The 72,089-nt window shown below is 39.5% G+C and overlaps 2 protein-coding genes and 1 long non-coding RNA gene across 5 annotated transcripts; all 3 read right to left on the bottom strand.

Annotated features, from left to right (window-relative positions):
* Nucleotides 1-17,732: 17,732 nt before the first annotated feature.
* Nucleotides 17,733-18,280, bottom strand: LOC130469271 (uncharacterized). The gene is made up of 2 exons (XR_008929702.1): nt 18,193-18,280; nt 17,733-18,099 (listed from the first exon to the last, which is right to left on the bottom strand). It is a non-coding gene; the product is annotated as an uncharacterized lncRNA (long non-coding RNA).
* A 32,235-nt stretch (nt 18,281-50,515) lies between these two features.
* Nucleotides 50,516-51,139, bottom strand: LOC110797502 (uncharacterized). The gene has a single exon (XM_022002615.2). It carries the CDS (start codon nt 51,137-51,139, stop codon nt 50,516-50,518), a length of 624 nt encoding a protein of 207 aa, XP_021858307.2.
* Nucleotides 51,140-55,936: 4,797 nt separating this feature from the next.
* Nucleotides 55,937-64,737, bottom strand: LOC110797510 (protein FAR1-RELATED SEQUENCE 11). 3 transcript variants are annotated; one of them, XR_002535855.2, is made up of 7 exons: nt 63,379-64,721; nt 62,555-62,998; nt 60,686-61,511; nt 60,234-60,312; nt 60,030-60,142; nt 59,802-59,885; nt 55,937-56,344 (listed from the first exon to the last, which is right to left on the bottom strand). XR_002535855.2 is itself a non-coding variant. In XM_022002625.2 (3 exons), the coding sequence occupies exons 1-3, from the start codon at nt 64,384-64,386 to the stop codon at nt 60,894-60,896; spliced, it is 2,070 nt and encodes a 689-aa protein (XP_021858317.1). In that variant the 5' UTR covers nt 64,387-64,737; the 3' UTR covers nt 60,547-60,893. The 3 variants fall into 3 exon arrangements, 1 of the variants encoding a protein (XP_021858317.1); XR_008930499.1 differs by having other exon boundaries at nt 60,030-60,139; XM_022002625.2 differs by lacking the exons at nt 55,937-56,344; nt 59,802-59,885; nt 60,030-60,142; nt 60,234-60,312 and having other exon boundaries at nt 60,547-61,511; nt 63,379-64,737.
* Nucleotides 64,738-72,089: the final 7,352 nt, after the last annotated feature.

Genomic DNA, 72,089 nt, shown 5'->3' with positions numbered 1-72,089 from the left:
AACATACAAATTTAATTAAAATTTAAAGCTCATATAAATTTATAATTGAATCCAAAAAGTTTAATTTAATTTCAGTCGTTATTTAAATTAATTCATGATTTTAATTTTAGTAAAATAATTAGAATAAATAACATTTATTATAATTACAATATTCAAAATTAAAATCCAAGAAAATAATTTAAATTATTAATTTTAAAATTAATTAAAATTACGTGAACTGAAATTTTCAAATTAAACATTCAAAACGATCTAATCGTAACGCAAACACCCTACGCATTGCACGCCCATGGGCCGCTCGCACACAGCCATCGCTGGCCATGTGCGCGCAGCCCATGCGCTCGTCGCATAGCTGCTGCATTTCCATCGCAAGCCATCGCACGCTGCGCGCGCGCCAGCGCTCGTCGCACGCGAGCCATCGCTCGCAGTGCGCGCGAGCCATCGCTCGCTGTGCGCGCGACATCGCTCGCTGGGCGCGCGACATCGCTCGCTGTGCGTGCGAGCCATCGCTCGCTGGGCGCGCGACATCGCTCGCTGGGCGCGCGACATCGCTCGCTGGGCGCGCGACATCGCTCACAGTGCGCGCGAGCAACGCTGGGCGCAGCGCTCGTGGCACGCGAGCTTGCGCTCGCTGCGCGCGAGGCTGCGCGCTCTTGCGCGAGGCAGTGCGCGTTGTGGCGCAGCTCGCTTGCTGCCCACACGCGACTGCCTTGGCTCGCCCTTCGCCCATGCCCATTCGTTCATTGCTCGTGGCCCACGACACAAGGCAGGGCTGCTGCCTTGTGCACGTGCACCATGCCTTGCTCATTGCATTCGTGCCGCACGGGCGACGAGCTCCCTTGCTCGTCGTCGCATGCCCGCACTATACAACACCCTTAAGGGTAACACGAAGCGTCCATTGCTTTATGCGTGCAAGTTATATGAACGAATCGCATAAAAAATTTAAAATTTATAAAATTAATGACAAATTAATAAATATTATTAATTTCATAATTTTAGGGCGAAAAATCGAAAATTTATTATTCAATTGATTTCCGATTTACATGGATTCAAGTCTAGGTCATAAAAATTTAAAATTTATCATAAATTTACAACTTTTATGGTGGTTTTTAATCATAGGTTTCTAATTAAATTATAATTAATTATGAAAATCAAATTAATTCTAAATTATTCTAATTTTCAACAAATTAATCATAATTACAAATTAGATTGCATAATTAACAAGGCTAGGCATTCAAACTTGTTAAACATATACAGTAGGTCAATCAAAAATTCAAGATTTATCAACAAGAATCGCAAATATTTAATTTAACATCTTAAATTTACGAAATTTTGCATTCGAAAAACTAAAACCTTCGAAAAGTCATAGTTAGGCTTCGAATTTGAGAATTCTGGGTTCGGCAGAAAAATTTTAGAATGCCTTTTACATGCGGAATTGACACAAAAATCACTCGATTTGGATGAGTAACGAAGAAACTGCCGAAAAACTGCGTACGTATAATTAAATAAACGCAATTTGCAATTAATTAACAATTACGAAAATTAATCACCCCTTTTAATTCTTGAAAATTTGTAATATTTAACCATGTTCATGCAATTTAGATTATGAAAATAATAAGGGGCTCGTGATACCACTGTTAGGTTATGATACATATGATATTACATAAATCATGCGGAAACAACCATTAACCCAGGATTACATATTATTTACACATAATCATATAGCATAATTTAGATGCATACTCTTTGTTGCGTGCCCTCCCTAGCTGCGCCCGAACCGAACAAGAACAAGTCTTTAGGACTCCAAGTGTCGTCCCTCCGTAGATAGTCCACAGCACGTCCAGATCCGCCTTAAGATTGACCAACTAGAATCGCCCTTAAGGTACTAGAATTTTCGGCACTTTTGAGCAAGATGTGTGGCTGAATTTTTCTCTCAAAAACTCACTTTGAATACTTTTAAAACTCGTTATAAATTGTGAACCCAGGCCACATATTTATAGGGGTATGGAAAGGGAATTGGAATCCTATTCAGATACAAATTAATTAAACCTAGAATCCTACAAGAACTCTAATTTAATTAATTTATCAAATAGAATTAGGAATTTAATCATTAACCGAACTCTGCACGTTTTAGGAAACGTGCACGAACACAAACACTTACACACGCACACACGGCAGCCACGATGGGCCGCCCATGCGTGCGCACGAGCAGCAGCCCACGCAGCGAGGCCTGCGCGAGCTGCAAGCCAACGCAGCTCCCGCGCGCGCTGCGCGCGCTGTGCGCGCTGCCACGGCCTGCTGGGCCTGGCCTAGCGCTGGGCCTGGCGTGGCTGTTTGTGCGGCGCGCTTGGCTTGCTGGGCGATGGCCTGGCTTCGTGCTGGGCCTCGTCCGGCAGGCCTCGTCCGATGCTTATTCGTACGATACGCTTCCGATTAAATTTCCGATTCCGGAATTCATTTCCGATACGAACAATATTTAACATTTCCGATTCCGGAATTAATTTCCGTTTCGAACAAATATTTAATATTTCCGTTTCCGGAATTATTTTCCGATTCCGGTAATATTTCCGATTCTGACAATATTTCCGTTTCCGGCAATATTTCCGATTCTGGTAATATTTCCATTTCCGATAATATTTTCCGATACGTACCATGTTTCCGTTTCCGGCAACATCTACGACTTGGATAATATTTATATTTCCGATATGATCCATATTTCCGTTTCCGGTAATATCATCGTTTCCGGAGTATTCATTTCTTGCCTGTGACGATCTCAGCTCCCACTGAAACCAAGATCCGTCGGTTCCGAATATCCATAGATAGAGTATTTAATGCCATTAAATACTTGATCCGTTTACGTACTATTTGTGTGACCCTACGGGTTCAGTCAAGAGTAAGCTGTGGATTAATATCATTAATTCCACTTGAACTGAAGCGGCCTCTAGCTAGGCATTCAGCTCACTTGATCTCACTGAATTATTAACTTGTTAATTAATACTGAACCGCATTTATTAGACTTAACATAGAATGCATACTTGGACCAAGGGCATTATTTCCTTCACGTCTTTGCAAGCGTGAATGGCTAACCTCGAGTTCTAGCTTGCCAAAACCAATTAGCCTCCAACTAGGAAACCAAACTCGTAGGAGCATCATTCAAACCTCATGCATCTAAATCGCCGATTTTAGGGTATTTTAGGAGTGCCACTCCATTTGATTCAAAACCCTCAAACACACCTCACGCACAAATGCCAAATTCAAAATACAATCCAACGGCGTCATAATGCCGGATTTTCAAGTCCGAATTCCAAGTTCCAAGTTCAAAATTCAATCCAACGGCGTCATAATGCCGGATTTTCGAGTCCAAAATTCCAATTTTCGAAGTTCAAAATGCAATCCAACGGCGTTATAATGCCGGATTTTCTATTTCAAAACCTCAAGTTTCCAAATTCAAAACCCAAATCCAACGGCGTCATAATGCCGGATTTTCTAGTCCAAATTTCAAACTTCAAGTTTCAAGTCAAAATGAAATCCAACGGCGCCATAATGCCGGGTTTTCTAGTTCAAATTTCGAGTTTCAAGTTTCAAGTCAAGACTCAATCCAACGGCGCCATAATGCCGGATTTTCTAGTCAAAACTTCCATCTCCAAATTCAAAACCCAAATCCAATGGCGTCATAATGCCGGATTTTCTAGTCAAAATTTCAAGTTCAAAACTCAAATCCAACGGCGTCATGCCGGATTTCCTATTTCAAACATACAAGTCTTCAAACCTCAAACTCAAGTTGCCCATTCCAAATCTCAAAACCTCAAGTTCAAATGTCCAAACTCATATCGGCGTAATGCCAACTTTTCAACTCAAAATTTCAAACCTCAAATTCCATGTTCAAACTTTCAAACTTCAAGTCCTATACTCAAAGTGTCAAGTTCCAAATTCATGTCGTCGTAATGCCGACTTTTCCTATTCCATATTTCAAATCTCAAGTTCGAAGTTCAAAAATTTCAATCCTTCAAATCTCAAGTCCTATATACAAAGCTTCCAATTTCAAATCCATGACGGCGTGATGCCGAATTTTCCTCGTTCAATTTCAAATTCGAAATTTCATTTTCAAACACTTCGAAATTCCAAGTCTGCGGCGGCATAAGGCCGGACTCTCAAATTTCCGAATTCAATCCCTCAACTCCATGGCGGCGTAATGCCGGAGTTTTCAAAATACAAAGCCTCTTGTTCTATATACAAAAGTGCATCTTCTCTATTTCAAAGTTCAAACTTCGAATCAAATTCAAATTTCAAATTCATCTTCAAGCTACAAAAAATTCTTGCCTTCCATTGCTCCCCAGTACAAAATTCAAAACATTTCCAACGGGTTGAAAATCCCCTGAAATAATACAAACCCCCTTTCCAAATACTTCCAATGGGTTGAAACTCCCCTGAAATAATACAAGTTCCAATTCTCCAATGGACTGAAAATCCCCTAAAATAATACAAACCTCAAAATTCGAAACCTTTCCCATGGGTTGAAATTCCCCTAAAATACTTCGAAATCCAATTGGGTTGAAACTCCCCTAAAATATTCCAAGTCTTTCCAATGGGTTGAAATCCCCCTAAAATACTTCGATATCCAATCGGGTTGAAACTCCCCAAAAATAATACAAGTTCAAAATTCCATTCAACGGGTTGAAATTCCCCTAAAATACTCCAAGATCCAACGGGTTGAAATTCCCCTAAAATATTGACGGGTTGAAATTCCCTTGAAATAATACAAAATTCAATTTCCTAGTACGAGTCCAATTTCCAAATTCTCAAATGGGTTGAAATTCCCCTAAAACAATCCAATTTCCAATAGGTCGAGATATGCTTTTTCGATATTCCAAGTTCTAATACAAAGACTCAACTTCCACAAAAGAATGAAGGCTTCTCTCAAACACTTCCAACGGGTTGCAAATCCCGAATACAAGTACAAAAATCCAAAATCCTGAATCTTCGGAGTGGCAATTAGAGTCAAGTCTAGGTCTCATTCATTGCATGCATATCATGTGTCGGGATGCCCAAAGTTCTAAATCATGTGGTGTGTTCTAAATAGGAGTCCGAGGATCCTGTGGGTTTGCCGAAGAGGAGAGAGGTTGAAAAGAAATACATCAGCCCTAGCCTCCCTCATAGCCGGCATCGAACGAGCAGCCAATTCATCTCCTACAAATCAAACTCCCAGTCCCATTCAAGAAACAATCCAAATGTCTGCCTCTGATCAACTCACTCAACTCTTAGCGGCTTTCACCAGCCTCAGCGCCAATGTGGAAAACATAAGCAACCGACTGGGTGCCGTGGAGCAGGGCGCGCCCACTGATGACTTAACCAAGAAAATCGAGAGTCTTGTCAGTAAGGTTACTAATCAAGAGAACTACTTTGACACCTCAATGGAGGACAACCTCAAGGGGAGGGCAAATCTGCCAGACAAATTCTCCGCCAATGATATTCCAAAGTTCAAGTCCACCGACAATCCTAAGTACCACCTCAAGAACTTCAGAGCTACAATGGCCATCAAGGGGGTCGAACTGGAATTATACCCTGTGGTATTCCCTATGTCTCTGGAACCTGTCTGCCAGAAATTGTACTATTCACTCAAGGAACATCAAACAAGTACATGGGAAGCAGTTGCTCGAGCATTCATGGAGCAATATTAGCTCAACATTCAACTTCAAACTACTCTAAGGGAGCTAGAGGTTCTCAGGCAAGGACCTCAGGAAGGCTTCACTACTTACCTCAACCGGTGGAGAGAAATGGAATCCCAAATGGTGACTCGACCCTCCGAGAGAGAATTAGTCAAGATCTTTATTGCTGGTCTTCTTCCGAAATACAATACTCACATGAAGTACCTAGTCTTGGAAAGCTTCAAGAGAACCTACGACATCGGGGTCGACATAGAGGATGACCTGATGAAAACACCAGCAGCCCCAGCTCCACAAGCTGAAAAGTGGAAGGGAAAGAGACCTGAAGCAACACACAAAGTTCACGAGGTCAACGCCCTTGAGGCTCCTCAAGGTCCAAAGTCAAACAACTTCGAGAACGGTGCTAATCAGTGCAACTATCAAGGCAGGCCATAAAGAGTCTTTACAAACCTCGGGATGTCTTACAGTGAGGCCTTCGATCGGCTGGTCGAAAAACAAGTCAAAACACCAATCGGTCCAACACCCGATCCTCCATTCGACAAGAGATCTAAGAGCTGGGATCCGGCAGCTCATTGCAAATACCATCAAGGGAAGGGTCATGACATCGAAGACTGCTACAAGCTCAAGCACTTGATCCAGAATATGGTCGACAATAAGACCTTACCCTTACCTCCTGGGGCTAAGCAAACCCCCTCCGTGCAAGCCATCTCCTGCGATTATGAAGATGAAGGGGAGGAGTTTCCATGCAACTTAATCTCTACAATGTACAAGCCGGGTTACGAACTGATGGTTCTAAGCTTTTGCCATCTTCTTCCAAGTGCTCAAAACTGGGTGATCCCCGAACCTAGGGTAACCACCAACATTCAAGAAAATATCTGTCCACTCGCCACCTTGAAGGATTTGGGGTTCTCCGAGTGCGATCTCATGCTGAGTGCCCAACAAACTGTCAAACTCCAGGGTGTCACATACAAAGTCCTAGGAGTCCTCGAGCTGGTTTTCTCCTTCGACACCTATTACAACAGCGCCGAGTTCTTGGTTATCGATGTACCTACCAACTTCGACCTGCTATTCGGAGAGCCTTGGTTCGAGGAAATACTGGATGGCCCCGCCTGCCTCACCCTCAAAGGCTCAAGCTTCCGAGACACTTCCATCAAATAAAAGCCGGTTGTACGCCAGGAAAAGGATGAGTGCATTCAAGAATACTACCACAGATGGGCAATCTCCGCTCGTACAATCCAGCCCGAACTGCCAGAGGGTAAAATGGTGAGAATGTTCCTCTTAGGGCTCAACCCTTCATGCAAAGGCAGCTTCGCCGCATTTCCTTACAGCACGTGGGACCAAGTCTGGGATCAAATTCTGAAAATCTGTGCATGCAGCCCCATCTTCGATGACTATGACGATGGCGTAGATGTCTGGGAATACCATGAGAACTATCTTTACGATTAGTGTCTTTGTCCAGGTCCAGAGTCTGTCTTTCAATTTTCGAGTCTAGCAATGAGTCTAAGTGTCTAGAACTAGAGTCTTGCATCAATCAAGAGCCTCTAAAGGCCGAGCTTCAAGTCAAAACAGTCGATGTAATGATTGCTGATTTCAATAACACTTCAATTTCTACTTACTCTTCGAGTTCTAATTCAAAACACAATCCTAATCCAAACAACTTTGCTTCACAAGAAATTGACCTTGAATTTCTAAAAGTTATCGAAAATCATGAAAACAGGACGCCCATAATTGAGGAAACAGAAAAAATTAACCTTTCTAACAACAGTGATTCAAAACTAGTTCAGATTGGTTTAACTCTTTCTCAAGCAGAGCGGGATGATCTCATCAAGCTACTTTTAGAGTATATAGACGTCTTCGCATGGTCCTATCATGATATGCCAGGGGTTGATCCAAGTATCGGTCAGCATACAATTCCCCTCATTCCAGGTTCAAAGCCCATCAAGCAGAAACTCCGTCGCATGAAACCGGATGTTTCTCTCAAAATTCAAGAAGAGGTCTCCAAGCAGCTAGAGGCCGCTTTTATTCGAGAAGCAAAGTATCCAGAATGGATCGCAAATGTCGTCCCAGTTCCAAAGAAAGACGGTAAAGTACGAATGTGTGTGGACGATAGAGATCTTAACAGGGCCAGCCCTAAAGACGGTTTTCCATTGCCTCACATCGACATCTTGGTCGACAACACCGCAAATCATGCCTTACTCTCTTTTATGGACGGGTACGCATGCTACAATCAGATTCCCATGGCAGAGGAAGACATGGAGAAGACAACCTTCATCACTCAGTGGGGCACATATTGCTATACAGTCATGTCGTTCGGACTAAAGAACGCATGATCAACTTATTAAAGAACAGCCACAGCCATCATGAGCAATATGATTCACAGGGAAATTGAGGTATATGTCCACGACATGATTGTCAAATCCAAAGAGCGGCACGAGCATACCTTAGTACTTCGAAAGTTTTTCAACAGGCTCAGGCAATACAATATGAGGCCCAATCCTCAAAAGTGTGCATTCGGGGTAACGTCAGGCAAGTTACTCGGATATGTTATCAGCTCTGGGGGCATAGAGGCCGATCCTTCAAAAATCAAAGCAATTCTCGAGATGCAACCACCAACGAATAAAAAGGAAATTCAGGGTTTCTCGGCGGACTACAATATATCAGCAGGTTCATTTCAAGACTCACAATGATCTGTGAACCGGTATTTCGAAAGCTCCGGAAAAGCGAGCCCAAAGTGTGGGATGACGACTGTCAGCGTGCATTCGACACAATCAAAATTTACCTTTCCAACCCGCCAATACTAAAGCCAGCCATGCCAGGGATTCCCCTCAGGCTCTACCTCAACAACGGATTAGGCACTAGGGGCTATGCTTGCCCAGGAAGTTGAAGGCAAGGAGAATTCCGTATACTACATAAGCAAAAAGTTGATCGAGTACGAGACCAAATACACTCAGCTCGAGAAACTCAGCATCGCCTTGGTTTGGGCCACAAAGAAACTACGGCACTACATGCTCTCCCATACGGTACATGTGATCAGCAAAGCGGATCCTCTTAAGTATCTATTCGAAAATCCAGCACTCAACGGACGGTTGTCCAGATGGTTGGTCATGCTAGCAGAATTCGACCTCAAATACATCCCGCAGAAATCTATCAAGGGTTCAACAGTCTCAGATTTCCTAGCCGACTGTCCTGTCGAGGCAGAAGAGGAAGATTACGACTTACCCGACGAGCAAATCTTAATGACCAGTGACGACATGTAGTTGGTCAATGCATTTTGACGGTGCTTCCAATCAGAACGGATGTGGTGTTGGAGTAATTCTAGTAGCCCCAGACGGCACTCACATTCCTATATCAGCAAAACTGCAATTCAACGTCACAAACAATGCGGCAGAATATGAAGCATGCATCATGGGCCTGGAAGCCGCCTTAGCACTAGGTGTCCAGAAACTTCGAGTATACGGGGATTCCTCCCCCATCATCAATCAAATTTCCGGCAAATGGAAAGTAAGGAGCGAAAGCTTGGCTCCATACCAGTCCTATCTTGAGCAGCTGTCTGAACAAATAGAAGAGCTTCGCTATACATACCTCCCAAGAGAGGAGAACCAATTCGCCGATGCACTGGCAAAGCTGACCTCTATGATCAACATTCCAAATGGCATGGCTGAAATGCCACTTACAATTGAAACACGTCAGGAAGCAGCATACGTTCATGCTATTGACGACGTCGAGCAAGACGAAGATGAACCTTGGTTTACAGACATTCAAAGGTATCTACAAAATTCAGAGTATCCCCCGCACTTTTCAAGCAAGAATCAAAGGGCTCTACGACTACAATCAGCCAATTTCGTCACAGAAGACGGCATTCTATACAAAAGGTCCCTTGGGGGTCCTATCCTCCGATGTGTTGACAAGCACGAAGCTCAAAGAGTCATGGATAACATACATGTTGGAGTCTATGGCACCCACATGAATGGGAAGATGCTAGCTCTCAAGATCATCAGGGCTCGATACTACTGGACTACCCTCGAACGGGATTGCTACTTCTTTAAGAAATGTCCTACCTGCCAAAACTGTGCGAATCTAAAGCACATTCCTCCATCATTGCTATACTCTCAATCATCACCGTGGCCATTCTCAGCCTGGGGTATCGACGTCATTGGCAAAGTCACTCCAACAGGAACCGGGGGTCATGAGTTCATACTAGTTGCCATCGACTACTTCACCAAATGGGTCGAGGCCAGATCGTTCAAAGTGTTGGGTTCCAAGCAAGTGTCCCAGTTCATACAAGAAAACATCATATGCAGATACGGCGTTCCTCACGAGTTCATCAGTGACCAGGGAACCCATTTTCAAGGAGAGTGTGAAGATCTATTCACCGAGTACAAAATTCAACATCATCGCTCTTTGCCTTATCGCCCACAAACCAATGGGGCAGTCGAAGCAGCCAACAAGAATGTCAAGACCATCATCACGAAAATGACTACCAATTACAAGGACTGGCCCCAGAAGCTGCATTTCGTATTGTGGGGATATCGAACTTCAATTCGCACTTCAACTGGTGCAACCCCATTCTCATTAGTCTATGGGATGGAAGCAGTACAACCTATCGAGCTGGAGATACATTCTCTAAGGATAGTCCTCGAAAGAAAAATCCCAGAAGCTGTATGGGTACAAGCAAGATATGACGAGCTAGTCATGCTCGATGAGCGTCGGCTTCAAGCCGCTCACCATGTACAAGTCTATCAGCGCCGAGTGGCCAGACATTTCAACAAAAGGGTCAGAACCCGAAACATCAAGAAAGGCGCGAGCTTGTCCTGAAAGCCCTTCGCAAAAGCACCATGGACCCAAGGGGAAAATTCAAACCCAACTGGGCAGGCCCATACATTGTCAAGAAGATCCTCTCCGGGGGAGCAGTCGAACTAACAGACATCGACGGAACAGAATTCAGATCTCTGACAAACCTCGATCAACTCAAGAAGTTCTATGTCTAAGTTCCATGTTCAAATTCAAGAATCCAAATTCAAAGTCCTGTAAGGTAGTCAGAACTACGTCCGGTCTGATTCCCTAACGGGACACGTAGGCAACCTCATTTCAAGGCCCGGCCACTTTAATACAAAAAAATTCAGAATTTCCTCAATTAAGGGCATCCTAAAAATCAAATCAAATTTCGAAATTCAATTGTTGTTGTCTTTATTCCAAATGTGCCAATTCAAAGCAAAGCATGTTCAAGCGGAATTTAACACAATAACTCTTTATTTGGCTCTAAGGCCTTCAAAGCTAATTCAAATACAAAGTCAGGATCAAGTGAAGCAAAGTTCAAAAGCCTTTTCACTTCCTAAATACATCTTCTAAACACATCTTCCAAACACATTCTAGACACAATTCCTTCCAATACAATTTCAAACACATTTAGCCTCCAAAGATCTAGGGTTGGGCGACTATGCTCTCGAGTCTTGGCACCTTGAGTACTATCCCCTGGCTCCTCCCGCAATCAATCATCAATCTTCCCCTTGCCCAAGCGGCGGGAGAAGGAACTTGCTAGCCTTCCAAGACGGGAGGACGACGAACCTCCTTTGGACTCCGAACGGTCAAGCACCGGATGGGCCACACTCCCGTCACCTTCCTCATAGTCAATTGATGCAGGACGTCTAGCTCTAGAACCTCGGACTCTAGCTGGTCCGGAGAGAGAAATGTCCCTCTAGCTTAGGCCTCTCATCCATACAATGTACCCCGCAGACAGAGTAACTGGCTCAGGTGGGAACTGGACACTCAAGAATGGTTTGGCAACCCAATACCGCCTCCAAACTTTAAGTCGATTTGCATTCAGCGCAACAGGTTTCGGGTTCTCTTCACTACAGTCCGGGATCTCCTGTTTCAAGCCATACTGTCTCATCACTCGAGCAGGCGAGTAGAAGACCAGCATTGTGAGGCTCGGCACCCTCAAAGCAGTGGAACCAGGGGCATGCCTCATAGCAGCGATTCCCCACCAAGGAACTACCCACCTTATACAAGATTCAATCCCAGAGAGTGCACATCGCCACTCGTCCAATGAAAGCCGGCCATACATCATGGGCCGCACAGTGAATCCTTTTCTATTATAGCTCTCCATGTTCTCCGGTGGTATCACCAGCAGGAGCCTCTCCATAAGCCAAACCTTGGGGAATATACAAGAAATGCATTTCAAAATTCAACTTTCAAAATTCAACATTCAAAATTCAAATACAAGTACAAATTCAAAATGTAAGAAGGCTCAAGATCCTTACTTGGAGTAATACCGGACTTCCCGGCGGCAGAGAAGAGGGGTCCGACTTCAGCATGTCAAGGCCCATCAATGTTTCGCCAATCACGAGCAGCATTGGGTCCCGACCATTAGCAAATTGCTCTACAATCTCTATTAGGGAGGCATCAACATTGCCAAACCCCTGTTCCGAAAAGAGGAAGCGAGCAAATATACAAAAATTCAAGGCTCTCAGGCGGAAAACTTTGGGAACATCAAGCCCAGAAAAGTAGGTGACAAGGAGGGACAAATCCACCCCTCTGCCATATACAACAGCACTCAAAGGTTGGGGCTTCAGGCCCAAATATCTTTCGAAACTCAAGAAAAAGTGTTCTTCAACACTGGGCATGCATGGCTCCAGCATAATGGGCCACCCCAATATGGCACTAAATTCCTCAGGGAGGGGACATACCTCATTATTTCCAAAGCGGAAGACATGGTGATTTGGATCCCAAGCCTCCAGAGCAGCAAGAATGAAGTGCAAATCCAGTTTTACAAACCGGAAAGAGGCGAGCACCCCAAGATGCATGCCATCAAGCTCCCTTTTCTCCAATTTGCCTAGCGAACCAAGCCACGAGTTCAAGGCATTTTCAAAAGACATAGCCATATTCACTTTTCTTTTCGTGAGGAAGCAGTATGCAAGGAATAGCAGGGAAGGATTGATGCAAGAAATTATCTGAAATACTCCCTATTTATACAAGAGTCGGCTTGCACGACAGCCCACTAGCGTCAGGCGCCAAGTCCTGCGCCAGGTGCAGGGGCCTGCACCGAAGGACAAGGCCACCGTCCTCTTTTATGGCTCCGAGTACACACTCTTTAGTGTTTCGGACAGCATAGTACAACCTCCATTATTCAAGATTCCAAAGCCGCAAGCCGCGCAATTTCAAGCAGTCCGGGTCAACACTTCGGGAAGATTTCGGGTCAATTTTATTCAAAATTCAGGCATTCTAGTCCTAGATCGGCGTCCTAAGTCGAGTCTTCATATGCATAGCAAAAGTTGAATATACTTTGACTTGCGCTTTTCCTAACCAAAAAACCTCAGTCAAAGTGGGGGCTTATAGTGGGTATATACACCCGAAAAAATGGGCAAATTTCTTCAAATTTTTTTGCAAAATTATCATGCATGCATATAGCCACAAATTTCAAAGGCACACACAACGCATACAAGTTCAAACATTCAAACATAAAAAGGCCAATCTTCGAAAATTTCCAAACCAATTCAAGATTCAAAACCATACAACCATACAAAATTCAAGTTCCAAACCATAAAAATCCATACAAATACAATCCAGCCTATACAAAATCAACCCAGGCAAGCTGGAACTCGCTACCATGCAGGGTCAATCTGAGTCATCATCAGCAGTGATGTCAACCACAGGCGCCTTGTCCCTGTTCCGCCTCCTAAGGCGCTCCAGATCCTGATCCAGCTCCGTCCCAGGGGTACTAGGATCCTGCTCCGAGATACGAAGTGTGCTAGGAGAGGGATGAACTCCCTGCTGAGGAGAAGGATACTGATAAGGCGGGGGCATCGCCATGAACTGGTACGGCGCAAACATTTGAGCCCGACGCATCCTCTCCATCTCCACATAGTAAGCCCATGAATCTGCACCCCAAGGCTGTGGACCACTACTTCCGAAGTAGTAACCGGAAGGAGGAACAAAGGGCCGTGAACTGCCTGCACCTCCAAACGAATGCCTGGTAGGATCAACATGTACAAAAGGGGAAGCTCCCCCCTCAGCATCAGAATGCCTCTGATGGGCACCAGCACCGGACCCCTGTCCCAGCTCCAAGCTCGGTCCCTCCTGCCTCAAGGACGTCTCCACCTGGGGTTCTCTGTCAACGGATCCTCTGCGGTCTCGACGGCGCTCTTATACAACATACAAATTCAAGAATCAACATCCAAGTTCGAATTTCCAGAATACAAATTTCGAGATCAAGTAAGGCACCTCTCTATCCCGGCCAGAAAGCTTCCAGGTCAGCTTGGCACACTGCCTCTTCCAGGAATCAATCAAAAGTATCCAGCGACACACTCTCGCCCGAGGCGCCTGCATACAAAATTCAAGATCAATTCCCAGATACAAGATTACAATCAGTTTCAAGAAAGTGCAACAGTACTCACAACGGCATAATGCTCAGCTACAACATCATATGATCTCCGGTGCGGAGGAGAAGCTACAGGGATGGTCTCCTCCACTTGTTCCCCGTCCGAGTTCTCATAGCGGAGGATCCTATCAGCATAGGTAATGTCCTCGAGATCAACCTCCTCCTCCTACATACAATCATACAATCAAGCCAACATACAAGAATACAAGAATACGAGTATACAAGAATACAAGAATACAAGGTTCAAAAGCTCACCGGCAGTACGAAGCGTACTGGTGGAGCCAGCCTCCTCAGGAAGTCGTCAAAGATGCCCTTCCCGTGTACAAAATCCCTCCAAGAGCGGCAGACAGCATCGCCTCTAGCATTCACATAGAGCTGGGCAAGCTCTTCATCCGGCGCTAGCATGGACTCCGGTGGGTCCTTGGGGACAAGCCTATCCCCCGAATTGTGCTGAAGGGACACTCGCTCCCCCCCAGATACCACATGTGGAGACACACCCCTGGAAGAAAAACCCGCCGCCCAGACAAGAAATGGGCACGAGCAGCCGAGGCAGGTACAGGCGCGTTGACAAAAGGACGCCACACCACCTGTAAAGCAAACAACTCAGGAAACTATACAAATACAAATACAAGAGGAGTAAATAAGTACAAGAATATTACCTCGGCACACTAGTAGAAAAAACCCTTATTGCAGCGGGCTTTTAGACCCCTGTTGCAGCATACATCGTATGCTGCAACTGGGGGGCTTGCAATAAGTCTGAACTTGTTGCAGCGTACAATGTTCGCTGCTAAAAGTGGTTTTTTGCAGCGTACATATGTATGTACGCTGCAACAAGTGCCAAAAAATTGGCAAAAATTTGGACTTGTTGATATGTACGCTGCAAAAGACTCAACTTTTTGCAGCGTACATTTATTTGTACGCTGCAACAAGTCTGGAATTTGGCGAAATTTTTTTCCCTTGTTGCAGCGTACAATATATATGTACGCTGCAACAAAGCACTTTTGGCGGGAAAATTCTAATTTTGTTTAGGGATACCTAGAGTGCCTTGCACCAAATATAGAAACCTGTCAAAACAATAATAGAATAACGCAACCTGTATAACAAATATAAAAACAACAACTGGAGTTTTGTATATATCCCAAAACCAAAGTGTACGTACCACATAAAATTAAATATATGTATGTTCCAATTTCAACGAACGCATACATTTTAATATAAAATATTGTTCTATAACATCTAAACCAACTAGATCAAGCGCTCATGCCAATAACAAATACTTGCTGGTAAAAAACTTAGCCCATTGCTCACGAACCACATCAATTTCCTCACTAGCATAAGGCGCATTCCTCGGAGTATATACCTTTACAAAAATAAAAATAAAAATTAAGCATTAGATTAAATGCAAATTAAATGTCACATTTTTACATTCAAACAACTAATGACAATGTCCTAACAGTCTAGAATACGAATCAAAAGTAAGGAAAATGTCATTTTAGCAAATGTTGGTACTACGGGAAAACAGATCCAGCAAATGTTGGTGTTGTGAAATCTCTGTATGAAGACCTCAATCTTCAGGTATAATGAATGAAAAAATTATCCTAGAATAGCATGCACAGTAAGTGCTGATTGTTTTCTCCCTCATTTAACTTTTTTTTGTTTTTGGTGTGATAATGATATGTTTATGGTAGGGGATCTTTGCTGAGTATGAGAATCTAACAGTCAGCATTGAGATTCATGCTGCTTTGTTTGTGATTATGAAAAAATAACGACAGTCCCACTTTGTGCTGACTGATCTAAATTGAGAAATGGGAAGTCTGGAAGCAAAGACAGACTATTATGATGATCTGGCTTAGGGTATTTAGAATATACCTTCTTTCCTTGCATACGCCCATTTTTATCAGGATATACAACTACAAATGACAATTTTGCATCTCGTCTTCTGGCAGCTGGAGATACTTCTTTCACCTGAAGGTAATAACAACCAATATCACACACATGAAACCTGTGGATACGAGTGAGGGAAGACAGGAGATAAAAATGATGAATAATAATGCGGAGTTCAGGTTTGCAAACATACGAGATCAGTCATCTCTCTAAGTGTAGCATCCATCCAGGTATAAATTTGAACCTTGTCCTTGGGTTCTCCTTGCCTCTCACTGAAAAATCTTCTTGGGTATGGTGACCTCCAATCTAAAGAAGATGAGGAAATTAAATTTAAATTCAGCCAATCTGCAAAATAAACCTGTTTGACAAACCAGGAAATGCATACTAGATACAGAATCATTACAAAGCCATTATCATCTCATAATGACAGCACCAACATATTTTAAAGCATTAAAGAAATGGTCACTAAATAAGTGAAAAGACTGTAGTTTGATCTGCTAGCGCGCAAACGGATAGGAACCTTATGAGAATCATGGAAATCTAAAGAGCTAAAATGCTCACAGGCTAACCATAAGTTATTCAGCAAATGTGATTTCTCAAAAACATCTTGAGCTAAAAAAGAATCAGTAACAGAATGCTTCGTGTCTGATGGATGCTAAAAAAGAAACAGAAAAGATGTGAAAAAGCACCTGCTGCCTATAGCTGCATGGTACTGAATAATGAGATGCTCTTCTTGTTCTGTAAAATCTTTATGCTTAAGGTCAGGCCTCAGGTAGTTAGTCCACCTAATCCTGCAACTCTTCCTACATCTAATCCTGAAATAAAAATTTTGTTACCAATTCATTTTGTTTGTAGCTGCATGGTACTAATGTTGTGATGTTTGGAAGGAGCTGGGGGAATTCAAGAAGACAGAGTTTGGTTATTGATGATGAAGAAGATGATGATGAAGTTGAGGGAGGTGCAGTTGTTTTAGAAAATGAAATATCTTGAATTTTAAAAATATATTACAACTTACCAATTCAGAGGTTGATGTATTGCAAAATGAGTTGAATTTGATTAAGGAAATAGACAGTAATTTTCATAGAAGTGAAAGCTTGAAGAACTCTGCTTTGCAGTCCGTCACGGAAGATTTAGAGGCAGCAAGGAAAGAATTAGAGGCTATCAAAGCATAAGGGTTTCAAGTTATGGGTAGTATGGATATAATAAGAATTGAGCTGAGTAACATGTCAAAGGAGAGGAGCAAAATTGAGAAAATGGAAGCAGAAACTGAAAATTTGTAAAGAAGCTGAACTCAAAACTTCTTAGAGAGAAAGACAAGTTGGAAGTTTCCAGGGCATCTGAGGAAAAGGCGAAATCAAAATTGGAGTATGATTATTTAACTGGATGTGCGGCCGGAGCTCGAGAGATTGCTGACAAGAAAGTGTCAGCAGCTCATGCATGGGTAGAAGCATTAAAGGCCAGTGAGAGAGAGATCAACATAAAAACTGTACTAGTGGAGAGAGAAATTGGAGAACTGAAGCTAGAAGAAGTAAAGAGGATAGAAGAATCGAAAAACATGGCAGAATCGACAATAGAGGAGCTACAGCAAGAGAGACACCAAAAAAACAAGAGCTTTCAGGAAAAAAAACAAGAGACCATGAGTATACCTCAACACCAGTAAGTCAACCAAAGTTCTGGAGATCTCTCAACTCTCCTACTACAAGACGTATGAGCACTTCAACTTCTTTATCTGTGAAAAGAAGGAGAAATGCAATGCTCAAAGTTGCTTAATATTTTTTTAATGAACACACTGAGAATGACAAGGCAGACACTCACAATTAATCAGCTTCTCTTATATTTATTCCATAGAATCACATTCAACTGCTATGGGATATACAAACCTGCTTCTTCAGAGTGTATTTCTTTTTGGAGATTTTGTAGCCAATACAATGATTTAATAACAAAGTTCTACAGTTAATCTTTAGCAAACTTCAAAAGCAGTCTACTCGTACTTTAAAGCCGATTACAGTAGAAAGCATACCAATCAAAGTTGTACTATACTGCAAGCAGCAAGAGGTGATCAAGCTGACTCCAAACCGAGAATGACCTGTCAAGTCTTCAGGCCCATCACTCCAATTATCTTCATACGCTTTGCGCCAGATTCATGTTAATACGAATCTCAATTGCATACTGCGCTTTCTGAAATTGCACGGAGAAGTTTTATAGGTAACAAACTGTAGAAAGAGAACACACCCAGGGAGAAAAGATGCAGCTCAGAGAGATAGAGAGGACCTCTATAACCGGAAGAGAGGCAAATGTCCTCTTTGCTTGAGCATTCTTCAAATAATGCGACTCATCTGCTATGACGACCTGCATAAACACAATAGTTCCTAAGACTTTTACCTTGATTTTTATTTGCAATTTCAAGTAAAACCCATCACTAAATTAAATTCACCAACCACATTTATCAACGAAGAAACAGAAACTAACAAAATTCAGTCAATTGCAAGAGTAGCAGCTAGATCTGTATTTTATCTATTTCCTCAAAAATATGTTTTTTCTTGCAGGCCAAGGCAAGAAAGGAGCCAAGAAATCAATACCAGGCATACAGACCAACAGTGAGACAGTGTGTTGCATTTTGGGAACAGGGAGCAGGTCAGTGATCAGCCAACGAACCAGGTTTAGACAGACAAATATCTGTTCAAATCCAAATCAAATATTCACATACTGAATACAGAAAAGGGATAGTGAACCCTCCTAAGACACTAAATCAGAAAAATACAATTAAAGAAGCGAGCTAGAAAGTCTAAATAAAGCTCAATAAGAGAATCAAACAAACAACTCTTCTTGTGGAGATATCCTCTGGAAAATATCCACCACTAGGACTCTCAACTAAATTACACGTGACATAATGCTTCATATTTATATTTCTTAAGCCTATAACTAAGGCTATCTACGAAGTAATATCAAGCACCAATATCAACAACACTGGTACAATAAAAAGATCAAGAATTCAACCAGAAAAGAAAAAAAGAGATCAAGAATGAAGAATCAAATATGGCCATCATCTTTTGGAGGCTGAACTCTGAGTTAGATCCATTTTCAACTCAAAACTGAAACAATTCAAGAGCCTGCTGAATCTCACTGTAAGTTTCAGTTCAGTTTTTTCCCAATTTCAATTGTAGAGTTCCCAAAAATGTGAAATTAGTTTCCAGCAAAACAAAATCAGCATTGATACCAAAAAAAGACCAAGCAGAATCAATGATGAGCTTCCAAATCTTCATTTGACTCATAAATGCAAGCTAAATTCTTGACAATACGGCTAAGTAATTTGAAAGAAAAGACCATTAGCTAAATTTTCTAAATAAAATTACACTCTTAATAAAGCAGCACTCACCTGAAATTTTCTAAACAAAATTACAGTCTAAATGACCAAGGTCAAACTCAAGCAACCTCTGTTAGGTTATGATACATATGACATTTACATAAATCATGCGGAAACAACCATTAACCCAGGAAACATATTATTTACACATAATCATTTAGCATAGTTTAGATGCATACTCTTTGTTGCGTGCCTTCCCTAGCTGCGCCCGAACCGAACAAGAACAAGTCTTTTAGGACTCCAAGTGTCGTCCCTCCGTAGAAAGTCCACAGCACGTCCGGATCCGCCTTAAGATTGACCAACTAGAATCGCCCTTAAGGTACTCAGAAAATTCGGCACTTTTGGGGCAAGATGGGTTTTAATTTTCTCTCAAAAACTCACTTTTGAATACTTTGAAACTTGTATATAAATTATGACCCCTAGGCCTTTATTTATAGAGTTATGGAAAAGGAATCGTAATCCTAGTAGGATGCGAATTAATTGGAATTAGAATTCTACATGAATTCTACTTAATCAATTTATCCAATAGGAATAGACATTTAATCATACACTGACTCTTGCAGATTCAGGAATCTCGCATGAGCTCAAACTCACACACACACGGCAGCCACAAGGGCTGCCCACGCATGCGAGCAGCAGCCCACGCAGCGCGGCCCACGCATGCGCGGCCTTGTGCGCGCTGGGCTGTGGCGTGCGTGCTTGCTGGGCGATGGCCTGGCTTCGTGCTGGGCCTTCGTCCGGCAGGCCTCGTCCGATGCTAATTCGTACGATACGCTTCCGATTAAATTTCCATTTCCGGAATCTATTTCCGATACGAACAATATTTAATATTTCCGATTCCGGAATTAATTTCCGTTTCGAACAAATATTTAATATTTCCGTTTCCGGAATTATTTTCCGATTCCGGTAATATTTCCGATTCTGACAATATTTCCGTTTCCGGCAATATTTCCGATTCTGGTAATATTTCCATTTCCAACAATATTTTCCGATACGTACCATGTTTCCGTTTCCGGCAACATCTACGACTTGGATAATATTCATATTTCCGATACGATCCATATTTCCGTTTCCGGCAATATCATCGTTTCCGGAGTATTCATTTCTTGCCTGTGACGATCTTAGCTCCCACTGAAACCAAGATCCGTCGGTTCCGAATATTCATAGATGGAGTATTTAATGCCATTAAATACTTGATCCGTTTACGTACTATTTGTGTGACCCTACGGGTTCAGTCAAGAGTAAGCTGTGGATTAATATCATTAATTCCACTTGAACTGAAGCGGCCTCTAGCTAGGCATTCAGCTCACTTGATCTCACTGAATTATTAACTTGTTAATTAATACTGAACCGCATTTATTAGACTTAACATAGAATGCATACTTGGACCAAGGGCATTATTTCCTTCAGTCTCCCACTTGTCCTTAGGGACAAGTGTGCATTTCCTAATTCCTTTGTCGCTCGATGCTTGCTCTTGAACATAAGGTAAGAGTTGTCATCCTTATTATGTCCAGAGGTGTTCCTCGGTTTCAGAGTTCAACTGATCAAATAAACAGATAATCATAGCCTATGATTCATCCGAGCACGGCCATGCATTTCACAGTTTCTAGCTCTCCGAGTGGCCTTGTACAACTTTTAAGCATCTCATCCCGATTTATGGGAGGACAATCCCAATCTTGCGATCTTGAGATTAGACTTCGTTTGATAGGTGATTACCTGAGCGTTGCCTTTATAGCCTCCTTTTACGGTGCGACGGTTGGTCAACGTCAAAGCAACCAGTTCTCAAACAAGTAATCTCAAATCACTCAGGTATTGAGGATTTAGTGTCTAATAATTTAATGAAATTTACTTATGACAGACTTTCATCTCTTACAGTAAAGTTTCATAGGTCTTGTCCGATACTAGTCTTCCCAAAGTAAGTATCTATGCAAATGATTATGACATTGCCATGTCCACATAGTTCAAGAAACAGAACTACTAGTCATCTTGCATTCTAATCGTCTAACGTTTTCTATGCGTCCAATTTTATAGAAAACTCCGACTAGGGACCATTTTCAACCTTTGACATTCAAGTTCACTTGATAGACATTTCTTAGTCACAGGACTGGTCCTGACAGTCTATCTTGAATATATCGTCAAGTTGAAGGGACTCATCATTTAATAAACCACAAATTAAATGGAAAAATGAATTCCTTTCATTTATTGTGAATGATTAACCAATAATGTTTTACAAAGATTTAAACTCTAAAACTTTAAAACATTAAACAGAGACATCAAAGCCATTCTCCAATATGCTTGATTCCCATAGCTGCAGTGTGCGAGTTGTGCTTCGCTTGCGGCAGAGGTTTAGTTAATGGATCTGATATGTTGTCATCAGTTCCAATTTTGCTTATCTCGACTTCTTTTCTTTCAACGAACTCTCGTAGAAGGTGAAATCTACGAAGTACATGCTTGACTCTCTGGTGGTGTCTAGGCTCTTTTGCCTGTGCAATAGCTCCGTTATTATCACAATACAGGGCTATTGGTCCTTTAATGGAGGGGACTACACCAAGTTCTCCTATGAACTTCCTTAGCCATATAGCTTCCTTTGCTGCTTCATGTGCAGCAATGTACTCCGCTTCAGTTGTAGAATCCGCAATGGTGCTTTGCTTAGCACTTTTCCAGCTTACTGCTCCTCCGTTGAGGCAGAAGACAAACCCAGACTGTGATCTGAAATCATCTTTGTCGGTTTGGAAACTTGCGTCCGTATAGCCTTTAACAATTAATTCATCATCTCCACCATAGACCAGGAAGTCATCTTTGTGCCTTTTCAGGTACTTCAGAATATTCTTGGCAGCAGTCCAATGCGCCTCTCCTGGGTCTGACTGGTATCTGCTCGTAGCACTGAGTGCGTACGCAACATCCGGGCGTGTACATATCATAGCATACATTATTGAACCAATCAATGATGCATATGGAATCCCATTCATTCGTCTACGCTCATCAAGTGTTTTTGGGCACTGAGTCTTGCTTAGAGTCATTCCATGAGACATGGGTAGGTAGCCTCGCTTGGAGTCCGCCATCTTGAACCTATCAAGCACCTTATTGATATAAGTGCTTTGACTAAGTCCAATCATCTTTTTAGATCTATCTCTGTAAATCTTGATGCCCAATATGTACTGTGCTTCTCCTAGATCCTTCATCGAAAAACATTTCCCAAGCCAAATCTTGACAGAGTTCAACATAGGAATGTCATTTCCGATAAGCAATATGTCGTCGACATATAATACTAGGAAAGCAATTTTGCTCCCACTGACCTTCTTGTATACACAAGATTCGTCCGCGTTCTTGATGAAACCAAAGTCACTGACTGCTTCATCAAAACGTATATTCCAGCTCCTGGATGCCTGCTTCAATCCGTAGATTGACTTCTTTAGCTTGCATACCTTTTTAGCATTCTTTGGATCCTCAAAACCTTCAGGCTGTGTCATAAACACAGTTTCTGTTAAAACGCCGTTTAAGAAAGCAGTTTTGACATCCATCTGCCATATTTCGTAATCGTAATATGCAGCGATTGCTAATATTATTCGAATAGACTTTAGCATTGCAACTGGTGAAAAGGTTTCATCGTAATCCACACCGTGGACTTGCCTGTAACCTTTCGCAACCAATCTAGCTTTGAAAACTTCAAGTTTCCCATCCTTGTCCTTTTTCAGTTTGAAAACCCATTTGCTTCCAATGGCTTGGTAGCCATCTGGCAAATCGACCAAATCCCATACTTGGTTTTCAGACATGGAGTCTAATTCAGATTGCATGGCTTCTTGCCACTGCTTGGAGCTAGGGCTCGTCATAGCTTGCTTGTAAGTCGCAGGTTCATCACTTTCAAGTAATAGAACGTCATAGCTCTCGTTCGTCAAAATACCTAAGTACCTTTCCGGTTGAGATCTATATCTTTGCGATCTACGCGGGGTAACATTTCTAGATTGACCATGATTCTCACCAGATTCTTCTAAAGATCTCTGAGTTTCATCCTGAATGTCATCTTGAGCATTCTCTAGAGTTTGTTGTTCGACTCGAATTTCTTCGAGGTCTACTTTTCTCCCACTTGTCATTTTGGAAATGTGATCTTTCTCCAAAAAGACACCATCTCGAGCAACAAACACTTTGTTCTCAGATGTATTGTAGAAGTAATACCCCTTTGTTTCCTTTGGATAGCCCACAAGGATACATTTGTCAGATTTTGGATGAAGTTTGTCTGAAATTAATCGTTTGACGTATACTTCACATCCCCAAATCTTAAGAAAAGACACATTTGGAGGCTTTCCAAACCATAATTCGTATGGAGTCTTTTCGACAGCTTTAGACGGAGCTCTATTTATAGTGAGTGCAGCTGTATTTAGTGCATGTCCCCAAAATTCTAATGGAAGTTCGGCCTGACCCATCATTGACCTGACCATGTCTAGCAAGGTTCTGTTCCTCCGTTCTGACACACCGTTCCATTGTGGTGTTCCAGGAGGAGTCAATTCTGATAGAATTCCACATTCTTTCAGATGGTCATCAAATTCATAGCTCAGATATTCACCGCCTCTATCAGACCGCAGTGCCTTGATCTTCTTGCCTAATTGATTCTCTACTTCACTCTGAAATTCCTTGAATTTGTCAAAGGATTCAGACTTATGCTTCATTAGGTAGACATAACCATACCTACTGAAGTCATCAGTGAAAGTGATAAAGTAGCTGAAACCACCTCTAGCATTTGTACTCATTGGTCCACATACATCTGTATGGATTAAACCCAATAGTTCATTTGCTCTTTCTCCAACTTTAGAGAAAGGTTGCTTTGTCATTTTGCCAAGTAAACATGATTCGCATTTACCATAATCCTCTAAGTCAAATGGTTCTAGAATTCCTTCCCTTTGAAGTCTTTCTAAGCGTTTCAAGTTTATATGGCCTAATCGACAATGCCACAGATAGGTGAGATCTGAATCATCCTTTTTGGCCTTTTTGGTATTTATGTTATATACTTGTTTGTCGTGATCTAATAAATAAAGTCCATTGACTAATCTAGCAGATCCATAAAACATCTCTTTAAAATAAAACGAACAACTATTGTCTTTTATTATAAAGGAAAATCCCTTAGCATCTAAGCAAGAAACTGAAATGATGTTTTTAGTAAGACTTGGAACATGGAAACATTCTTCCAGTTCCAAAACTAGCCCGGAGGGCAACGACAAATAGTAAGTTCCTACGGCTAATGCAGCAATCCGTGCTCCATTTCCCACTCGTAGGTCGACTTCTCCCTTGCTTAACTTTCTACTTCTTCTTAGTCCCTGTGGATTGGAACATAAGTGTGAGCCACAACCTGTATCTAATACCCAAGAAGTTGAATTAGCAAGTATACAGTCTATAACGAAAATACCTGAAGATGGAACGACTGTTCCGTTCTTCTGATCTTCCTTTAGCTTTGGACATTCTCTTTTGTAATGGCCTATTCCATCACAATAAAGACAGCTTGATGTGGACTTGTCCTGCTTTGATTTAGCATTGCCCTTGGACTTTCCACCTTTCTTGAATGGTCTCTTTCTAGCCTTGAGTAAATCTTTGGCTTCACAGTCCAGTACTATTTCAGCCTTTCTGACAAGGTGAATAAATTCTGCAACTGTTTCTTCTCTTGGTTCACTTAGGTATTGTTGCTTGAAGCGACCAAACCCACTGTGTAGTGAATTGAGCAAGACAGAGACTGCCATCCTTTCGCTTATTGGTGTTCCTAGTAGACTTAGGCGATCAAAATATGAACACATAAGATCCACATGGAACCTCAGTGGGACGCCTACCCTCTGTTTAGTGCGAAGGAGCTGAACATGTGTTTCTTGGACCTCCATCCTATAACACCTGTTGGGAGAACTAACCTTTAGCCCAGACATTGATTCAATCAACTCATGGACGTTCAGGTCCCTGTCCTCCGTACTTCCACGACAGATATCCCTCAGATTCTTGATGAGCGTAAAAGGTTCATAGGCTACAAACCTTCTAGCCCAATCATCAGGGATATTGTTCAGCATGAGACTCATAACCTTTTTGAGATCCGCATCCCAGGCGTAAAATCTCTCAGGGGTCATGTCTCTGGCATAGTAGCTTGGCATGGGATGTGATAGTACATACTCAAGTCCATTGAGTTTGACTATTTCAACTAGCTTAGCTTCCCATTCAAGAAAATTTGTCAGGTTCAGCTTGACCATAAGCTCAGAACCCATGATGATGTTTTGATTGTTGTTTGCCATATTAAAACTACAATTGAAAAGAATAAACAAATAAATAACCATTCACAGTTTCTCTTAATAAACTTAAATTCTAGCATACATGCATAATTCAATGTTTATTAAGCATTTTATTCAAGTTATGTGTTCCGGCAGGTGTGAATAAAATGATTCCAAGATCCTAAAATCATTGAAGAACTAAGCACAGTTTGTCGACTTAATCCTAGAACATCTTAGGTAAGCAAAAGCCTTTTGCTAATAGTCTAGAAACTATTCTTGGTTGATAGGTACGTCTAAGAACTTATTAGGTAAACCTATCGAATTTGCCACGACATAAAAGGACTCCTTACTTATATCGTTGAGTTTCACCAAAACTAACATGTACTCACAATTATTTGTGTACCTTGCCCCTTTAGGACCAATAAGTAACACCTCGCTGAGCGAAAACTATTACTAGATTGATGTAAAGGATATCCAAGCAAGTGTATATTTTGGCATGGCACCTTTTAACTCAATTTTTAAGTTTGGAACTTAAGGCTCTTACTATGTTGGTTAGATTTTAAGTGAACTAAAATCCTTAATCATGCAACATAATCAAGCTTTTGATCTCATGCATTTTAAGACATATTTAAAGCAATAAATAACTTAAAACATGCATAAGATATTTGTGATCTAGTATGGCCCGACTTCATCTTGAAGCTTTGACTTCAAAGTCCGTCTTGAAAATCTCCGTGGGAGGCACCATTTTCTTCAAATAGGATAAGTTATAACTAATTACAACTATTTGATGGTACGCAGACCATATTTGAATTGAAAAATAACTTTGGTGCTTTAGACCAATTACATTCAAATTAATGGTACGCAGACCATATTTTCTATCCTATTTGGGCCATACTAGTCACTTCATAACCTGCAAAACAGTACATATACAATATATACCATTCACCCATTCATTATCATGAATGGCCCACATAGCTGGTTAGTTAAAACACATTATGCATCACGTAAACATTTGCAGCAATTAATCAAGGTCACCAATAATCTACCAATTATTCAGTCCTTATTAATTCTAATCGAGTTGTTTTAACCTTAAGGATTTGTAGACCTAATCAAGAGTTTATGACTAAAAGCACTCCCACTCAAACCAATAAATTCATATGCTTTACTAATTTTAAACATAAAATTGTATTTCTAGTCTAACCGGAAACATACAAATTTAATTAAAATTTAAAGCTCATATAAATTTATAATTGAATCCAAAAATTTAATTTTAATTTCAGTCACATTTAAATTAATTTATGATTTTAATTTTAGTAAAATAATTAGAATAAATGCCATTTATTATAATTATAATATTCAAAATTAAAATCCAAGAAATTAATTCAAATTATTAATTTTAAAATCAATTAAAATTACGTGAACTGAAATTTTCAAATTAAACATTCAAAAACGATCTAATCGAAACGCAAACATCCTACGCGTTGCACGCCCATGGGCTGTACGCACACAGCCATTGCTGGCCATGTGCGCGCAGCCCATGCGCTCGTTGCATAGCTGCTGCTGTCCCATACGCAAGCCTCCGCACAGCGCCCACCGCACGCGAGCTATCGCTCGCAGCGCGCGCGCGTTACCGCGCTCGCTGGTGCGCGAGATCGCTCGCTGGTGCGCGCGAGCCATCGCTCGCTGGGGCGCTGCATCGCTCGCTGGTGCGCGCGAGCCATCGCTCGCTGGCGCGCGAGATCGCTCGCTGCGCGCGCGCGAGCCATCGCTCGCTGGTGCGCGACATCGCTCGCTGGGCGGGCGACGTCGCGCGCTGTGCGCGCGAGTGATGCTGTGCGCAGCGCTCGTGGCACGCGAGCTTGCGCTCGCTGCGCACGAGGTTGCGCGCTGTTGTGCGAGGCAGCGCGCGCTGTGGCGCAGCTCGCTTGCTGCCCACACGCGACTGCCTTGGCTCGCCCCTCGCCCATGCCCATCCGTTCATTGCTCGTGGCACACGACACAAGGCAGGGCTGCTGCCTTGCGCTCGTGCACTACGCCCTTGCTCATTGCATTCGTGCCGCACGGGCGACGAGCTCCCTTGCTCGTCGTCGCATGCCCGCATTATACAACACCCCTTAAGGGTAACACGAAGCGTCCATTGCTTCGTGCGTGCAAGTTATTTGAACGAATCGCATAAAAATTTAAAATTTATATTTAAAATTAATGACAAATTAATGAATAATATTAATTTCATAATTTTAGGGCGAAAAAATCGAAAATTTATTATCCAATTGATTTCCGATTGATATGGATTCAAGTCTAGGTCATAAAAATTTAAAATTTATCGTAAATTTACAATTTTTATGGTGGTTTTTAATCATAGGTTTCTAATTAAATTACAATTAATTATGAAAATCAAATTAATTCTAAATTATTCTAATTTTCAACAAATTAATCATAATTACAAATTAGATTGCATAATTAACAAGACTAGGCATTCAAACTTGTTAAACATATGCAGTAGGTCAATCAAAAATTCAAGATTTATCAACAAGAATTGCAAATATTTAATTTAACATCTTAAATTTACGAAATTTTGCATCCGAAAAACTAAAACCTTCGAAAAGTCATAGTTAGGCTTCGAATTTGAGAATTCTGGGTTCGGCAGAAAAATACTATTTTTGTCAAAATTTTAGAATGCCTTTTACATGCGGAATTGACACAAAAATCACTCAATTCGGATGAGTAATGAAGAAACTGCCGAAAAACTGCGTACATATAATTAAATAAACGCAATTTGCAATTAATTAACAATTACGAAAATTAATCACCCCTTTTAATTCTTGCAAATTTGTAATATTTAACCATGTTCATGCAATTTAGATTATGAAAATAATAAGGGGCTCGTGATACCACTGTTAGGTTATGATACATATGACATTTACATAAATCATGCGGAAACAACCATTAACCCAGGAAACATATTATTTACACATAATCATTTAGCATAGTTTAGATGCATACTCTTTGTTGCGTGTCTTCCCTAGCTGCGCCCGAACCGAACAAGAACAAGTCTTTTAGGACTCCAAGTGTCGTCCCTCCGTAGAAAGTCCACAGCACGTCCGGATCCGCCTTAAGATTGACCAACTAGAATCGCCCTTAAGGTACTCAGAAAATTCGGCACTTTTGGGGCAAGATGGGTTTTAATTTTCTCTCAAAAACTCACTTTTGAATACTTTGAAACTTGTATATAAATTATGACCCCTAGGCCTTTATTTATAGAGTTATGGAAAAGGAATCGTAATCCTAGTAGGATGCGAATTAATTGGAATTAGAATTCTACATGAATTCTACTTAATCAATTTATCCAATAGGAATAGACATTTAATCATACACTGACTCTTGCAGATTCAGGAATCTCGCATGAGCTCAAACTCACACACACACGGCAGCCACAAGGGCTGCCCACGCATGCGAGCAGCAGCCCACGCAGCGCGGCCCACGCATGCGCGGCCTTGTGCGCGCTGGGCTGTGGCGTGCGTGCTTGCTGGGCGATGGCCTGGCTTCGTGCTGGGCCTTCGTCCGGCAGGCCTCGTCCGATGCTAATTCGTACGATACGCTTCCGATTAAATTTCCATTTCCGGAATCTATTTCCGATACGAACAATATTTAATATTTCCGATTCCGGAATTAATTTCCGTTTCGAACAAATATTTAATATTTCCGTTTCCGGAATTATTTTCCGATTCCGGTAATATTTCCGATTCTGACAATATTTCCGTTTCCGGCAATATTTCCGATTCTGGTAATATTTCCATTTCCAACAATATTTTCCGATACGTACCATGTTTCCGTTTCCGGCAACATCTACGACTTGGATAATATTCATATTTCCGATACGATCCATATTTCCGTTTCCGGCAATATCATCGTTTCCGGAGTATTCATTTCTTGCCTGTGACGATCTTAGCTCCCACTGAAACCAAGATCCGTCGGTTCCGAATATTCATAGATGGAGTATTTAATGCCATTAAATACTTGATCCGTTTACGTACTATTTGTGTGACCCTACGGGTTCAGTCAAGAGTAAGCTGTGGATTAATATCATTAATTCCACTTGAACTGAAGCGGCCTCTAGCTAGGCATTCAGCTCACTTGATCTCACTGAATTATTAACTTGTTAATTAATACTGAACCGCATTTATTAGACTTAACATAGAATGCATACTTGGACCAAGGGCATTATTTCCTTCAACCTCCTCATTCACTTTTTATCTCAAGAAAACTAATTAAGGAACACTCTGAAGTCTGAACAGAACAAATGTAAAACAATGATCAAAGGATGTCAACTTATCTGTTATTAAAAAATGACCACAGTAAATTGGTTCACACTTTCAAGTGATAACCTAGTAAAGTAGTTAGTGTGAAGACTAAGGCTAATGAGAGTTTTTCAACTATAAATCCTATTTGTGAATGGCTCACTAAGCATTATGCATTAATTATAACTTAATGGTACAAATAGCATCACATAAACAAAGTGGCCGATTTAGTGTATATGCTTAAAAAATGTCAGAACATAGAAAGATGAATTTGGTACTGTACATGGTACACAATCCTCAATGACTGAACTTGACAATCGGATTGGTCTTTGCGTATTTTTATTGAACCCAAATGCTCATTTCACAAAGTAACATAGTTTAACCCAGATCAAAGTAGCAATTTCCGGACAACAAATAGAGAAGCACGGAAAACTGATAGAAATAGCTTATATGGTGCTGTACATAAAAAAGGACAAGTCCCAGCACCAGTTCCAAACTACACAAACGCCCATTTTAACCCAACTACAAATTGCAAATTGCAGCCAATTCAAGGAAGTAAACTCCTAGTAAAATTGGCATTGCAATAGCTGAAATGTAAAAAAAATTAAAAACAGTACCCAAATTGCCAAACAAAGAACACCAACAATTATATAATCTGATTATGTCAATCTCTATCAGGTTATCCAATTATGAAAATCTGCTTAATTCAACGTATGTGTTAAAATACTTACAAATTTGCAAAATTAAGGAGAAAATTCAACAAACACTAACAAAGCAGAATCATGAGCCGTAAGTTGCAAATCAAAATAGTAAAGAAAAAATCGAAAATCAATGAAAGCCTAGTCATAACACAAGTTTGACAATCTACAACATAAAACCTAAACCTCAAAATCACAAAAGCAGAAAATCAAACGAATAACACCGAATCAACAAGGACAGAAGAAAATCACCATAATAGGATGACATACTTTAGTTTGAAGAAGCTCTTTAATATCTTCCCTAGATTATTTTTAGACAATATCAATGAAATTCATGCACGTATTATCAAACCTGGATGAAAACATTTGATGATGCATACATAAAAACATTTTTTTAGGAGAAAAAGGAATCATGAATGACAGATTTCCTCAAAGACCACAACTTCTCTCAAAGTAGCCCTTCAAAAATCACATTTCAATAGTACAATGCAATTAACAACAGTCAACCCACCTCCCCTGCTCCACCCCACCACGACCGCCACCACCACCACCACCATTTTCTAATTCCAACACCACCCCATCTTTATCTATGAACAAACCCTAAAACCGAATTGAACAAACGAATTGAACAAACCCTAAAAACGAATTGAACAAACGAATTGAATCCTAAAAACGAATTGAACAAACGAATAGAACAAACCCTAAAACGAATTGAACAAACAAATTGAACAAAACCTAAAACGAAGCACAAAACTCAATAAAACGAATTGAACAAAACGGCACCTGGAGAGGAGGCGAGAAAAGAGACCCACCGGCGACTGGCGAGGAGGCCAGAACCAACGACGACTCTACGAGGAAGCTCGATTGATGACGCATGAATGGTTTTTTTTTTGAGGGGGCGACGCAGGGAAAGCTAAGGGAAGAAAAAGGGAGTTGAGCGCGAGAGCTGAAATTTCTAGATGCTTAATTGTTTTGAATTACTCCGTAGTATTCAACCAACATTGCAGCTTTTTTTTTTTTTAATCCGGGTTATTGCAGGGGGCTTTTAAATGTACGCTGCGATAAAAACGGGCTATTGCAGGGGGCTTTTAAAATGTACGCTGCAACAAACACTTTTGCAGGGAACAATTAAATTGTACGCTGCAACAACCATTTAAATGGTTTGACCCGCGTTGACCGACTGGTTGTTGAAGCGTATTAATACATGTACGCTGCAACAAGGGGGTTGCAACAGGGGTTTTTTCTACTAGTGGCAGCAGGTAGAACTCTCCAAGCTCTGCGCGAGGCCGCCAGAGGCACCCTCTTGCGCATCGCTCCTATCCAAGAGGCAGCATACGGGTAAGCCGCATCTCCAGTACGATCCGGCACCAAAGTCGGAAAGTGCTCATATATCCAAATCTTTCAAGAAGCAAGAAAAACACCAGTCAAGTTCAAAATACAAGAAGTACAAAGTACAAAGTACAAGGAGTCTTAAATACCTCCAGCGCACTCCACAGAGCAACCATGCTCGGGTCACTCCCCGGCGCAGTCCGGGAGGCCCGCTTCATCTCATACAAGAGGTGGCTATATGCCAAACCACCCCAGTTGTAGCTCGAAACAGCTCTCAAGTCCCGCAGAACGGACAAGAACCTAATGTGCACCCGACTGTTCCTACTCGGGGCCATCACTCTGCTCACCAAAGCTAGGAGGAAGAGCCTAACCCTCTGCTCCGCGGACACACCCACACCGCAGATAGCATCCACAATCACCATCACGGAAGCATGGGTGTCGTCCTCTGACAAGTCAACAACAGGGCCGAGCAAGTCCCTGGCAGCGGTCGAGCGCCACGTCAGCTCCGAATCAAAGGTCACATTCCTCTCAGAAAAAGGAAAACCCGTAATCATGGCAAACTCAAAGGGGGTAATGGTGATATCCCCCCATGCCATGTGAAAGGTGTTGGTGGTATCCCACCACCGCTCCAACAAAGCCCACAGCCGGGGTTTGATCCCCGTTCTCCTCGGAGTACCTCCCATGGCACGCAAAAAATCAGCCAGGCCCGTCTGTGACCAAATCTCCATGGCCTCCTCATCAGCACGAAGGGCTTTAAAGGCCTTCTGAACTTCCGCCAAGGACCAGAAACTGCGAAACGGCTTTCCATCGGCCTACAGGTGAACGAGTCAGCTCAAAACCTATACAAGTACAAGAAACAAATTCAAAGCACAGTACAAGACTCACCAAGCCAGCGCAAGGCCGCTGAGACAAGTGAAACTCCGGTCGAAACACCAGGTCGGAAGGACTCCAGCCAGTACCAACAAAAGTGGGCGCCTCCCGAGGAACCATACCCCCATCCGGCGCATTTACCGCGGCCGCCTCATCATCCGAAGCATCCTCCTCAGGAGCTCGAACCACCGAAGATTCGGCGAGCTTCCTCCGAGTGCGACGAGGCATACTAAATCAAGCAGAGTACAAAGCATCAAAATTCTAAACTGGGGGCTATCCTATACTAACCTATACAAAAGTCAAAAATTCAAAAAAAATCCCCAGTGGACCTCTAGTTCTAAATACGAGTTCTACACCAACGCCTAGGCTACCCACGCCGAAGCAGGTATACAAGTTCTATACCAACACCTAGGCTATTCACGCCAAAGCAGGTATACAAGTTCAACATCAACGCCTAGGCTACCCATGCCGAAGCCAGCATTCCAAGACTCTACAAAACAACATCTAGGCATCATAGCCTATTTCTCTACCTGAGACCCCGCTAGGTCAACAGTGAGACTACTATCTACAAATACCAGGTACGACATTCAAGAAAATTTTCAAAAAAAATTCAAAACTACAAGTTCCAACAGTTCAAGTTCGAGTGGCTATCAAACAATTTTCTACAAGATTCAAGAGGCTTAAGAATACAAGCATCATTCCAAACTACGAGAAAATCAAAACTACATGCAATCCTACAGTTATTTCATAAGCAAAACGTGGAAAACTTACATGGACAAGGCAAGAGCAAGATCAAGGGAAGAGCTTAATCGACCTTGGAGAGAGAAAAGCAAAGAAACTCAAAGAAATGTGCCTCAAAATGGCACGGCAAGGGGTGCTTTTATAGCACAGCCCCGCGTTGGACGCGGAGGCCATCGCCTGCGCTGCCTGCTGCATGCGCAGAATCTGTCGCGCGCGGTCTCCCGTGCTGATTGCACGTCCTTTACTGCTACGGTCTTCCGCACCAAGCATCAAACGTCGCATCAGGCCATCCATCGAAAATACGGGTATACTGACAGGCTAAATCGTACTCCTATCAAAGATAAACCTAACGTTCACCAACTAAAAATATAGCAAGGGAAGCAGGGATCGTATCCACAGGGAAACAGGCGTTCTTTCTACTATTAAATTATTAATCTAGACTACTGGTAACAAGAGTTTGGATTGGGTTGTGTATTAAACTAAAGCAAATAATCAAATCGGAAAATAACAATATTAAAGGAATCTAGGGCAGCGGTTCACCATAAATGCAGACCGGGATTGGACAACGAACAATGACAATCAATTAACAATCATAACCAGGAAAACATGCATCTCTCGAATCTTATGAATTCCTTAGGATAGAACAACTAGCGGGCTCTCGCTACGTACTAGAAATAATTCCTATCTAATAGCCACAGACCAAAAACATCAGATTTATACCTCTCGGCGCATAATCCAAGGTTAATCAAACTCAAATCAAAATAGTCCGGCCGAACAGAATTGACGAGCAATAATAATAAGCTATAGAAATTATAATCAATCAATCAATAATCAAGCCCACATATAATCCCAATCATGCATTCATGGATCCCCTAAACCCTAGAAATTAAACTACTCACTCATGATAATAAATAACAAAGCAATTAGCATAATGGAAAACATGATTAAAGCAACAAAATAAATTAAGGTAGGAAATAATACCGAATTGAAGAACAAATAAAATAATAAAGTTTGGATCTTTACTTGAAATTAAAAACTAAGTATTTGAATAATTGGAGAGAAAACTAGAAATAAACTAAGTATTGAAAACTAGAATAAAAGATGTCACTAAAAATATAAGGGGCTAGTATTTATAGTTGGCCCAAAATAGAGCCCAAAATCGGAAATAAAAACTCGCGAAATACGCTGGAGGTTGGCGTCGCCCGATGGAATTCAAGACTAGTGCTCACACACTCGTCACTCATTTATGTGGCGGATAAAAGATGTACCCGTTCGCTCTCCTCCCAACATATAAGTGAACAATGCCCTCCCAAACTCACAACACTCGTGTGTCTAGAAAAACATATACTCAACCTAGTAGTCGACTTGAAATGTGTCATGTCATAACTTGCATTGATAAACAACTATTTTCACATAAGTACGACTCTATGCACAAAGGTCGGAATGTCTTCAAAGCTTGTAATGTTAGGCTTAGGTAAGGGTGCGGTAAATTTGGGTATAATGTGAGCTTTAAAGCCTTGGCTTTGGGGAGCATAAATCCTAAAAACAACCGTGATCAATCAACATAATGACCATAATCTCCCACTCAACACATGACAAAACAACAAATAGCCAACACCATACTTTCTTGCCTTTTTTCACAATTGTAACCAATCACTCATAAGGATATGAATTTGCAGAACTTGATTGAAACAACACTTTGAACTTTTTTATGAGAGTAATAGATTTTTCTCTTTCTTTTCCTTTTCAATCTCTCTTTTTTTTTTCTTTTTAGAAAACTTCACATTTGTTTTTTTCTTTCATCTCTTTTCATTTTCAACTCATTTTCAACAACAAACATGATAAGACGAACTCCTTTTTCAATACCTACTTTGTGCTCAAAATGTAGCACATTACAACTCCCTCACCTCAGTACTATTAGCTCCCCCAAGCTAGGCTTGGGACTAGTAACCAATGGGGTTTTTCATGGGCTTGTAATATGGCTAGTCACCGAATAAAAGGGCACAAGCAACAACATGGGTAGAAAAGGAGGGGACAAATGTATCTAATTTCATCTGAAGGCTACCTAAATAGAAAAATGCCTTCGTCCTCCACAATGTGCATGTATATGAGTCATAAAACACTACTAATAGTTGCAAATCAATACTCAAAATCAATGACACACCAGGAAGCTATCACACATCCTAACCAAATCAACTAGTCAAGCACCAAGTCCACAAATAGTTAGTCGGAGTTGACTCATGTTAAGGCATCAAAGCAATCAAATATCAAATCATGGCTAACACATCTACATTGGCCATCATCAAATACCAAGAATCAAAACAATTTTCGTTCAAGGGGCACAGGGAAGCATGATATTGTATTCATCGGAACGTATTTTTGTATTTTTTTTTTTCAAAGCAATAAACTACTCTAGAAAACATTAAACACACCAAAAGAAACACACAAAAATAAGTAAATGCAAAAATAAAAGGAAAAACATACCTAATATGTACAAGTGAGTGAAACACCCCCCAAGCTAAATCAGACAATGTCCTCATTGGCTCAAGGGGTATCATGAGGAAAGTGAGCAACCCGTGGCTTATTTGTCGCTGATTCGCAAATCGCCCGATCGGGCATCAGATCGCCCGATCGGGCAGCTGATCGCCCGATCGGGCAGCAGATCGCCCGATCGGGCGAATTTCGAACCTTTTCGTTAAATCTGTGCGCGCCCGATCGGGCGCTCCTCGCCCGATCCGGATCGGGAGAAATGCAATGCCCATTTTCTTCGACTATTCCCAACCCAGAATCATCTCAAACCCTCGAACTGACGTCATCACCAACCGCCCGATCGGGCGAAATTTCGCCCGATCGGGCATTTGACTCGCCCTTTGAGTGGATCGAGCAACCGTCTCCCGTTCGGGCGATTTTCCAACATTTTCCTTGAATCGACACGCGCCCGATCGGGCGCTCCTCGCCCGATCCGGATCGGGCAAAACGCAGACTACTCCGTGTCAGCTTGAATTCAACTTGTTCGAACTTGGAGCCTTAGACCTGCACAGCATTAAACGTCCAAACCGTAAAATACCCTCTTCTCACCTCTCTAACACCAAAAACTACAATGAAACACACACTTGCTCAAAAATTATACTAAAACGCACAAACAAAAGCGAAAAATACACTACGAAAAGCAATAAATGGATAGTGAAATACTCATCCCCTATTAGATTGATGCAATGTCCCCATTACACAATCTCAGTTTATGTACAGACAACGAAAGGAAGGGGATGAGAGCCACGACAACTCATCGAATGGGGGCACCAAAGATGGTGCCATCTGGTGTCGAATCAATTGCCTTGGATGAGCTATGTGGCGCGGGAAGTGACAGACCACGACCCCGATCATGAATACGGTGCCCACCGTTCACCAAGCTTTCGGCCTTTCGGGTCTCAGCATCATCAAATCGTGCCTCCCGCAAAGAGATTGGTTAGTAAATAACCAACGAACGAGCGCAGAAGCTTGTCATGCGCACTCGCACAACTTTCGTGCAACAAGACATGCACGATAATCAACAACAACATTTGCATAAAGTCCGAATGAACTCTATGCCAGTAAGGAGTAGGATGCCTAAAGGAAGAAGAACAAAAAGAAAAATCAACAATAAAAGAAGAATAAGAAAAGGAAGGAAAAGAGAAAGTAGGCATACTCTCCTTATGGAAGTTGTTTTTACGGACTATTGATTCTTCAACCTCAATGATCAATGAAATAGCTCTCTCTGTGTTTTGGAATTAATGGTGGATAGGCTCTTCACCATATAGAGCTCTCTGCAAAGCATCCACCTCTTCTTTGTAAGTATTGTAAGTACCTGCGAAAGATTCACAAAGAGGAACATACTCTATTGGGTCATTGGGCTTTTGATTTTCATGGGGAGGAGGAAGATCCTCAAGTAAAGGTTTTATGGGGAAAGAGAAGGGGGGTGAGACGGTGTAAACGGGGCTAAGAATAACCCTTCTTGGACTTGGAATATGAGGGGTAGGGGTTGACATAACAACAAGGGTTTTATCAACTTCAACTTCCTCATGGACTTGCTCTATGACATATGGCTTTTCAGTTTCAACAAATCCTTCATCCATTGATCCAACAGTCAAATCATCATCCTCCCACTCATCCTCAGCCTCTGTTATAAGCTCCTCCCACTCTTGGTTGCCTATGGGTTCACTCAGTTGACCCCCATCCCCAACACAATTCGAATCATTATTTTCAATAATTTCTTGAACTTTTCTAAATCTCTCAAGAGTAGCCTTACTAGCTTTAATAATCTCATTAGTAGCCTCTTGAGATCTAGTAAACTGAATCTCAATCTCAGAGTTTAATCTTCTTAATTCCTCTAAGAAGCTATCTCTGCTTTCTGATTCGGGTTGAACAGGATTGAGCAAGGGTTCACAATAATACACGGGAGAAGCAACCGTGGAATCATGAGGCAAAACATTGATATCCATGCAAGGGTTAGATAAGTCGTTAGAATATACATGATTATCATAAACATTAGAATGCACCTCATTATAACAAGCATTCAAGGGAGAGGGGGTAGAAAGATGTAGATTATGCTCATAATTTGGATTAGCACATGTAACATGAATCGCCATTTCACGCTCATACAAATCCCTTGCAAACCACATATAGTAATCCCACATATCATCCAAAGACAAGGCTCAAAAATCACCATTAAATCTACTTTCTATCACATTCCTTGTATACTCATTTAAACCACCATAAGCAAAACCACAAGAATCCCAAAGATTAAAATTGTGGTAACCAATAAAATCATTTAGCCTATCGAAATACACCCAAAAAGGCTCATTTAAGAATTGAGGGAAAGAATAATAATCCATTTTTTTCAGGAAAAAAAAAATTAAAAAAATTAAAAAAAAAATAATAAAAAAATAAACTAAAGAAAATAAAATACATACATGGTCTCAAATAACAGGAAGTTCTATGAGACTCAAGAAAATAATCTAGATCATAAAATTAGTAGCAGAAAATTAAACCGTTTCCCCGGCAACGGCGCCAAAATTTGACAGGCTAAATCGTACTCCTATCAAAGATAAACCTAACGTTCACCAACTAAAAATATAGCAAGGGAAGCAGGGATCGTATCCACAGGGAAACAGGCGTTCTTTCTACTATTAAATTATTAATTTAGACTACTGGTAACAAGAGTTTGGATTGGGTTGTGTATTAAACTAAAGCAAATAATCAAATCGGAAAATAACAATATTAAAGGAATCTAGGGCAGCGGTTCACCATAAATGCAGACCGGGATTGGACAACGAACAATGACAATCAATTAACAATCATAACCAGGAAAACATGCATCTCTCGAATCTTATGAATTCCTTAGGATAGAACAACTAGCGGGCTCTCGCTACGTACTAGAAATAATTCCTATCTAATAGCCACAGACCAAAAACATCAGATTTATACCTCTCGGCGCATAATCCAAGGTTAATCAAACTCAAATCAAAATAGTCCGACCGAACAGAATTGACGAGCAATAATAATAAGCTATAGAAATTATAATCAATCAATCAATAATCAAGCCCACATATAATCCCAATCATGCATTCATGGATCCCCTAAACCCTAGAAATTAAACTACTCACTCATGATAATAAATAACAAAGCAATTAGCATAATGGAAAACATGATTAAAGCAACAAAATAAATTAAGGTAGGAAATAATACCGAATTGAAAAACAAATAAAATAATAAAGTTTGGATCTTTACTTGAAATTAAAAACTAAGTATTTGAATAATTGGAGAGAAAACTAGAAATAAACTAAGTATTGAAAACTAGAATAAAAGATGTCACTAAAAATATAAGGGGCTAGTATTTATAGTTTGCCCAAAATAGAGCCCAAAATCGGAAATAAAAACTCGCGAAATACGCTGGAGGTTGGCGTCGCCCGACCGGGCGACGCTTCGCCCGATCGGGCGATGTGCTCGATAGTCAGCCCGATCGGGCGAAATGCCGCCCGATCGGGCGGTTGCAAAATGCCCAGAACAGCGCCCAGAATGACCGCCCGATCGGGCGCGTGTTGAAACTGCACGATCCTCTATCTTCAAAACGGCATATCTCCTTCGTTATTCGTCGGAATTAGGGGAGTGACCACTTGTTGGAAAGCTATTGAAGTCTAGAATCCAACCCAATTAGTATTACATCTTTTATAGTTGTAGAACTTGAGTTATGCTTAAAATAGTGGACCATAGTCATTTTTGTACTTCCTTCGTTATTCGCTTTGCTTCAAAACTCTTCAAACTTAATGTTTGTGCTCTCGAAAGTACATAATCTCTTGTATTGATTCAAATGAGTAGGAAATGCACAAAAATATGCTAATTCCTACAATGATGAACCTGAAACTACAAACACACTACAAGGAGCACATTAGTACTAAAAATCGCTCCGAAGAGCTCATTTGAGATCAAAAAGTACTAAAGGACGGGGGTAAAAACTCTATATAAAACACACATATCATATACACATGTATCTCCAAGTACAAACAGATGAATATTTCAAGGATACAAAGTCCAAAAAATACAACGACTCAGGCGTTCGACTCCCAACGGACCCAAGCTCCAGGAAAGTCAGCCGAAATTTCAAAAATTTAAGGGCCACTAAAAAGCTCTTATCCCCAGCAAAGCACATCCCCAACGGATCAACTCCGGGTGTTCGAAATTCAAAAATTCAAGATTCAAAAATTCAAGATTCAAAAATCCAAGATTCAAAAATTCATGATTCAAAATTCAAGGTTCAAAATTCAAGGATTCAAAATTTTCGATGCCAAGCTCCGTCCTGAACCAAAGGCGGAAGAGCAGGACAAGTACAAACCGGAGTCATCACAACCGCACCGAGGTAGACTCTATCCTTTTTTTTAACGCCTGTTTTATGCAGGTACCGACGTACAAAGAGTGGTTTTGATTGCAGAACATCTAGATCATTCTCCGTCCCTTTCGAAATACTTTGACTTGCGCTTTCCTAACCTAACGCTCAGTCAAAGTGGGGGCTTCTGTAGACACCTAATTTGTGTCTCCCCTCTGGGATGATGACGATACCATTATCCTTACTAGGCGGTTGGAACAACTCCCTGCGAAAATCCCAATTGCTAAGAACATCTCCAAAGTTAAAGATCCAAAATCCAATTCCCGAGGTCGTTCCCCTTTCGGAACTCGATACAAAATACAATTTTCAAAAACCAACTTCAAAATCCAAGTACAATCTCATCTATTAGACCATGCCATTGGTTTTACTAAGCCTTTTACACTCAAAATCATATAAGGCAAGTCAAATTCGGGCGCCGACCCACAAAACCGAGCATGTCGGGCCTTGTCCCGTAAAACCGAAGTTCAAAACCAGAGAAAGGCTTGTTTTTAGACGAAAAATTGAGTCTTAAACGCCAAGAATCGTACTATTCGTACGAAGGTACAGCACTACAAGAGGAATCAAGGACGGAGCCCGCGTCCTTGCTTTGGCGGCATTCACGCCACGTCACCAGCGCCCAGCGCTGCTTCGGCGTGCTGCACTGGCATTGGCTGGCGTTTTGCACCCATTTTTCCTATAAAAACCCCCTCATTTTCAACATTAGGGGAGGCAGATTGCAAATACAACGTCGTAATACCAAAATTACGCCTCAAAAATACAAATCAAAAACCCTTCAAAAACACATACAAATTTCAAGTTCTAAGCAATTGGGAGCTCTAAAAGGAATTCTTGCCTAAACCTAAATAGGTAATTCCGAATCCCACCATATTCAATCATGTTTCTTTGATTTCAAAATGATTAGCAAGTTGGCATTTTTATTACTAAAAATGTCACTTGCAACAATCATACATCTTTTCAAAATCCAAACTTTTCAAAATACAAAAATGCAAACTTTCAAGATTCAAGGATGTTCAAAGTTGCTTGAAATCACTTCTTTGAACTAGAATCACTTTCAAGTATGGAGTAATCAAAGATGACACCTTTTTAACTTTTAAAGGTTTAGTCTTTTGAGATTCAAAACTCCATTTTCAATATACAAGTTCAAATTTTCAAATTTCAAGATCCCATGATGTTTAGGGTTGCTCATGACTACTTCCCTAAACTAGGATCCTTTCAAAGTAAGAGCACATCAAAGATCTAACCTTTTCAATATTAAAAGGCCCGATCTTTGAGATTCAAGTCTCTTAAGTTTCAATATTTCAAATACAAGTTCAATATTTCAAGTTCAAGTTCAAGTATTTCGAGTTCAATATTTCAAGTTCAAGTTCAAGTATTTCAAGTTCAATATTTCAATATTCAAGCTTTCAAGTTCAAGTTCAATATACAAAGTCTAGGATACTTGGGTTGAGAAACCTCTCCCAAGTTGAGATTTTTGGCTTTGAATTCGTGTCGGGCGCACTTATTTTTAAGCAGCCACTTGGGGTTCGAATCTCATGTGCCCAAGTACAAATTTCAATATTGCAATTTCAATATCGCACCTTTCAATTCCGCAATTTCAATACCGCACTTTCAATTCCGCAATTTAAATACCGCACTTTCAATTCCGCAATTTCAATATCGCACCTACAATTCCGCAATTTCAATTCTGCACTTTCAATTCCACATCTGTGCTTGCCTAGTCCATTTCTAGGCAATGTGGACCTACTCCCTAGTCCATCTCTAGGGGGTCTTGTATTTACTAATTCCGCACTTTATTTACTATTGTGATGTTGCTTTGTTTTCTTTATTGCTTTCATCACCGTACATGCTAAATACAACAAAATACAAGGTTACATCACGCTTAACAAAGATAATTTCTTGGACAAACCGGCCTTAGGTTCCTTTAAATTAATCTTTAAAGCAAAGTGACCACCATACAAAGTAGAGATTCCATTTTCTCTAAAATTCAAACCCACATAGTCTAATCTAAGGTATATTCTCGAAAATGCTATGTCACGTACTTGAATATTTCTAAAGCTCGCGGAATAAGCATCTCGTTCCCGTGCCCGGATCTCACCCATCCGTTTCGAGGATTCAAAGCCTTATCCAAAATAGAGTCACTTGCGGTCTTTCCAAACGAGACTTTAAACAATGTTTGGTGGCGACTCCTTCGAGGTACAAAAAAACAATGGTTTTCTAAAAAACCGCCCCCTTGTAGGATGGGAACTTAAAACACCCTCTACACTAAGCCTTTTGAAAGAAAAGGCTATTGAGTCCATCAAGACCAGGAGCGTTATGGATATTAATCCCTTTGAGGGCTAGGTCAATTTCCTGAATAATAACATGTCTTATCAAGTGTTGAGCAACATCATCCGTGAGTTGGGGAATTTGCCTGAAAAACAGGGAGGTCAACTCCTTGAAGAGAAACAACAGCTGTGCCAATCAACCCCTTATAGAAAGTTCTGATGTTTTCCTCGATGTCCACTGCAGTAGTCAATTTATAACCACTACTATCATAAATCATGCCAATACTATTGCAACTAATTGAGGCTCAAGAATCTACCAATTATTTGACCTTATTAGTTTTAATCGAGTTTATTAATCCTAAGGTAACAAGGACCTAAACAAGAGTTTAACCATTCATGAATAAAACTCCCACTCAAACCAAGAATTATATGTTTTACTAATTTTTAAACATAAAAATGTCTTTCCATGTCTAATCGGAAACCACATATTTAATTAAAAATTTAAAGTTCATATATTTAATATTTTAAATCCCTTTTGATTAATTTTAGTTCATTAAAATAAATTAATCATAATTTATTCAAGGTTTTAATTTTATTAAATGATTAGTATAAATTTATTATAATAATTAAACTAATAAAATTAAATTCCGAGAAAAAATTACAAATACGAAATTAATTTTAGTTAAGTTTGTCGCTTAATGAAAATTAAATCGAACGTTGGGCCAAGGCAAGGCCATGAGCACGAAGCCCACGCCTCACCAAGCCCCATGCGCACGGCACAGCTACGCTGGAGCGCAGCACAACAACGAGTGATCGCTCGCTAGCTCGCCTAGCCTCGCTAGCCCGCGCTTGTCCATCACCTAGACCACTGCACGGCAGCAGGCCATGGGCCGTGTGCATTGCTGCAGCTCCAATGTGCTCATGTGCACAAGGCATCACGCTTGGTCGAGGCTAGCGCCCACCTGTTGCTGCACGCGCAGGCAGCATGCACGCAAGGCAGCACACACAAGTGTGCCTTCCCAGCGATGCTTGCCTTGCCTCGTTCTCTCGCCTTTGCTCGTTCACTCGCACATAGCACACACGCACAGGCCATAGCCCATGTGTGTGCTTGTGCCTTGCTCATTGCTATGGTACCGCATGGGCGGCGAGTTCCTTTGCTCGTCGTCGCATACCCATATCATTGCAACACCCCTTAAGGGTAACACTAAGCTTCCATTGCTTCGTGCGTGCAATTTTGTGAACATTCATTAAATCAATATTTTAATATATTTCAACATTTATGACAACTTAATAAACCGTATTAATTTCATAAAATTTTAAACAATCAATCGAAAATTCGTTAACTAAAATAATTTTCGATATACTTTAGGGATTAAAATTAGGTTTCATAAAATTTTAAAGATTCAAACTTTAACAAATTTTAGGTGGTGTTTTTGTCATAAGATCCCAATTAAATTACTAATTAATTATGAAAATCAAAACAAATCCCGAATTATTTGAATTTCAACAAATTAATTATAATTACAAATTAGGTAGCATAATTAACGAATTAAAAACTTAAAATTGTTAATCTTATGCAGTAGGTCTTTTATTAACTCAAGATTATTAAACAAGATTCACAAATATTAATTTTTTAATATCAATAAAATTATAATTATGCATCCGAAAAATTAAAACCTCCGAAAATTCATAGTTAGGCTTCGATTTTGAGAATTCTGGGTTCGGCCGAAAAATAGTAATTTTGTCAAAATTTTAAAAAGCCGTTTAATTCACTATAAAAATCATAAGATTTCGATCACTATTGACAAAACTGTCGAAAATCCTGCGAACATATTAATTAATAATCTCATGAATTTGCAATTAATTATACCAAATTAATTCACCCCTTTAATTCTTTGCAAATTTATAATATTAATCCATATTAATTTAAATGATTATGTAATTAATTAGAGGCTCGTGATACCACTGTTAGGTTATGAACAATCTAATGTCATGCGGAAAAACCATAAATGCCAGAATCCAGATTAAATGCACATAATCATTTAGCATAATTTAGTGAACACACTTTTTGATGCGTGTCTTCCCTAGCTGCTCCCGAACCGAAAATTAACAAGTTAGAACGTCAAACGTCGTCCCTCCGTAGAAAGTTCACAGTACGTTTAGATCCGCCTTAGATCGTACCAACTAGGATATAATATGAGGTTTATGATTTTGGGATCTCACTTTTAGGTGATAGGAAAAGTTTATTGAATTGTGTTTCAATTGATGTGTTTATTCATGACCATAGGCCATGTATTTATAGGAAATAGGAAAAACCCTAGGAGCCAAAACCCTATAACGTTTTAGGAAAGTTTTAGGAATTTACCAAAAAGAAAAAACCCTAAAACCCTAGGTGGCTGGCCGGCTGCTTGCAAGGCAAGAAAACCAACCAGCTTTGATGCACAAGTAAGGCCACGAGGCCTGCTTTGTGCGCTGGCCCAAGCAGCTCCGCCCAGGTCCATGCGCGCAGCGCTGGGCCTGGCGTGCAGCCTTGTGAGCTAGGTCTTGCGGCTTGGCGTGCATTGCTTGTGCGCTAGGCCTTGTTGCCTAGCGTGCTGCAATGCTGCGGTCTAGCTCGTCGAGCGATGGGCTGGCCCATGCGCTGGCATGTCGCTCGTCGAGCTTCCGGTTTGTTTTTCCTATTCCGGAATTTATTTCCGATTCGAACAATATTTACGTTTCCGATAATATTTCCGATTCCGACAATATTTCCGATTCCGGAAATATTTCCGATTCCGATAGTATTCCGTTTCCGATAATATTTTCGATTCCGGGAATATTTCTATTTCCGATAATATTTCCGATACGAACCATATTTCCGTTTCCGGCAATATCTTCGACTTTGATAATATTTATATTTCCGTCATGAACCATATTTTTGTTTCCGTTAATAGCTTCATTTCCGACAAATATTCTTTCTTTGCCTTTTGAAAGTTTATTTAGCTCCCACTGAAACCAACATCCGTCATTTCCGAATATCCATAATAAGAGTATTCATTGAATATAAATATTCAACTAAATACTTGATACGTTCAAGTACTATTTGTGTGACCCTACGGGTTCAGTCAAGAGTAAGTTGTGGGATTAATTACATTATTTCCACTTGAACTGAAGCGGCCTCTAGCTAGGCATTCAGATCACTTGATCTCACTGAATAATTAACTTGCTTAATAATGAACCGCATTTATTAGACTTAGCATTAAATGCATTAAATGCAAACTTGGACCAAGAGAATTATTTGCTTCAAATTTTACTGTTTAGTGATGTGCAGATTTGAGGCCCCAAGTTCAAAAAAAGTTAAAAAATAGCTGAAATTGGGCACTAAGTCAGCCGCCCGGTGAAAAAAGTTAAAAAATAGCTGAAATTGGGCACTATTTGTGTAAAAATAGCTCGATCGGGCGCGCGTTGATGAATTAAATGGTACTTATTTTCGCCCAACGGGCGAAGGAGCGCCCGATCGACCTGCCAGCGAGTCGTTCGCCCGATCGGGCGACGAGCTGCCCGATCGGGCGGATTTATACGGAATGTTTTTGAAGTTTGAGGCATGGATTTTGTCTAAGGGAAGATTTTTTTTAATATTTAAGTCATCCGCCGGGTGGAGACCCGGCGAATGGGGCCCGATCGGGCGCGTGGCGATGGGTAGAAAAAGGATTTAATTCTCTCGACGGGCGAAGCGCTGCCCGGTCGGGAGGATATCGAGTTGATCGCCCGATCATGTGGGCAGCTGCCCAATCGAGCGGAAGAAGATTTCACGAGACAAATCACGGGCCTCACCCCCTTTTCTTTTCTTTCCTTCATTCATCATCTTCTTCGATCTCACTCCTCACCATTAAACCCCAACACCTCCAAACTTCAAACCTTCATATATCCTTCAAACCTTCACCAAATTCTTCATACCATATATCAAAATCATCCACACATCATCCTCTTCATCCTCCACCCATTTAATTTCACCAACTCTCACTCCCCACAAAAATCCCCCAAAAATCCCCAAAACTCAAAAGAAAACTCAAATCCTTATTTCACCATGTCTTAAAGGGCTAAGAGAACTTGTGTAGCATCAAGGAGGAGACTGGAGGAAGCTTCTACAAGCCACGTGCCACCACCACTACAAATAGAGGCAGACCCGGACTACCCGGAATCATCCTCACAAGTGAGGAGCGAAAGGCCCGGCTCACCCACCTCAAACTGAGGGAGGTAATTCCAACCCGCTTTATTTATTAAAAATCATTGGTTGAGATGGGTATTGAGAATGATGTGAAAAGATTATTTTATGGGGTTGGCTTAAAGGAAATATATAGCGTGTTTAGACTAACTTTCAAACGGTTAACACTTGAGTTTTTGAGTTCATTTAAAGTGCAAAAAAGTGGGCATAAGGACATAGTACGTGTGTTCTTTAGATTGATGAATCAATATGTTCAAATGACTATTAGGTATTTTGGTAGGATTTTTGGATTGTTTGTTGAGCATAGTAGATTCCCTGGGGAAGCCCACAATAATGCTGAAAATGTGGGGAAAGTTAACTGGAAATTCTGCACCTGTTAGCATGCAACATTTGCATGCATGCCTCTAATTTGCAACACCCGGTCCCCATTGTCTTTTTCCGATTCATGGGTTTACTATATTTGGGAGGGATGAGCCTCAAAATGTTAGGAGTCAAGAGTTCGAGATTATTGGTGGCTATGTGAATGAGGGAGAGGATAGCTACAGAATGAATTTGGCCCACCGCCTATCCAGTCACCTCAAGTCGGTGGCAATTCACCGATACACCACGAGCATTACACTTGGTGGGTTGATCACCCACATTGCCATAGCTACCGTGGGTTTCGTTAAGGCGAACCATGTGCTGGTTCTGGGATGTAACTTGCTTGATTTGACATATTTTGCATCATTACGCCGGTTGTACGCCGAACATCAGTTACTTCGCGCTGGTTCTTTGTACTGGGTGTTTCAGAGGAACATGCTTTTCCTCTTGCCTAACTCCGAGGGCCACACCGGGTTTCGACCTGAGCAACAACACTACCTCTTCGTGGGTGATAACATTGAGCCCCTACCACAGCCACAGTAGCCCGATCCCGAGCCTCGCACCTACTTCCGTAGGGAGGACGTCGGGAGAGGGAGAGAGAGGCTAGAGCTAGTGTTAGCCCATCTCCACAGAGGGGGGGCATCGTTCTTTGGAGGAGCGCATGGACTGACTAGAGATATGTTTCGATCACTTCGAGACCGATCACCAGAGGGCTATGTTCCCTATCTATGACCACTTTTCTAGGCAGGGAGTTCTGCCTCAGGAGGCCCAGCACCCTTCTTGGTTTGGCTATCCCCCGGAGGGATATGGAGTACCGGGAGCTATGGGTACCTTTACACCCATTAACTACTATGGACATTGTGATTTCCCGGGGTACGGAGAGGGACCTAGCGGGCATGGTGGCCATGATGGAGAGGGTATGGATGATGATGGCGCAGGCCATCAGTGATGAGTTGGAGATGGTTCCATGCCCCTATAATCCAATGAGAACATTGTCCGATTTAGCTTAGGGGGTGTTCATGTTTCCATGTATATATTAGGTATTTTCTCTTCTTCCCTGTCTATACTCTATTTACTGCTTTGGTGTGACTGTTTTTTAGGATATATTCATTGCTTTAAAAAAAATAACAAAAATTTGTTCCAATGACTACTAAATCATGCTTCCTTGTGCCCCTTGATTGAAAATTGTTTTTGATTCTTGGTATTTGATGACCTATAATGTTGATATGTTGGCTATGATCCGAGATTCGACTATTTTGATGCCTTAGCATGAGTCAACTTTGACTAACTGGTTGTGGACTTGGTGCTTGGCAAGTTGATTTGGTTAGGAATGTGTGTTAGCTTCCTGTTATGTCATTGATTTTGAGTATTGGTTTACAACTATTAGTAGTGTTTTGTGGCTCATATACATGCACATTGAGGAGGACGAAGGCATTGTTTCTTTTAGGTGGCCTTCAGATGATTATAGATACATGTGTTCCCTTCTTGCTACCCATGTTGATGCATGTGCCCTTTTATTTGGTGACTAGCAATATTACAAGTCCATTAAGCCCCGTTGGTTACTAGTCACAAGCTTGGCTTGGGGGAGCTATTAGTGAGTGAGGCTAGGGAGTTGTAGTGTGCTTCATTTGAGCACAATTTGGGTATTGGAAAAAGAAAGGGAATTCTTCTTGTTCTTGTGTGGTGATTAGAAAAAATAATGAGCAAAAAGATGAGAAGAATTGAGAATGTGAAGGTTCCCAAAAGGGAGAGAAAGAAAATAAATATATAAAAAAAGGGAGAGAAAGAAATTGAGCAAAAAGAAAAGAAAAAAAATAGTTAATTACTTTCGAAAAAAATTCAAAGCATAATTTCACTCAAGCATTGCAATTCCATATTCTTATGAGTGATCAGTTGTAGAGATGAAAAAAGGCGAAAAAGTATTGTGTGGTTTATTTGTTGCATTCTTATGTGTTGAATGGGAGAATTGTGGTCATTGTTCATTTTTTTATCATGGGATTTACTAGGATTTTGGCTCCCCAAAGCTAATTCTTTAAGCTCACATTTTTACCCAAATTTATCACGCCCTTACCTAAGCCTAACATTACAAGCTTTGAAGACCTTCCCACCTTTGTGCATATAGTCATATTAATGTGAAGGTAGTTGTTTATCAATGCAAGTTATGACATGACATATTCCGAGTCGACTGTTTGGTTGAGTGCATGCCTTTTTAAACACATGAGTATTGTGAGTTTGGGAGTTTGGGAGGGCACTGTTCACATACATTGTTGGAAGGAGAGCGAAGGAGTCTTTTACCCACCACATAAATGAGTGAAGAGTGTGTAAGCACTAGTCTTGAATTCCATGTGCATTTGTGGTTCGCTCTGCATTACAATTGTTAGGGAGGATTTATGGTCGAATGGATTTGATTGGTTGGCATTGATGCATACTCATTGGATTTTACCTTGAATCGTACTCATTTTTTTAAGTTGTGTTTGGGGTGAAGTTGGTTCATGTATTCATCGTTGATTTCTTTGCTTAGGGACAAACAAAGATCTAGCTTTGGGGAGTTTGATATATGTATTATTTATAGTGTTTTTTACCCCCGTCCCTTATTACTATTTTGCGTTATATGAGCTCTTAGGAGCCATTTTTAGTACTAATATGTGTTTTGTAGTGTGTCTTGAGATTTCAAGTCGTTTCAAGAGAAATCCGCCTTTTAGGCTCGTTTCTTGATATTACAGGCCACTACACGATCCCGAGTAGGTTGGGGATGATCATTTTCAACTCTTGGGAGCCTAGGACGTTCATATTTGGGCCCCAATAGTTAGACTCGGTGATATTGATGAAGAATAACGCGTCGAGCCGGTCACCCTGCAACTTGTGGGCGAAGGGAGACCAACCGGGCGAGCAAAGGGACTAATTGCAAATTCAGCATGCGCTGATCGGGTGCCACTCGCCCGGTGCCCATTGGGCACTGGGCTCGTCAGCGTTTTCAAGGGCAGCCATTCGCCCATCAGGCGAGAATTAAGGTCTTGGGCGCCCGTCGCCTGGTTCCCCTCGGGCGCCTGCACTGTTGCACACAAGGAGGAGATTTCGACCCGGTCGGGCGACGACAACCTCTTAGGGGCGCGTTTAGCCTTTGTTTCCGGGTTTTTTTCTTCTAATTTTAGGCAAGACTATAAATAGGAGCCCTTAATTTTATTTTATTTTTGGCAAATAAAATATATTTATTTATTTCCAAAAATAAGGGATTACAACAGTTCAACTGAACACCTAGGCCACAGCCAAACCATCCTACCAGACTTACAACAAAACAGCAATCCTACACACTACAGTAATTGCTCACTCATCTCATCAGTACATCTACAAGCAGCAATAAACAAAATTCTATTAACAACAGTAGTAGCAGGGTCAGCTTTGCTAGTGAAGATCCTCTGGTTCCTTTGCAGCCAAATCTGATACACTGTCTCAGTGAAAGCTAGACTGAACACTTTGTTCTTAGTCTTTCCTTTCCTAGACTTCTTTGCTGCTCTAGTAATCTCCTCAGTAAATGGCGGTCTTGTCTCTCCATGTCCAACTTTCTGAATCACAGCATCCCATACAGCACTGGCATAGTCACAGTTGAAAAATAGATGATCAACAGATTCATCTACCTGGTTACACAGAGTAAAGGTGCCATCAATATCCATATGCCAACTGAGCAATCTATCCCTGGTGGGAAGCCTATTCTGAATGGCTAGCCACAGAACAAAGACACTCTTTGGACTAGCAGAATTGTTGCAGATTAGCCTTTTCCATTCCACCTTCTGACTTTCACCTTTCAAGCATTTGTACATGTTCTTGATGCTATATTTCCCATTAAACACATATTGAGCACAACCAGTAGCAACTAGATCCTCCCTTCCACTCCAAATCTTCCTCAGTGACCAGGTGAGACCAGAAGGCACCTCCATGGTCCAAAAATTCCTATTCTTCACATAATACATGTGAAATAGGAGCCCTTAATTATTTGTATGAGGATCTAATTTTCAGCACTTAGTTTATTTTGCACCTAGTTTTATTCTCTCAAACTTATTCCAAACACTTAGTTTATTTCAATTAAAGATTCAAGCTTTCACTTTTCATTCTTCGTTCCTTAATTAGGTATTACTTCATTCCTACTTTATTATTCAATTTCAATTTGTTTATTGTTTTATTATTCAATTTCATGCATGTTTTTTATAACTATATTTGTTATGTTTACTTCAATTATGCGTGAGTAGTCTCAATCTAGGGTTTTTAATTTGGAACCCATGAACTAATATGAAGGGATGATTGATTATTGTTGGCATTGTTAGTTGATTTCCTATTGATTGATTTCATTTATTATGCGAATAGATTTGCGCAGGTTTAATTGTATTAGTCTATTAACATCAAGTTAAAATTCGAGAGATGCAATTTGATGTTTAGACTAGTGTCAATGGGTAGAATTGGAGTTAATAAATTGCGAGAGCATGTTAATCCCAAGTCTATGATTAGTATCGATTCGAGAGAGCATGCTAGTCTGATTAATTGCTTTATTGACTATTAGTGATTGTTTATCATCCCAGATTATTGTTCATTGGTGAACCTGTACCCTAGGCCCTTTATTAATTGATTTCCCCTTGTTAATTATTGTCGTAGGTTAATACTAAACCCAAACCATATTCTTGTTTCCAATAGTCTAAACATGTCGATTAATAGTAGAAAGAACATTGTTTCCCTATGGGTACGATCCATTCTTCCCTTGCTATATTTCAAGTTGGTGAACGTTAGGTTTATCTTTAGGAGTGCGATTTAGCCTATCACCCTTGCGTCGAGTTGGAGGAGCATCAACCATGGACAACAGTTGTGCACGGACCGGGCACGATTTGACATAGGTCGTGCAGTATCTAACGCACGGCCCATGCTCGGGTCGTGCACATTTGCACGGACCGTGCAACGCTGCTACTCCACCATATCGTCTTATTTTGCACGACCCCTTGCACGGGTTCTGCAACTCTGATGAAGACCATGCGAAGCATGACGGCTATTTATTTCTCGGGCACATGTTCCCGACCCCTTAGTACAAATAGAATGTTACCCTCAAAGGCGTTGGCCCGTGCGCTATGAGTTGTGTGTTGCGCTATTGCTCGCCCATGCGCGCTGCTCGTGCACGGTGGCTTGCGCGCTCATGGCTCGCTTATGGGCCTGGCCTTGCGGCCATCTCGTGGACTTGCCTCGTCCAAGGGATTCGATGCGCGCGGCCTTTGGCCCATGCTCCCAACTCATGGATCGAGCTTCGTATTTCCGATTTGTTTTCTGATTCCGGCAATATTTCTGATTCAAACAATATTTCAGTTTTCGGTAACCCAATGGGTTCAACTGTTCGGGTTGAAAATTGACAACAAGTTGTAACGCATTTGAATTTTAGTTTCATGTTGAGAATTTTGAATTTGGTTATGTATTAAGCCTTAATGACTTGTGACAGGGCATTGAAATAATGGCAAATATTGCCAATTTGAGACATTTTTATTATTTACAGATTATTTGCAAATGTAGTAGATTAGCAGGTTGTCTTCAAAGAAAAATACTAAATGGAGTTGGTCACTTTCAGGTTCACTCATTTAATTTCAGGTTGGGTCGAGTTGAAAATTCCAACTCGTTTAAGCAACCAGGTCGAGTTCAGGTTGGAAAATCTCAACCCGTTAATAAACAAGTCGACCTAAAACTGACCCAACCCGTCCCATTGCAAACTCTACTCGTACCCAATAACATTTACATTTTTCCACTTATTTTCTCTTACTTTATTATTTTATTTACACCTATCAATCTTTTTACACTCTCTCACTTACTTTATCCATATTTTATTATATCCACCCATCTTTTTACACAATAAGTTTTTTGTCTTAATATTTATGCAAATAGTAACTATAAAAATCATTATGAAACATGGGTAATATAATTTAAATATGATCATGTAAGTTAAATAAGATCATATAAAGTCTTATAAATTAAATAAGGTATTATACGTTCAGATAATTTCACATCTTATAAATTGAAGAGAATACACCCTAAAATGGTGCTTTATTTTTGTTTAAAGAAAAATTCAAGCTAATGCATTAAGGAACAAAATGTGTGAGAGAATGTACCTACAATTGTTCTACCCCAAACGTGTATCTTAGCAACGTGCGTGATGTGAAACAAATTTGTCATCCCCATATTTAATATTTACTAGTTGTTGGATCGTGCGCTAGTGATCCCCCAAGGTATACAAAATTATTTTTGTAAAAATGTTACTTAAAAGCTAGGAACTTACAATTTATGGTAAATGCTAGAAATGATATGTTAAAGTTAGATGTTGGATTCACATTTAACAGGAAATAGAAACCATATGCGTTTTAATTGATAGTTCGAAGGTACAATATATAGGAAATCATACTCAAAGAAAACAATACATTTTGTATAGCAATGGAAGGGTGGAACCGTAAATGCTCTATTGTTAAGAATAAGACAAAATGAAACAAAGAAGGAAATAAGGAGCATGCACGTAAATGCACTATTGGGTGAATAATAATCAAAGTATGAAGCTTTATAAGGCCCTGTTCTGTTCACCTTATTTCCACTTATTTCAGGAAAAATAATTTCAGATAAGTTCAGTTAAGTTCAGATAAGTTCAGGAAAAATAAGGGTTGACCAAGTACAATTTATAACTAAAATAAGTTTTGATAAGTTCTAATAAGTTCAGATAAGTTCAGTTAAGTTCAGATAAGTTCAGATAAGATAAGTTCAGGAAAAATAAGTGGAAATCAGGTGAATAGAACGCAGCCTAAGTGTTAGAATATGAGACCAAATAAGATAATCGGTTTTTTCATGAAATGCCCTCGAGGTTTGCAAAAATGCACCAAATACCCTCGCGTGTTTCGATTCACATAATATACCCCTATTTTTTCGTACTGTTCATGAGATGCACTTGGAGCTAACGGACGTTAGTCTACCGTTAGTTGCAATTTACCATTTTGCCCTTAATGATGTTTTTCGACATAAATTCCAAAAAAATCTCAAACTTCTTATCTTTCTCTCTCCTCTCCCCTGTTCTTCCTCTTTCTCTCTCCTCTCCCCTGTTCTCTCCTCTCCCCTGTTCTTCCTCTTGCTCTCTGGTCGGCGGTGGTCGATCTCCTTCGCGCGCCACCGCAATGTTCTTCGGTGTAGATCGAGATCCTTCACGCGCCATCAAATTTAAATGGATTGTTCTTGAATTCACTCCTCCCTCAATTCTTAATTGTGCTCTCTACCATTGTTGACCAAGGTTGGAAGCTTTAACCGTGATGACAAGTAATCTCTCTCCTCAACTCCTCCCTCGATTCTTTTTCACTATGTTCTCTTTGTGATGTTTTTGTGTTGTGAAATTGGGGGTTTCTTTATAAATTAGGGTTCTCTTATTGGGGGTTTTAAAAATTAGGGTTCTTCGATTGAAGGATTGGTTAAACTAGGCTTGTTTTATTGGGGGTTTTTCGAAAACTAGGGTTCTCGACTGGGGCTTTTTCGGTAATTGAGTGTTGGTAATTTGGGTATATCATTGTCGATTTAGGTAGTAATTAACAAAGAAAGGGTTGTTGATTGGATTAGTATATTAGTGTTGCAGGTTAAATTGTGCCCATTGAAATTTGGGGCTTTGACAAAACAAGAACTAAGATACTAAATTACTGAATTACCGGGGCTTTTTTGTGTGTTGCAGTGCCGCACCTGCTGCAAGAATGGGTTTAGATCAGAGAAGAAAGGTCGGGAATGGAGAAAAACAAGACTGCAGAAGAGAAATTAAAGGGAAATCGTATTGATAACCAACCAATGAAACCAGCTTGCATTCGAGAGGCTAGACTATCCCAACCACAAAGCTGCTAAAACATGATTTCTGAATGGATCACTTCTCTTTTATCTCCTCTTGTAATTACATTTCTCAGTGGCATACAAGCTGACTTTCCAATCCCCATAGTGATGCTACATTGCTAGCAGCAGCAATGTCTCCTCTTTTTCTTTTGTTTCTTTTCCTTGCATTCACGCCAAGTGCATCCAGGCTTCCAGGTAGGGCAATACGCAGAGTGAATAAAGATTTTCAAAGGCTCCTAACAGGGGATGTAATAAAGCACTCTTAAATGCTATATAAATCTTGTTATTCCACAATTTTATTTGATTATTACTTATATTTCTGTTTTAGGTTTAACTTTTAGGTTGATTAAATTGATTTAGGTGAACGATTTGTGGAAATCAAATTCTGCAGTTTAAAAGCAGTTTGGGTATTTGGTGCAACTTAGTTTCAAAATAGGTGTATTTTGTGAATTATAAACACAACTTAACGGAGGACTAACGGAAAGTCGGTTAAGGGGTATTTGGTGCAAACTTGGGAAAAAATAGGGGTATATTATGTGATTCAAAAGACGCGAGGGTATTTGGTGCGTTTTTGCAAACCTCAAGGGCATTTCATGAAAAAACCGTAAGATAATGTTAAAGCATATTCAATTACAAAATATTTTCTACCAGGGCATCAAGCCTTTTAAATGCACCCTACCTTTACGATTGCGACCATCATATGGTTGTACCCATCTGAGACCACCTAAAAGAGTGCTTTATCTCCAATCCTACTACTATCATCTCAAACAAATGCTACTTTTTCCCTTTGGGTGAAATTATGGTTTTATTGCGATTAGCACTCAGTATTTTAAATATTTGATTTAAAACACATTCCAGCAAAAGTGTTTGGAGAATCAGAGGTAATCCCAGCAAAAATTCACCATCTATTCATTCAACATCTTCCACTCCATCTTCCCGATTAACACTCAACATTAATACACTATTTAATTTATGTATTCTTTCGATCTTTAAATTTTACCTCTATTTACATCATATATATATATATATACATATATATATATATATATATATATATATTCTCTCCAAAATCACAAGCTCAATAAATTAAAACTTAAAAGATAGGTTAAATAACCACTATACAACCGCCCGTTCTTTGATTTAAAACACATTCCAGCAAAAGTTTTGGAGAATCAGAGGTAATCCCAGTTTCTGTTTTGGTCTGACATCATTTTGTTGGGAGTGTTGTTTAAGCTCGTCTGTTCCCTCTGCCATTTTTTCAAACCCCAATCTCCCTGCGAAACGAAAAGCTGAAAAAATGAACCCAGAAATTGAAGAATTCAAATGAGTCTGAGCATCCAATTTCGGGCTTTTTGAAAAAAAAAATGAAAAAACACACAACATGAATCAAAGAACTGCAACAAAATTGAAATCAAAACTTGAAATATTCAAATAATAATGTAAGGCCACTTGGCTTTTTCTCCCAAGAACCTCAAGCTTAGCAATAGCAGAGGGCGCATGAATAAGACAACAGTCAATTTAATAACAATATGACACAAACTTAACAATGCTTAGCAATAGGCTGCATATCCCTTTCTGCATGGTTAATACCAGACAGACTCACCAAAAGCACTGAAAACATTGATTCTACCTCTGCTCACACTGGCCTCAACAGAAAGCTATATAGTGACATTCTATATCATTACCGCAATGCTCTTACAAAACTGTATCTACTATCTACAATTGGATAAACGCTAGACTCCAAATTTCACACACAACTTCTGAAAAAGTTCGTTTCGGCCTCACCCCTACAATTTCTATTAAACTGATCATCATCAAAACAACCTAAATCTACACACACACCCCCAAAACAACCTTCTCTGCCATACATACACCATAGAAATGCTACATGCATAATGTACTCGTAATGAACTGATGCGGACTTATTGGTAATAAAATATAATTAGTCAAATTAACAATCAGGATTCGAACATTAGCTACGGTTCAATAGTCAATGGACATTACGTTAAAATAGACAATGACGTAAACAGGATTCGATTAGAGGCCCTGGGAATACCCCCAAAACTTTTACACTTTATCCCCGTGCCATACCTAAAAGGCTAAAAGTACCCAAATTTGGTATTCTTTGAAAAATATTGCCATTCTCTATACGAGTACCTTAACCTCCATATTCACTCCAGAAACTACTAATTAAACCTCTATACGCCCCATAATGTCAAACACCAGTTCAAAATTTAAGACATGTAAAGAAGAACAAAAAGGGGGATATCTCATCAAATTTATAACCAAAACATTCAGCCTGATATAAAAAATTAACCTCCTTTCCCTTTCTGAACTTATAGCGGCAGTCTTCCTCATCCTCATCCTCATCCTCCTCTTCCTCTTCTTCTTGTTCCTCATTTCTCTCCCCATTTACAGAAAATGGAGGTCCTCAAAATCGCTCACAAATCTGCTCAATTTCTCCAGTTTCTTGCTCATCCGAAGGAACAGGAGAGAGAAACTGATCCACGTACACCTTCATCAATTTGGAGGGACTTCACGCAAACTGATTTCTTGGGGGTTTTACGTTGATGGGATTCTAAGCAATTTCTAAAATTTGAAGAAGATTTTGGAAATGGGAGTGGTTGAAATTGAAATGGTGAAGTGTTGGTGCTTCTGATTATCCACAGAAGCTGCCAACATTTGAATAAAGGGCCTAAAAGAGAACAATCTTTGCACCAAATTCTATTTATTACATTTCCAGTTTGAAAATTAAAGGAGATGAGAGAGACCGGATTCTAGCATATTTATTATCTTGCTCCTAAACATTTGATTAATTAGTTTTAATAGGAAACTGACAATATATCACCCACCAACATCTCCTCGTGTCCTCTTTGCCTCCTGTCACTTTCCAGCAACAAAAGAACAAATAACCTATAAATTTTAACCAAAAACAATCACAACAAAATCTAAAATACAAAAATATAGGGAAAATTTGTAAAAAATAATCCAACCTTTGGCCATTCTTCTAAAAACAGTTCTACCTATGAGTATCTATGAATAATTCAAGCTTTAGGGGGTTTCTTCCAAAAACAGTATGTTTTACCTACAACTTAAACAATCGGTTAATTTTATAATTTACAAGTTAAATACGCTATGTGTCACAACCTGATTGGTTTGTATTTTTAATTTTTTTATAATTAAAAAAAACCCATCATCTTCTCTGATTTCCTCCCTGGACTTCTCACCCATCCACCGACCACCACCCTTTCGCTTTCTCTGATCTCCCCTCGCCACCAGTCCACCACCACAACCTCACTGCATCTCCTCCCCACCCGTTTTCTCTCCTCCTGCTCTCCAACTACGCCGACTGCAAGCCCACTGATCGTATCTCAGCCACTCCCGCTCGGACTTTCGTTATCACTCTCCTTGTTTCTCTCTCATTCTCCGCCACTGAACCTAGCGCCGCCGACCATACCCCAACCTCCCTACTACTTTGCTCTCGTTCTCACACAGTTACACTGTATTCCTTCATTTTTCTTCCTCTATTTACTCCTTTGTTCTTTCTCTAAAATCCACCCGACTTTTGATGTTTCCGTCGCTCAACCGTGCGCTTCCGTCTCCGAAAACGTCTTAGCAGGATTGTTTTTTATCTCGCCTGATTCCTCCATTCTTAAGGTCTGCTCAATTTCCATTTTTTACTTTAATTATCATTGCAATTTTATGTTCCTGGATATTTTTTTCTGGGATTTTCTTTTCAATTTTCTGATGTTTCTAGGACTGTTTTCAATTATTTTCAATTTGTGCGTTTTCGTTTTTCTGGGTTTACTTTCTTCTTCAATTTTTCTGTTTTTAAATCAAATTTCCAAGTTTTGATGGGTGTTGTATTTCTCTGAATGAACTGCATTAAACAACTGGAATCCATCAAATTATATTTGTAGGAAAACAATAAGGTGAAATGCAACACATGATGAAGGCGGAGAAGCTATATGGGGATTGGACATTGATGAAATCCAGTTGTGGATGTTGTGTCTCTGTTTACAATTTATCTTCTACTAACTGTGATTGTTACTTGCTAGTCCGAATTTAACATTTCAATGTCGTGGCAGTCGTAAATTTAGGTTGATTTGCTAATTTATGTGACATGTGTAATTGGAATTGTGGTACACAACTCGATCACATTTGTAATTGGAATTGTGTGAGAGAAAAATGTGAGATTTTTGAAGACAAAGAGGGGGTGGCGCAGCCATGGGAGGAAATTGGGGGAAGTTGTCATGGAAGATGGGAGGAGAGAGAATGTTAGCAATGGGGGATGGGAGGAAGAGAAATATTTTTTATTTTTTTTTAAATAAAATTTAATGATTTTAGACCACTTAGAGTGAGACACGTGCCATATTAACTTATTAATCCGGTTACCAATAGGTCAAGACCTGTTTTTAGAAGACACCCCCTAAAGCTTGAATTATTCATAGAATACTCATAGGTGGAACTGTTTTTAGAAGAACGGTCAAAGGTTGGATTATTTTTTACAAATTTTCCAAAATATAGACTGATACAACTGTACAGAAGCAATTTCATCAATTCTAACTAATAAAATTAAGATTCAAATATCATATTTAAAAGACCATCGATTCTATGTGAAAATGCTAAACAAGAAAATTTGACGAACTTTCCTCCCATCCTCTCTCAACAGAACACTGAGTACTAACTTTAAACAAACAAATTCAATGCATTAAAGCACATTCAAGTTACCTCAAGTAGTCAAAGTCCCAAGAGTGACAGTCACACCAACAACATCATTCTCGGCACGCGACTTGGTAATTACCAGATAATCCCCTGGACCATACGCAACAAAATCGACCAGCAACAAAAACCAAAGTCGACCAATAAAAATTACAAAACCCCCATCAAATTCCACCACATTCATAAAAAAATACCGAACAGCAACAAAAACCCAGAAAAAGAACTGAAAAAACTCACTTTGAAGCAATCAATATACGAGTTCATCCACTCTCTTCAAGCTTCTCCTGCTCCCTCGCCTTCCGCCGCCCGCTCCTCAACAATTTCCATCTCCAACTCATCCTCTTCCTCTTCTTGTTTATTAAAAAAACCCAAAATTCAAATAAAACAAAATTATAGAAAAATTGAGCCATGATTAGTCAAAAATAAGTCTAAACAACTCACTTGGTTAAACGATGACGAAGGTTTTGAAGAGCTTCAACGAGAAAATGGTCGACCAACACCGCCTCCTTTTCCGACTTCACTAATCCAATTGAAGACGAAGCTTGAGTTGATTCTATTACAAATCGACTAACAGCAAGAAGTTCAAAGGCTATTTAGGGCAGAGGGGGAGAGAAGAGAGGGCGCGGCGAGTGAGAGAATGAGAGAGGACAGGGGAGAGAAACGACACACCAGAAGGGGGCAAAGAGAAAACCAGTACAATTTGAGGGAGGGGGGGGGGGAATATGCAGGAAGGAAAGAGGCAGCCAAGTGGAAATGAGGTGGAATGCCTAGGTGAAAGGCACTATTCATTGATGAATAGTAATAGGGTGAGCTCCCTTTTAGAAAAGTGTATAGATTACACTCTGAATTTCAGATGATAATTTACAAAAAAATAACAGTGGCAGCGAAAATACCTGGAAAACAAATAAGATACAATAATAAAAAATGACCTGCAACCAAGCTGAAGGATCCTAGAATCTACTGTTCACCAAACCCGAGTTAAAAACCCCAAAAGTTTGACTTCAGATCAGACCCTCCAAGCGATAGTTCTTGCCTTTTAACCAATGGATTCCTTATTGGGTTCAATCAATAAGGGAAAAGTATGACACCAACTGTAGAGGTTTAACTAAAATTCCTATGCATGGTGGCATCTCTTGAAACTAACGTGGTCGAAACCGACTGCTCCCTGATCCTTAACAAAAGGATAGATACTTGCTCAGTTGCTAAATCTAAGCGTTCCTTTGATTTTGAGGACTCTGAAACCAGTGTAGATACCATGCTCTGCAACCGTTGAACTTTTTCTCCATGGTCATTAAGAGTGCCCTGGGGCTTCGAGGCAGATGAATTGACCCGCCGCCATCTCAGAGGAAGATATCTTTCAGGGATCTGAAAGCAATTTCCAGTTGAAAGAACTCGGAGGGCATGCCGACATATGATACCTGAGAACTCAAACTGGTCGCAGCTGCAACTAACGATGCCTTCTTGTGGGTCCCAGTACACTTTCTGGCCTCCCTGGAGTTTGGTGTGGTGTCGCACAAGAAAACCATCTTCCATCTGGAAAGAAGCATAGTGGGCAGCCAGAACAAGTTGCTCCTGTAGCTTGGAGAATGCAAAGGGCGTGAGGACTGATGCAGCATGGGTTTCCATTGGTGCTCCAGTTTTCAGGCTAATGTTTTGTAAATTCTGTTGCATTGTTTGTTGCTCTCCAGCCTGATCTTTAAAATCAACAGCTACAGCAACCTGTTAAGGCAATGCCAAAGATGCTTAATACTGGTTTGAAGGGGGCATATCACAAATAGGTCTCCAGGAGGCAGGAAGACAGCTTGCAGTTACAATGGATGTATCAAAACAAAATTACTCTCGTAAAAGGCATTTTAAACACCAATGACAACCCCACTATGTTTTGAAATGGACTAATTTCACAGCGGTGTTGTTTCAATGACAGTTTCTAGGAATTATCCACTCTTATTCTGTATTCTTAACGCCATATTTTATACCTGGTGACAGACCACATGTGCCCTAAAACTAGCAAGAATGCAAAAGGGTGGTAACCATAAATGATTACTTGATCTAGTGGCAAGAACTTGTCCACACAATCACTTTGGAAATCCATTTTCTTTCAGCAGCACACTCTAAGACCAATGTAGAGCTGCCCTTCAAGATGAAAAATCTAGCTCAGAGGATTCTCAATAAATCATGGCTTCAGTGTGTTTGGACTAGTTTTCGTGTAAAGAAAAGGTCAACTCTAACATATGTACTTTAGTCAGAAATGCAATGTGTCACGAACTCACGATGGAGAGATTCACATCCAGAAAGAATCTTGGCTTTCAGGAACTAAAACAGAATGTGGAGATGCTCAAGAAAGCAAACCAGCTAGCTGACACTTAAAATTGAAGGTTGAGAAGTTTGATGGATAATGAGAATCAACAACCCTATGGACCTTGTCATAGACACAATATGGAAAGGACTGTATACTTATGCTGCCTGACAATCTTAAACTCATTCAAGAATTAAAAGGCATTTCAAAATTTTGTTTTTAGTTCCTCCAATCTTTTATTACATAGACAAACATGGCCAATTTTTTAAATTAAGAATAAACATGTGTGTAGTTAGATTTCATTTAAGATTAATCAAAGAAAATTTCGGCCCCTTTAAAATTTTGAACAAAGTAGCCTTTCGTCAAAAGATCAAAGAAAATTTCTTAAATAAACAACACTGCATACAAGGAGAAAACAGATTCTTAATAAAAACAATGTGACATCAAACATTAACAAAAAACTTACTTGTTCCACAAAATGAGCAAGCCGTGTTTGTGCACTAAGAAAACGTTGTATAAAAGCATTGATTGACTTTGATTGGCTGGTAGTTGTCAAACCAGCCATGAAATGGCTTTTCAAGTACGATAATGCCCAGAGTGACCTTAAGGCAAACAAATTGGCAATATGCCTGTTAGTGTGTAAACCAAAAGAACTAATCATATCCCTCCAACTCAACTCAAACTCGTCAACGGACTCTAAGTTATAAAGTCGATAGAACTCTGCCTTCCACTCATTGTACCGTTCTCCCAGGACAGCATTAAACCAGGATGGAAACTTTGCTACAACCAGCCATATGCACAACACATGTTTAGTGGTTGGCATCTCCACTGTCACCGCCTCTTTGAGGAACATATTTTGATCCGTCAATATTGTCTGCGGAGCCTTACCATTCATAAAGTTTACAAATACCTACGCGAAAAACACAAAAACAAAAACAAAGACAAAAGTATTTGAAGTTACAAAACTACAAAGTTGGATAACAATGAAAAGTGAATAACTAATGGGTAAAAAGGCAACAGGCAGGATATAGCATTGGTAAAAACACTCAAGTTCAAGCACATTGCACAACAAAGAATCACATGCTCATGAATAGTATTAAACTTGAGCTGATTAATTATATGTTTACTCTAAAGGTGTTACACGTACGGGAAATACTATCAACTAGGACATTATTAACAAACATTACGAGAAGACCCACTGAGCAGATGAATGGTATGTATATGACACAAAGTAAAAATAACAGAGAAAAATGGAATAAGACAGGCAGAGATATATGTTACAAGTAATACCTTTAAAGCCCATGATAATGAGCTCAAACTTTCCTGACGCATAAGTACACAGGCAAAGAAACAAGGCATTCCATAATTATTTATTCCAACCCAAATTCCAAGAGGCATGTCAAAAGAAGTCAAGCGATGTGTAGTATCGAACACCACCGCATCACCAAACATCTGATATGCTTGAACTGATGAAGCATAGGACCACGAAATGTTCTCTAAATTGTTGTTTGAATCCAAAGTGTAGTCAAATCTAAAGTTAGAATCCTTGTCCCTAATGTTAGTGCACATTTTTAAGAGGTCTATAGTGTCCTCTTCCGGATCCATTTTCCTAAACGACTGGATTAAGTTCCGAACATCCTTCTCTGTAAAAGGAAGGTATCCAGGTTGTACAGATTTCTCTAGCTCCAACAGCCTCATCATCTGCTGTACAGAAATTCCAGTCTTTGCATACATAAAGATGCGGGTTTTATCAGTATCCGATATATTTCGGTAAGCAGGCAAGAAACGGACCTGATTGGGTTCCAACAAATCATGGTTATGATGATCAACAAAACCAGTGACACGCCATTCAGAAAGACCTAATTCAGTTGTCTTGCTAATTCTCAAGTACGCTTGACAACCACAACGTGAAGATTTCCTGTTCCTTTGGGGCTTATTCTCATTCGCAACCTTAACCGGTGTATTCCCAGCACGATGGCAAACGAAGTAACGCCTAGTTAACCCTTTTCCAACACCATCCTTCCCTTCGGTTCGATGCCGCCTAATTGAAAATCCACATCTCTTTGCAAAATCACTATAGAATTCATAAGCAGAATCATGTGAACTAAACCTCTGACCTATATAAGGAACAATATCATTTGTGACTTCTAATGTAAGCCCAGTCTCGTTAGCTGAATCATCGGCACTACTTGTATCATCCAAAGACAAACACCTCTCATCCGAGGGATCGTCATAGACCACCATTGAATCCCTATCATCTTCATCACAACCCATATCAACCACCGAAACTACTGACATTTTTGCCAACAAAATTACCAAATGCAAAACCCAACATACAGAATTCAATCAAATTTTGACCTAAATAATCAAAATTGTATTTCAGATCATCAGTCGAATTCTACACTCACTCATTTTCAGCTTTGCGGCCAAATCAGCTTGTCTTTATTGCTGTAATTAAGCTTTTGCTGTGTCGAGTCCTTTTGCGGATCGCCGCCGGCAACCACTTTCGAATTTCCGACAATTTGTGGTTGTTGGTACCTTACAATTTTGCAGGTGGGTTGTTACTTGTTAGGGTAAGTTTGTAGGTGGTCTAGGTACAGGAATTTGGAGGTCCGTCCAGAGTTAATCCTATGCTAATTAAGGGTATTTTTCATAAACAAAATGACAAAATATACTGTCAAAATAAATATCAATTCCACTTTAATTAATCGCTAACTGCTGTATCCGGGTACAGTGAGCCTCCAAAAACGACGCGCTCATATTGTTTGTTCATTCTTGTCGACTGTTTGTTCTTTTTTATTGTATTGTTTGTTCATTCTTATTGTACTGTTTGTTCTTTCTTGTTGTACTATTTGTTCTTTCTTGTTGTACTGTTTGTTCTTTCATGTTGTTTTTTAAATTCATCATCAAATTTTCATAATTGTTGTATTTTTTGTTCTTTCTTCTGGAATTTTATGTTCTTTTTTATATTGTTTGTTCTTTCTTGTTTATTTGTTTGTTTATAATAATCATATGGTTAATGTTCATAATTAAACTCTTCACTAATCTTTTATTCTTTCTTTTTGTATTGTTTGTGGCCCGGGCGTTGCTCTGGGTTTTACTTTTAATGGGATTTACTTATTTTAAATATGTGTGTATGTGGTGCTATTATCTGATTCAAAAGGTCTTGCGCGCACAAGGTGTACAATAAATTTATTGTACACCAAGATAACTTTTATGTAATTTTTGTAACTTTAACCTATTTTTCTGTAACTTTTATATTATAAAATTAAAAAGTTGATAGATAAACATTTTAATGGATTAAATGATTAATTTATACATTATTAGTGATTTTGAAGAAATAATTTTTATTCAATGAAAAATTTATCATTAAAAAATAGATAACTTTTACATATATAAATGTAACTTTTAAGCATTTTGAGTCAACTTTTATTCCGGTGTACAATATTTATTGTACACCCATTGTAAATAAGAATTTGTGTATCTGATTTCCATGCAAAATCAGTGGCCGGTCAACAAACTTCCTTCCCATATCCGAAAATCAAAACAAAGTCGAGTTCTCTTCTTCATGATTAGTTGATTATTATACTCTTGTCAATGTTTCCCTCTTCCGCACTCATAATTACACTCCATTACCCTAAGTTTTTTATTTTTTAAGCTTAAGTTGAGAAGAGAAGAATTGTACATTTATAAGTTAAGTAATTAATTCCCTTTTGTTTTTTTTCCCCTTTAATTCATTATTATTCATTTTAAAAAGGTTGTATTTATTATTTAAATATACATATATAACATCATTGTGGCTAGCTAAGATGGTAAGAATGGTAACTTTTAATTCAAGAGGTCTAGTGTTCAATCCTTGCTACATGCTTTTTGGTTGTCAACTACATGTCATGATACAGAGTAGTAGTGATGTGCCGTAATAAGGAGGGATCTACGTGGCACATATACGTTCTTATAAACGCCTTTTAATATATTAGTATAGATAGATTCCACTTTAATGGACCAGGTCTACACAGGAACGAAATAGAGAGAGGGGCTCTCCCTTCTCTCTAGAAATGCAAGCCCTAAGCAAGAAAAGTTATCTAGATCTAAACTAAAGCCCTTAAAATTCCAGCCGCCCTCCTAGTCTTCTTCTTGCTTCCCTTTCATTATCTAGCCTCGGTGATCGATCCTCATCATCTCCCTCAGTCGGGTCTTTAGAGATTGATCACCTTTATCAGTCATTTCCCTCATAATTTAGATCAAAGGTTTTTCTTTACTTAATCTAGACAACTATAAAGAAAATTCCTTTGTTCATATCCAGACAAATTTGCTAGTCTCCACTTCATCTCTCATTTGGGGTAAATCTAGTCGGTTGTCAAGCAAAAAATTTAGAAATCTAGTCAGTTGTCAAGCAAAAATTCACAATCTAGTCGGTTGTTTTCTTAGAAAATCCCTCTTATCTTTTGTGGTTGTTGGTGAGGGGGATTAAATTTGTCCTAGTTGGACATTACATTTTCCCCTACGCAAATTACCCCCAATATCTCGTGAAGATTTCCGTCGATGTTGTCGTCGTTGTTGTCACCGCCGCTTCCGTCGCTGCCGTTGTCGTCGTCATTTCGAGCCTCCTCTTGTTTTATCTTCTCCAACCAGTTGTTATGTATATAGCTTGAGTAGTATAATTTTGCAAATCTGTAGTATTTTTATTTCTTATATTGGTTTGTATTATTTCAATTTTTGATTTATTTTCATTTCGGTAGGTTTTCTATGATTTAGTTTAGGTATTGGGTTTGGACTTTCGAGTTTCACTAAGGTTTAATAGTTTATCTTGTATCGCTCGAGTTTCACTGAGAACTTTTGACCGTTTTTCATTCATGTCTGATAGCAAGAGTGTTGCACATATTTCAGCATGCATAATCCTTTTACGTGGCTGTATTGTTTGAAAAAAAAAAAAAAGGAATGACATTATCAACATAACTTTAAAGTTTCAAAAAAAAATAGGCTTATAAAAGTTAAGCTAATTGAAGTAAAAGTTAGGAATTTGACATAAAAGTTATGATTCTAAAAGTTAGGAATTAGGGTTGATTCTAAAAGCAAAGTTAGGAATTTTGACATAAAAGTTATGATTCAAAAAGTTATGATTCAAAAAATCTAACCTCTTTCAAATCAGGACATCTACATCTGATCCCTTCAAATGTCAACATATTTATCATCGTATAAATTCCACAATCAAGGTCAGAAGCTTTGAGATTCTTCCAATCAAAATCAACCTCCTCCATGGAATACGTTCCAATATCACCCTCATGATTATGCCCTTTCTCATCAAGGAAACTACCCAGGAGATCACACTGAAAACAAAATTAAACACATTTAGTTGTTTACAACAGAAAAAAGTAAGTTGAACTGGTAATTCAACATTCTTAACTTGACTGGAAGTAATTACCAGAGTCGTTAAAAAAAATTCAAAGTCAATGATTTGAGCTGCATTATACACAAGATTGTCCACGTGTCGCATTGTTTTGTTTCTCAAATTCAACACAAATAAGAAAAAATGGCGTTCTCGAAAAACAGGAACAAAACCTACAAAAATAAAAACATATTGTGAAGTTAATAGATACACAAAAACAAAATAACTTGCAAACATCCAGAAAACAAAATATCTTTTTGAATTAAAAGTTAGACTACTGAAAGTAAAAATTATGTTTGAAAGATTCATCATTTCTACTTCAGAACCTTAACTTTAACTTCAGAATCCTTAACTTTAACTTTATCTAAAAATACCTTAACTTTTACTGAACTACTACACATTTTTAAGAAATTAAACTCACACTTTGGCGGACACCAAAACATAATTTGGAAGGCGGTGAGGCATTCTGCATTTCATTCGCATTTATCATTAACGCCCAACACTCAATAATGGACAGCTAGATCTCTTGATCTTCAGCAAGTGACAACATATCTTCTTTTTGTATCATATGTACTGGATCAAACCAGACCAAAGTTTCCCTAAAACAAATTTTAAAAATCAAAGTTATGCTTTAATACTACATAGTAAAAGAGGTAAACTGAAACATAAATTCTTAATTTACTCTACAAGGGTTAACTTTGGTTTAGATTTCCCAAGCTTTACAATCTAGTATATCTAAGAAGTTAAAGTTATGCCTTTTGCACTTAAAGTAAGGATTATGTATTAAAAGTTAGCCTTCACATAGTAAAAATTAAGTTAAATTATATAAAATGATTAAACGACTTACTTTTCATCCATTGCGACAGAATCATCCAGAAGGCAATAATCAGCAACTTCTTGATACAACTCAGGCATACGTTTTATGTTCCTCTTGTAAAAACGCATGAAATATCCAACAAGGAATGGTTTGACATTAACCTTACCACATGGAATTCCAACTTTAGCCTTTCCATTACAGAAAGAAGATCGAATAATGGAATGATAACCGATGGTTTGATCATAAACTTTTAATGCATTTGAAGCAGTTTCATGACTTGGAAGAGGGGCAATACTTGGAGGAGGTGCAACCGGCTGATGAGATAGGTCTGGATGTACATCACCCTCCAAAGTTGGGCCTGCAGTAGAATCAATAAATAGAATGCTCAACAGGTAAAAGTTAGTCTTTTCCAGTAAAAGTAAACTTTTTACATTAAAACTTTAGAACTATTTCCATAACTTTAACATTCAAAAATAAAACTTACCAAAAAATAGTACAATGTGTGAAATAAAACCGATTGGAAGACACATATCAAATGAAGAAAGGTAAAATATTAAAGTAAGACTTTTAGCAGTTAAAGTTAAGCTTTTAAAAGTAAAAGTTAGGTTTAAAATGACGGAAGACTGACTTTCACTTTTACACACATTTCCCATAACTTTAACATACATAACTATAACTTTAACATAAACAACTATAATGAGTGAAATTAAACAGATTGGGGGACACACATTAGCAAAAGAAAGGTAAAAATGTAAAAGTCATACTTTTAGGTTTTAAAGTTAAGCTATTTAGAGTAGAAGTTAAGTTAAAAGTTTTAAAGTTAAGCTATTTAGAGTAGAAGTTAAGTAAACAGGAATAAATGATTTCTTAACATTTAATACAAAAAGGTTAAAGTTTATATTGATATTTCTAACTTTTCAATATAGTAAACTGAAATATTAAAGTTAAAGTTGCACCTGCATTGTTTTGCTGAGTTGGATCTGCGATACCATCAGCAATATGAGGTTGATCACACTGTACAGCAGTCTCGTTGCCAATTTCGTTGACATTTAGTTGATGAAGAACTTCTTGAATATTTTGATTTGGACTAACATTCTGAGGTATAGCAGAAGGTATTTCATGACAAGTTACCTCCGACAAACCTCCTGGCATATACTGAACTGAAAGTACAATCTCAGCCAATTCTTGCATCATGGCATAATACCCCGGATCCAAATCATCATCAGTCAACAATGGAGATGAGGCGCGTTTCACTGCTGATTTAGCTTCAAGTTGTTTCAAATGGAAATTTGAAACAATTTCCAAATTCCTCTTCATTCTCAAAAACTCCGCCTGGATTTCCTTCAAGATTCAAGAAAAGTTAAACTTTTTGAATTAAAAGTTAGACTACTGAAAGTAAAAATTATGTTTGAAAAGGTTCATGATTTCTACTTCAGAAACCTTAACTTTAACTTCAGAGTCCTTAACTTTAACTTCAGAATCCTTAATTCAATTTTGAGGTGATGCACAAGCAGTAACTGACATAATACAATTTTCTTAACTTTTATTGGGATAACCTTAACTTTAACAACAGATTTCAAAACTACAATAATTTTTTTAATAAAACATAAAATGAACTATAAAAATGTCGAGTAGAAACTTACATCAGATGCAATTGATTGAATTACTGAATTTGACAATTGACCATCAGAAATGATGAACCATATATGGTTCTCATCATCATTGGAAGCATCGGTATTGCATGTTCTAGCTTTATCCCTAGAACAAATCTTGGCAAAACCATCTTCAAAACCCAACTTTTGACAAACAGGGTAGGTCACAATATTTAATATACCACTAACAAAGCAAGTTGAATCCTTTTCCAAAACAAGCCTTTGGTAGATTTTGATACCAGACCAATGCTTCATCCACAGAAAACTACAAATCTCAGCAATGCCCCTAAATTGAAGGCGATGAAAATAGACAACTTGTAAAACCCACAAACAACCACCAACACTGGCAACCTGAATTTTTATACTTCCTAATAGCTCGACAAAGTCTCTCATGTACATATCCACACCAATTTTTCATCTACATTCTCAAGAACTTTAACTAAACCCAAATTAGCAGTCCTGTTAGCTATAGGAGCTAAGAAAACAGAGAAGCAAACATCACAAATATTCATGAAATATCCACACCAATCGGTGGAATGGGTGCACTTTTTTTAAATTTAAAGTATTATCTCCACTGATTTTTCAAACCTACATCCTTAGTCCTAGTGTTGTTGTCTATAATAGTCTTGTGATGATGTAATGGGAGAAGATACACATCATGCACATCAAATGAAGTAAATATGGATTCCTTTCTAGCTTCTATTTCAAATAACCAACTAACTGGATCAAAATGATCAATCAACCAGGGAAATAATGTTATATCTAACTTAAAAGTCTGTTTAGGTAAAGAAAACAACCACCCGAATCCAATTTCCCAAACAACCTTAATTTGATTTGTAGTACGTGAATTTTGCATGACAGTTGCCAAAGCATTTGGTCCACACTGGGTAGTCATGCTTGAAGTACTGCAATCCCCATCCAAGCTGAAAAAAAGTTAAAAGGTAAAAGTTAGACTTTTAGCAGTTAAAGTTAGGTTATTAACAGTAAAAGTTAGGTTTCAGATGACGAAAGAGTGTCTTAATATTTACAACAAATACCATAACTTTAACCTACATAACTACAACTTTAACACAGAAAACTACAAGGTGTGGAATAAAACAAATTGCATGACTGCCATTATTGGAAGAAAAGAAAAAAGGTAAAAGTTAGACTTTTAGCAGTTAAAGTTAAATTATTAGCAATTAAAGCATGGTTTGAGAGGACAAAAGACTGTCTTAACTTTTAGATCATTTCCATAACTTTAGGGTACAAAAGTACAATTTTAACACAGAAAAGGTCAATGTGTAAAATAAAATAAATTGGAAGATACACATTAATTGAAGAAAGGTAAAAAAGTAAAGTTAGACTTTTAGAAGTTAAAGTTAAGTTATAAACTATTAAAGTCAGGTTTAAGGTGAGAAATTTTGTCTCAACTTTAGATCATTTTCTATAACTTTAAGGTACAAAAGTACAACTTTAACAAAGAAAAGGTCAATGTGAGAAATAAAACAAATTGGAAGACACACATTAATGAAGAAAGGTAAAAAAGTAAAATTTAGTCTTTTAGCAGTTAAAGTTAAGTTATTAACTATTAAAGTCAGGTTTAAGATGAGGAATTTTATCTTAACTTTAGATCATTTCTCATAACTTTAAGGTACAGAAATACAACTTTAACACAGAAAAGGTCAATTTGGGAAATAAAACAAACTGTAAAACTCACTTCTGAACATCAGTGTCAGATTCAACAGCAACATCAACATCCAACTCAGCCTTTATCCTTGCCTTCTTCCCTTTTGCTTTTATTTCAACCATCTCAGCCTTGACCTTTACCTTCTTCTCCATGACTCCCGACTTCTTCTTCCTCTTGCCTGCCGGTTTAACATGAGCCTCATCAGCCTCATCATCCTCATCATTCACCGTGGGACTTGCTGAACTATCACCATTATCCTTATCCTCATCCTCATCATCTACATAAGCGTCATCTTCATCATCATCATTTATATATTCATCTGAATCTGGATAATATATCTCCTCATCTTCCCGTAAAACCTCACTCTTATTAGCAGTTTTAGTTCTCGCCATGATTCAATGATGTCAAAAATCACTGCAAAAAATAGACTCACATTAGGTGAAAAATTTGGAAATACAAAAGTAATAATTTTAGCTG

The sequence above is a fragment of the Spinacia oleracea genome, chromosome 3 (genome assembly GCF_020520425.1).
Source record: "Spinacia oleracea cultivar Varoflay chromosome 3, BTI_SOV_V1, whole genome shotgun sequence".
Taxonomy (NCBI): domain Eukaryota; kingdom Viridiplantae; phylum Streptophyta; class Magnoliopsida; order Caryophyllales; family Amaranthaceae; genus Spinacia; species Spinacia oleracea.
Note: the sequence above shows the minus strand (reverse complement) of the source record. Positions and strands in the feature narration are given on the sequence as shown.

Bases quoted from the DNA above. Each gene is read 5' to 3' on its own strand.
- LOC110797502 (XM_022002615.2), bottom strand. From the start codon at position 51,139: ATGGAGGTGCCTTCTGGTCTCACCTGGTCACTGAGGAAGATTTGGAGT.
- LOC110797510 (XM_022002625.2), bottom strand. From the start codon at position 64,386: ATGTCAGTAGTTTCGGTGGTTGATATGGGTTGTGATGAAGATGATAGG. The intron at 62,999-63,378 runs GTATTACTTGTA...TTTTTCGCGTAG, and splicing joins CATTATCATGGGCTTTAAAG to GTATTTGTAAACTTTATGAA. The intron at 61,512-62,554 runs GTAAGTTTTTTG...TTGCCTTAACAG, and splicing joins TTGCTCATTTTGTGGAACAA to GTTGCTGTAGCTGTTGATTT.